The 72,089-nt window shown below is 40.6% G+C and overlaps 2 protein-coding genes across 7 annotated transcripts in view; both read right to left on the reverse strand.

Annotated features, from left to right (window-relative positions):
- Positions 1-3,425, reverse strand: part of GINS4 (GINS complex subunit 4) — a 12,854-nt gene extending 9,429 nt beyond the window's left edge. The window contains exons 1-2 of one of the 2 annotated variants that reach the window (XM_048226288.2): positions 3,244-3,425; positions 2,469-2,582 (exon numbers count right to left, since the gene is read on the reverse strand). In XM_048226288.2, coding sequence (XP_048082245.1) covers positions 2,469-2,564 — 96 coding nt within the window. In that variant the 5' untranslated portion in view covers positions 2,565-2,582; positions 3,244-3,425. The remainder of the gene's footprint in view (positions 1-2,468; positions 2,583-3,243) is intronic. The other variant, XM_057303419.1, reaches the window with a different exon arrangement.
- A 14,058-nt stretch (positions 3,426-17,483) lies between these two features.
- On the reverse strand, positions 17,484-36,331 carry GOLGA7 (golgin A7). Of its 5 annotated transcripts, none has more exons than XM_048226298.2 (6): positions 36,024-36,331; positions 35,622-35,753; positions 29,721-29,873; positions 22,373-22,474; positions 21,262-21,324; positions 17,484-18,892 (listed from the first exon to the last, which is right to left on the reverse strand). In XM_048226298.2, the coding sequence occupies exons 2-5, from the start codon at positions 35,730-35,732 to the stop codon at positions 21,277-21,279; spliced, it is 414 nt and encodes a 137-aa protein (XP_048082255.1). In that variant the 5' UTR covers positions 35,733-35,753; positions 36,024-36,331; the 3' UTR covers positions 17,484-18,892; positions 21,262-21,276. The 5 variants fall into 5 exon arrangements, with proteins under 5 accessions (XP_048082255.1, XP_026341507.1, XP_057159422.1 ...); XM_026485722.4 differs by having other exon boundaries at positions 35,973-36,093; XM_057303439.1 differs by having other exon boundaries at positions 21,262-21,329; positions 36,024-36,046.
- Between the last annotated feature and the right edge of the window lie 35,758 nt (positions 36,332-72,089).

The following is a 72,089-nucleotide window of genomic DNA, read 5'->3' on the forward strand; positions in this document are numbered from 1 at the left end:
ATATAACATGAATAGAAATATAAACACCTGTGTACACATAACTTCATCAGCAAGTATTATCATTATCTTAAAAGTCCCTGTGTCTTCCTCCCTCTTCAAAGGTAATCATTAGCCTGACCTTGGTATTTAATTTTCTATAGTCTCACTACATTTGTTTCTCCACATGATTCCCAATGATTTCAAAGAAAATGATAGCACTTGTTGGGTACACTGGGGTAAAATGGGGTAGATTTGAGGGGGATTTCTCATTGACAGTACGAAATTATTTTGGTAAAAATATTTAAAACATTAGGAAAAATTTATATCAGTAGAAAACTTTCAAACAAAATGTTTTCAAAATATTTAGTGAGAAACTTGCATTTAAATCCATGGTCTTTTTAAAAAAAATAACCAGGTTCTATGTTTGAAATAGCTACATCTGACTCCTGATCAAAATTTTTAATGACAATCTGTTCATCGTTATGGGCTTAACTGTGTTCCTCTCCACTCCCAACTCGTATGTTGAAGTCCTAATTCCTAGCACTTCGGCATGTGCCTGCATTTGGAAACAGGGTCTTTAAAGAGGTAAGTAATTAAGTTAAAATGAGATCATTAGGCGGGCTCTAATTCGAGGACTGGTGTCCTTCAAAGAGGAGGAAATCTGAACACAGACACACGTGGAAGACCACGTGAAGACACAGGGAGAAGATGGCCATCTACAATCCTGGAGAGAAGCCTCAGAAGAACCCTACGGTGCCAGTACTTTGATTTCAGACTTCTACCCTCCAGAGTTGAGAAAATACACGTCTGTTGTTTAATCCACCCAGTCTGTGATGCTTTGTAATACAGCCTTAGCAAACGAATACAATCATTAAAGTGAGAAACTTTGCACTGTAGGTAATAACTTTTAAATCATTTTTTTAACAGGCATTCATGAGTATCCTATATATGCTCCTGGAGCTGTGTTTATCAGTGGCCCTGTCAGGTGGCTCCTCAGGCCATGCTCTGCAGCCTATGAGTTTGTGTCCGGCTACAGCAGCTGGGGGGGCGGTGGACCAGCTCCTGGGCTGTGCTCAGGGCACTGCGGCAGAGTTTCAGGTGAGATGAAACTCCCGCTCACCCACTGCCAAGCTGTGGCTGTGAGGGGCTCCTACCAGCGTGTGCCATGAGCTCTGCCTGTTTTGCAAGTGTTTGAGCTTAGCATAAATGGTTTCCTCATACATTATGATCCTGAGAGTCATCCATGTTGTTGCAGGACTCTTTCACTCGTTGTATCGCTGTCTTTTTTTCCCATTGTCTATATAGATCGTAACTTTTTATTCATTTTATTGTTGATGGATATTTAGGTTACTTTAGGTTTTTAACTATTGCAAGCAATACTATGATCATTTTGTGCATGTCTCCTGGAAGTTTTCTCTAGGGTTTGTACCTGGGAACAGAAAGATTGGGACACAAGATATGTATGTTTTCAACTTGACAAGACAATGATAAATTATTTTTCAAAGTGCACCAATTCACCAGAGTAAACAAGTGTGTAAATGGCTCCACAATCCTTTATATTGTTTTATTTATATGTTGCTTTTTATTGTTCATCTTTTTCATTTCTGCCAATCTGATGGGTATGAAGTGGTATCTCCTTGGCATTTAAATTTTTAGGTTACTGATTATTAAAAAGACTGAACATCTTTTCCATACGATTAGTGGACATCTTGGTTTCCACTTCTGGGAGATGAGTGTTAAAGACTTCATTTTTTCTATTGGGTAGTTTGTAAAGTTTGTTTATATAGTGTGGATACTATTACTGCAAATATTTTCTCCCAGTTTTGCAGCATGTATTTTTACTGTCATCAACGTGTAAAAACAAAAGTTCTCAATTTTAGTGTAGCTGAAAGTATCCATTTTTTCCTTTATGCTTTGTGCTTTTGAATTTTTGTTTCACAAATCCTTTCCTAATAAAGCAGGGGCTCTTAAAATAGGAGGGCAGATTTCAGGGTGTCTGAATCTCCTGAAATTAGATGTAAAATTTCTGGATATGTGTGTATGTATATTATTCTGGGAAAACGTGCCAGTTTTCACCAGATTTTCAAAAAGGCCTGTGATATAAAAACAAATGAAGAATTACTCACACAGGAAGGATTATCATATAAGATATCATTTTAAAATTATCTTCCTTTTGTCACTCATGATAACATGCATGGTAGGACAGACAGAACGGAGAATACTAGAGTAACAAACAGGAGAGAGTTCCAGAAAGGGGCTGTTAAAGAGAGAAGACAAGAATAAGGCAGCAGGTGTAGGAGATTAAGAGCATATATTTTGTAGTTAAAGAGACTTGGTTCAGTAACACTTGCCTCATTGGGTTGTTGTAAGGATTATTACTACTCACAGCTAACACTGACTGCTTACCATGTGTCCAACAATATGCTAAGCATTTTACATATATTATCTCATTTAATCCTCACAATGACTCCGTGAAATAAAATGCTTACCTGCTCCAGCCTTTCAATGAGCTCTGCAGGAGTTAGGACCACCTCTTCACTACCCGCATCAGAGTCCTGTCCTGTGAGGTCCAGTTCCTCTGTCATCTTCTCTGAAACCGGTACCTAATGAAAATAAAAGAACCAATACCCTTCAGTTTATTTGCAAGAATAGGCAACTGTCCACCTCCCACTGGTGTTGTAGAGGCTCACTGGCAATCGCTAGTCAATTCACACGCTTTGATTCTTTTCAATTCTTTGCCTCTTCCTTCGAACCTTAGGTCAGGTATCAGTTTCTCAGAGGTCGCCCCTTAAAAGTGTTTCCCCATACACCTTGAACTGAGCATCTGTCACGCCACGTAATAACTGCTTGTCTTCCTGGTAGAGTCCTTTCCTTTGGGGCTGTGTTCACTTCAGTTCAAATAGGAATCACGCATCTGCTTTGTTCCCGGCACTTCCCGGCACTCATTAAGTAGTGGGACATCATTACCTGTGTACTCCCTGGGCTTAGCACAGTGCTTAACTCACAGCAGGCACTTAAACTTGTTGCAAGGACTAATCAACCAGAGCCACAAGGCCCAGCACCATCGGACCAGTGATCCCAAATGCTAAGAAGGTGGGTGGTGGGGACGAGAGGATGTCTTCGGAGCATCAGGGAAACTGAGCATACTCCTCCCGCCCCTCTCCGGTCTGGGTGCCGCAAGCACAGTAATCCCCTCCCCCAACACACACACACACACACACACACACACACACACACTACCAGAGGTCCCACTCGGATGCTCACCTGGGTACCTGGGAGACAGGCTCTCCGCCGTAACAAGCGGCTAGTACCGGAAAGCCGTGAGGAAGCAGCCGCGATTTCCCAAGGAGCACCTGGCGGCGAAACAATCTTCTTAAGGCCTTTCCGGGACGTAGCCGACCCCGGACTTCCCAGCTCCCGCGCTCTTCTCACAAACTTTCCGCTCCGGCCTTACGTCACCGCGCTCCGGCGGCGTTGACCAATCACGGCTCGGAGGCGGGGACTCGGATCACCGCTGCCAGTTCACCCAACAGTCTCACGGATGGAAGTTAGCCCCACCCACCACGGCCGGCCGGCTGTGTGTGTTCACGGATGACACTACCCAAGACCGTCGGGAGGGGGCGCATCGCCACCGTGGCTGCAGTGGCCCGGCGGAGTCGCCCTTTGGGGTGCGGTGTGGACCCGCGGTGCAATCGCCAGCGTGCCCGGGGCCTACAGGGTGGACAAGGAGAGAAATGGGCTCTGTTAAAATCAGGCCACTTCCGTCTTGTGGGTCGTGTTCCCCGCCCACCGCTCTTGTGGCGCTTCGGGTTCGCCAAGGCTTCAGCTGTGGCCACTACTTCCAGGTCTAAGAACCTTTAGGTTAGTGTTTGTTTTTTTTTTCTTTTCCTTTTTTTAAAATAATATATTTTTTAAAAAAGATTTTATTTATTTATTTGACAGAGAGAGGGAACACAAGCAGGGGGAATGGAAGAGAGGGAACACAAGCAGGGGGAATGGGAGAGGGAGAAGCAGGCTTCCGGCGGAGCAGGGAGCCCGATTGGGGGCTCGATCCCAGAACGCTGGGATCATGACCTGAGCCGAAGGCAGATGCTTAAAGACTGAGCCACCCAGGGGCCCCCAGGCTGGTGGTTCTTAAAGCGTCGTGCCAGACCACAAGCAACAGCGGTGCTCCAGAACTCGTGAGAAATGCAGATTCTCAGGCCCGACCCAGACCTGCTGAGTCAGAAGCTCTGGGGGTGTTTGGACAGGCTCTCCAAGGGATTCTGATGCAGGCGAGGTTGGAGAACACGGCTTTAGGCTATGCTTCCATTCCAGCTGCTGCACTCTCGAGGTTATTTTGACATTTCCTGTACTGCTATGCCTTCTACCTTTAGGACAAAAACATATATATATGTATGCAGATATTCATATTCTGTTTGTGTGATGTCAGTTTTTCTCAGAATTGCTGATGTTTTCTCTCTGCTCTGTTTTTTGTGCAAAGTACCGCTTGTGGCTCCTCTGAAGTGTCACTTCCCCATCAGTCTGAAGACTCTTCTTGTGGTGTTTCCTATGCTATACTGATTTATTTGATTACAATCATGTTTTGAAAATAGAACAACATCCTGAGTAGCAGATGGGCATATTTACAAAGGGCTATGGAAGCTGAGGGACCTTGAGGGATTCCAAAAGGAAGGGACAATTATGTTTGAGCTCGTCTTGCAGAATGAGTTTTGTTAGTGACAATGGATGGCCTTTTCAAGGGCTGTTTCAATGGTTTGGTAATCCCATGGTTTTCAGTTGGGGCGGACTGTGTTTTCCAAATACAGCTGCTCTGGTATAGATCTCATCCCACGTACTCTTCTTGCAATGTGAGGTTGACACTCCTCCATTGAGGGAGGGGGTGTGTCTATATTCTTGCCTCTGGGAAGACCTTCTGAAACTGCTATAGAAATGTAAAGATGGCTGGAAATCAAGATGCACACACTAGTGCTTCAGCAAGGCTTGACATCAAACTAAACAGATTTTTTTCTGTTCCTAATTCTTGAAGCCTCCTCTTCCCTTTCACTTGTTTTTCTATAGAATCCTTTGTTCCAGGAGCTCGGTGTCAATATTGACATCTCGCTGATCTCAGTGTATACTTAGTAACAAGACAGGGATGGCCAGCACCAGCACTAGTCATGAGACCAGCTTGAAGACACGACGAATGCAGCTGGCATCAAGTACCAGCTTCCTACCCAAACCATCCAGAGCCTGTATTTTCTTATGAAACCCCTCAGCCTTTTACTGTGGGTGCGCTTGCAGTCCTGGCGGCATTAGCCTGCTGCAGCCTCCTTTGCCTGGCAAAGTAATAACTATCTTCCTTCTTTATGTGCACACTGTCTTGTGTTACATACTTTGGCTCCAGAGCACAGAGGTCAGTGTTCAAGAGCACTTTGTAATCACCTTGACCAGGAGAATGTGGCAGAAGTGATGCTGTCTGACTTTCGGAGTTAAGCCTTAAAAGGTGGTGCAGCTTCCACCCGACTCTCTTTCTTGAGCTATATCCCTTGGGAGCAATGAGCTGATATGTAAGGAGTTTGGCTATCCTGCAGCTGCCATGCTGAAAGGTCCATATGGAAAGGTCACATGGAGGTAGAGAGTGAAGTCTCTGGACGAAGCCCCAGCAGTCCCATATTTTCTCTTCCAGATGTCTGAGCTGAGTGAGACTTCCGGTGATTCTAACCCTCAGACTATGAGCAATCCCAGCTAACACAGAGGGATTGGAGATGAGCTGTCCCTGCAGAGCCCTGCCTGGATTGCAGATTTCTGAGCAAAATATTGTTTTAAACCCCTAAGTTTTGGGGTGGTTTGTTGTGTAGCATTAGATGATCAGAACATTAGCTGTTGAGCACAATCCCATTCTTCCGTAATTTTCATTCCTACATAGCTTTTCAGTGGTTGCTATAGATTTGAGTCCAAGCACTGGTAACTTCTCCACCCAAGTACCAACTGATTAATTCACTGACTCAGAGACTTCCCTTCTCCAGTGCCAACAGCCTTTTCCAGTCTCCCGCTGCTCCTCAGCTGGGGAGCAGGGGTCCAACTTCTGCTTCCTTAATAGAGGTGTGGCCATAAACAAGCCCCTTCTCTGGGCTTCAGTGGTACCACCTGTTCAGTGAGAGCACTATGTATCTTCCTGAAGGCAGAGGGATAGATAAAAAAAAAATCGAGGGGCCCTCTTTCACTTCTAAGATCTTTGATTCCAACTAATATGCATCAGATGAAACCACATTATAGTACAATGAATTTTCAGCGAAAGATTTCTGCTGTGTAAAAACGGAGGATTTAAGGAGATGTCCAGAAAGAATATATAGAACTACTTGGGGAGAAACCTGTGATGAAATCCTTGGTCACATGGCACTGTCGAGTTCAGGAAGGTGGGAGAAAAGACATGTCTTAAGTTACAATACGGAGAATGAAGAGAAAAATCAGGTTGATGTGTATGTACCTACTGCCACGAAATTAAAAAAAAAAAACACGACTACACAGCCATGTAAGTGGAATGCCATTCATTAAAACAGTAACATAAAAGAGAATCACAGAGGTTATGACAGCAGGAGGGTGCAGTTTGATGGTGGTAAATGGAACTGAGAGGCAGAGTTTGTAGGCAAGTTCTGATGATTGAAAAGCAAGACAAACGTACTAACCTGGACTCAGACAAGCACAACGTGAAGCCACAAACAGGGCAAAAGAAGGGAAAAGCTGCTGCCCGACGTTACGGAAAGCATCAGCCTATACAACTGAAGTAGCTGAGAAGTTAATGCAATTTCCCGATACTGCTCAGTGAAGAAATTAATTGCAGTTATAGACATAGCAAATAGAAACAGCCAAAATATTTGTGGATAGCTATGGAAATACACGTTAATAAGAATGACTCTAATTGTTTTTCAGTCACCAAGGATGAGACAAAATCTGCATAATCTATACAGTACTGCGAGCCTTTTGCAGAAAGGTGCTTTTGAAATACAAAATAATATTATCATTATTGTTCTCATATCATCCCTGCCCTTGCTCATTTGGTCAGCAGCTGTTCCTCACTGTTTCCTTCCTCTAAATTCCATCACATTCGTGGGCTCATTGCCCTGAGAAGCAAAGCCTTACGTTTTGGGGAGTATATTAAGGGAAGTTGAACTCCCAGTTGTTCTGAATGAATGACAATTTGGACTAAGGATAGGAAATTTTTAGGCAACTTGCATTATTAAGGGAGAGAACAGAGAAGTACTTAAGATGTTTCCTTAGCTGCTCAAGGAAAGATATTGACGGTGAACTTACAAGTATTTTTCTGGGCAATGGTAAAACACCGTACGAGCTTGTATGGGCAGATGCTGGAAAACTCAGGAGGCCAGAGTCTGGTTGGATCTCCTTGACAAATGTTAAGATCTGGGCAATTCAGGATAATCTGAATTCCTTTTGTCTCCCTTCAGATTTCTTTCCTCATTCCGTACCTATCTTGATTTCAAGCACATTTAATTAACCCAGAAATGTCTTCAACAAACATATACACTTTTCAGATCTCTTCTAAGTTCTTCTTTTCTAAGTTTTGAGATCACGGTTTCGAGAGTTTTAACAGGGAAAGGCAAATATGATTTGTAATAAATAATTTGTAATACTGTTTAAGCATGCACAAACCGTCAGTGCTACATTCTCTGTCTTGTCTGTGCCCTCCCCTGTAGCAACACGGTGTGACTCTCTTCCCTTCACTGGTCCTCACATATTCCTAGTTTTTGGCACAGACACATAACTCCTACCTTCACCTCTGCACTTCGTTTTCTAATGGTTAATGGGAGGATGCTTTTTTCATGACTATAGAATCAGCCTCAGAATATCAAAGAAGAGTCAGTTTGCTACGTCTGGGTACTCATTTTCTGGAAGGAGAGTGGACAGAGTGGACCCAGGAAAGAGATCACGTGGCTCCAAATTTCAGCTTGGACACAGGCTTCCCAAGGCTGAGCAAAGACCCTTCGATGCCATCTCCCTCCTAGCCCCCCTGCCTCCTCTTTGTCACTAAGGCAGCAGAGGCATTGATGCCAGTCGGAGGCTGCTGCCTCCCAAGTGAAGCATAAGATAATGATCTTTTGCTTCAGTGTTCCTATTTTACACTCTTTTAAAAGGGTTTTATTTAAATTCCAGTTAGTTAAGATACACGGTTATATTAGTTTCAGGTGTACAATATAGTGATCCATCACTTCCATACATCACCCAGTGCTCATCACCAAGCACGCTCCTTAATCCCCATCACCTATTGCACCCCTCCCCCTGCTCATCTGCCCTCTGGGAACCGTCGGTTTGTTCTCTGTGGTTTAAAGTCAGGTTCTTGGTTTGTCTCTCTTTTTCTCTTTGTTCATTTGTTTTGTTTTTTATATTCCACATATGAGTGAAATCATATGGTATTTGTCCTTCCCTGACTGACTTATTTCACTTAGCATTATACTCTCTAGCTCCATCCGTGTTGTCGTAAGTGGTAAATATTTCATTTTTTTTAAATGGCTGAATAGTACACACACACACACACACACACACACACACACCATATCTTCTTGATCCATTCATCAATTGATGGACACTTGGGCTGCTTCCATATCTTGGCTATTGTAAATAATGCTGCCAATACACAGGGGTGCATGTATCCCTTTGGATTAGTGCTCTTGTATTCTTTCGGTAAATCCCCAGTAGTATGATTGCTGGACTGTAGGCTAGTTCTACTTTTAACTTGGAGGAACCTCCATGCTGTTTTCCAGAGTGGCTGCATCAGTTTGCATTCTCATCAACAGTGCACGAGGATTCCTTTTTCTCCACATCCTCATCAACACCTGTTTATTCTTGTGTTGTTGATCTTTGCCACTCTGACAGGTGTGGCGTGATATCTCCTGGTAGTTTTGATTGTACTTCCCTGACGGTAGGTGACGATGAGCATCTTTTTATGTGTCTATTGGCCTCTGTGTGTCTTTTTTGGAAAAATGTCTGTTCATGTCTTCTGCCCATTTAAAAATTGGATTATTTGGTTTTTTTGGGTGTTGAGTTGTCTCAGTTCTTTCTATATTTTGGATACTAGCACTTTATTGGATATGTTATTTGCAAATATCTTCTCCCACTCCGTAGGTTTCCTTTTAGTTTTGTTGATTGTTTTCTTTGCTGTGCAGAAGCTTTTTATTTTTATGTAGTCCCATATTAGCTTTTGTTTCCCTTGCCTTAGGAGACCTATCTTGAAAGAAGTTGCTCTGGCCGATGTCAAAGATGTTATTGCCTGTGTTCTCCTCTAGGATTTTGATGGTTTCCTGTCTCACATTTAGGTCTTTAATCCGTTTTAAATTTATTTTTCTGTGTGGTGACAGAAAGTGGGCCAGTTTCATTCCTTGGCCTGTTGCTGTCCAGTTTTCTCAACACCATTTGTTGAAGAGACTGTCTTTTTCTCATTGCATGTTCTTTCCTGCTTTGTCGAAGATCAATTGACCATATAGTTGTGGGTTTACTTCTGGGTTTTTTATTCTGCTATTGCACTCTTGACATTTTCCTTAGAGGAGAGTGAACAGAACACCTGTAGGCTAGCACGTCATTGCCCTTAGGCCCAGACACCTGCACCGGAGGTGCGGGACAAAGTAAAATCCCTTGAGAGAGGTAGGGAGGCTAGCAGGCACTGGTGTGATTTTAGTTACTCTCTTGGAGAATAGTGCTGCTGATTTTCTTGTAGTATAGGTCTTCCTCCCTTATGCCCTCTTTGCTGCAGTCCTGTTGGACTATTCAAGGACACGAGGGATTTTGTCTTCTTTCTTTGCACATGCTGTTCCCTCTTTCTAGGCTTCTCTTTATTTCACCTTACCTGATGAACTCCTCTGCATCCTTCAAGACTCAGCTGAAGTAACTCTTCCTCTGTGCCAAGCATTCCTAATCTATCCACTCCTTCTTTAGGTCACCCGTATACCTTATACTCTTCTGGCACAACATTTATCATGCTATGTGGCAGATTTCACATGTCTGTTTCTTCCATTAGGTTGTGAATTCCCCGAAGGTAGCCCTCAAATCCAGTACAGCGCCCATCATCCATGCTTGCATTTATTTCTTCATTCAACAAGTATTTCTTTTTAATATTTTTTTATTATATTATGTTAGTCACCATACAGTACATCCCTGGTTTTTGATGTAAAGTTCGATGATTCATTAGTTGCGTATAACACCCAGTGCACCATGCAATACGTGCCCTCCTTACTACCCATCACCAGCCTATCCCATTCCCCCAACCCCCTCCCCTCCGAAGCCCTCAGTTTGTTTCTCAGAGTCCATAGTCTCTCATGCTTCATTCCCCCCTCTGATTACCCCTCTTTCTTTATCCCTTTCTTCTCCTACTGATCTTCCTAGTTCTTATGTTCCATAGATGAGAGAAACCATATGAGAATTGTCTTTCTCTGCTTGACTTATTTCACTTAGCATTATCTCCTCCAGTGCCGTCCATGTTGCAGCAAATGTTGAGAAATCGTTCTTTTTGATAGCTGAATAATATTCCATTGTATATATGGACCACAACTTCTTAATCCAGTCATCTGTTGAAGGGCATCTCGGCTCCTTCCACGATTTAGCTATTGTGGACAGAGCGGCTATGAACGTTGGGGTGCATATGCCCTTCTCTTCACTATGTCTGTATCTTTGGGGTAAACACCCAGTAGTGCAATGGCTGGGTCATAGGGTTTCTTGAGCAGCTAATGATATTTGTTTGAGTAGCTACTGCCAGGCTCTGTGTCAGTGCTAAAGAAAAAGCAGTGAATAGAAAACACAGACTCTGTGATAGGCGATAGACAATTAACCAGTAATTATTTGTCAGGTGGTAGAAAATAAAGCTGGGTAACAGAATGTTGCAGGTGGGGACATTTTAGAAGGTTGCAGTAGGCATCTGCCTCAGTCCATTTGGGCCGCTGTAACAAGATACCATAGACGATTTGGCTTCTAAACAGCAGAAACCTATATTTCACAGTTATGGAGGCTGGGATGTCCAGATCATGGTGCCAACAGAGTCGGTGTCTGGTGAGCGCCCACTTCCTAGAAGGCTGTCTTTTCATCGTAAGCTCACATGATGGAAGGGGCAAAGGAACTTTCTGGGCTACTTTTATAAGGGCCCTGATCTCATTCATGAGGGCTCTGAATTAGGGGCTGGAGGCTAGGATTCTAATATATGAATTTTGAGGGGTCACAGTCATTCAGCATATAGCAGCTTCCCTGAGGAGGTAACATGTGACACGGTTTGCAGGAAGGATGGATAAATTCCAGCAGAGATGAGCGGGAAACAGTGAAGAGAGAAAAAACTGTATTATCATTTTGTCATTGCAGAATGCATAATGACCACTCCTTTTCCTTTTTAAAAAAAATGCAATTTATCTTCTGAAAAACTATGGCCATATAGCAGGTTACAGAGAACTATTTTCTTAATGATTTTCTGGATGAGTCAACAAAGAGAAATGTGATCTTTCCATCAAGAAGTTCATGTGACTTTATGTCAGGGGCATCTAAGTGCTGGCAGGTCTTCTTTGTGTTTATTAGGGTCCATGTAATTTAGGGAATGGTCTTTAGGTCTAAATGAAAACCAGGCCAAACTCAGTATTTCTAAATACTTACAGTTTAGGACGGCTCTTTTTTGTTTTTAAGTATGTAGCCACAGGTAAAGGTTTGATTACGGTCATAGGAAGATGCTTAGAGGGTAGCCTTGCTCGAGTCCACCCTGTATCAAAATTCCACTCATTGGTTTTCATTTTAATGCTTTACCTTTTTTTGTGTTAATGAGTCGTAGACATGGCTCCATGTTGAGAACAAAATGGGTCTTTCCGCTCTTCCACTTCAGAGTAAAGTTTATTGAAATGATTTTTCTGTGTAGGGACAACTCTTAAAATACAATTGAGACTCATCTGTATATGGGTATCAGTTTTCCTGAGTTGACAAGATACATGAAGATTTATTTTAAAACTTTTCTAAGTTCCAAACTTTCTGGTTCAAGTTACAGAGTTGGAATTATATTGTCATTACTACCATTCTCTTTTATTTTTACATGGAGCTTGTATAAATCATACATCTCTCGAGATGTCAGTGCTTGAAATAATAAGGAAAAAAGAGGCCTGCATTAATATAAAAATGCGAAATATAAAAATCTGTCACATCTTAAAAGCTTCTGGCGTTATGTCTAGGTTTTTTCATTTAAACACTTCTTACAGGTTTCTTGTTGGTGAGCTGAACATTCTAATTGAGTTCAATATTCATCCTCTATCAGAAGGCTGGAGAACAGATAGTTTTAACTGGGTTCCATGCCCCAGAACATTATCTAGGTATTTTACTATGAAATTAGCTAGAGCAGATAATGTAATAATGCCACCTTTTGAGTATCTCAGTGATGAAAGCCATGACATTGTCAGTTTCTGTTATGTCCAGTTTAGTTATGAAAATGTTTTCGGCTGAAAATACTGAAATCTGGTCATGAAAGAAATTGTGTTAACTGTTGATATTTCTGGAGACAAGAACCAGAAGCTTTGGGCCACTTGGTCCTGTTGTAGCTGATCTTGCCGTGGGCGATGTCATTGTACACATTGCCGACTTGTTAGGGTCAGGAAGCTTTGGATGTGACCCATGGAGCTCTGGGAAGGCTGGAGTGACTTTGGACTTGTCCCTGTTTATGAGGAAGTGAGATCATAAGTTTCCTACTCAGCTTCTCTTTCTTTCATCTTCGACATGTTTACATGAGAAATCCAGCTTGACCCTGAACTTTACCCTCGGCTATATGCTGCTTCTAGCCTGGAAGTTTAATTCATTTATTTTAAAGGGCTACTCACATATCTGAAAGCAGGAAAAAGCCCTTTGTCCATGTTTTTCACTTTTTTGGTATATTTAGAAGTAGCAGGAGTCAGAGGCTAGTGCTGCCTTTTTTTTTTTTTTTTTTTTTGAGGCTAGTGCTTCTTGACGGTGAGACCAATGAGACAAATAGGCCTGAATGCTTAGAGGAAATTGAAAATAGAGACCTGACTGAAATCCCAGGGGGTGTGGGTATTGTGTCCAAATTATCAAAGCCCATCATGACACTGAAGATGCTAACTGGTGTGTATAATATTTAGATATAGTGTGGACTATACAGTTGGTTGGTTTTGTAGAAATATTTTAAATTTGAAAACGTATAGAAAATAATAAGCTGTTTAATATTACAAATTCAATCTAAGCCCTGTACTCCTCTTTCGGATCCCATTTTCTTTCCTCTCTCTCTACAGGCAACTACCAGCTTCAGTCAGCTTAGTGTTCATTGTTCCCAGGCAGGTGGACATATTTTACCATAGACGTATGTATCCAAAAATAATATGGTAATATATACAAATTGTGTGTATGTGTATCAATTAGGATAACTCATGGAATGTAATCGTAAAGCAACTTTATTTTTGTCTCTAATATTACTTTTGTCCCTTTATATTGATTTGTTGGGTGGGTATAGTTCTTTCCCTACCCTGGATGAAAACTGAGGAAGGTCCATGATTACTCTTGTCACTCTTTGGCTGAAAAAAAAAAAAAAAAGTCTCATGATCTGTATAAGTCACAAAACACAGTGCCCATTCAGTAATTAAAATGTCCAGTTTGTTCTAATCAAAACCCCCTCTGGAGAATAGTGCCCCTTGGGGGCTTAGCGTTGGCCTCTGTTGGCCATTTGGGCACTCGGCAGTGGCAGTAGCCGAATCAGTCATAATGAGCAGAAGTCAATGCAGAGTCACGTGTAGCCTCCATCCTTGCTGCCGTGACCATTTTACATGGTCCCAATGAGCAAGCATCAGGGACGCTGGGAAGAGGCTGACTGACATCAGAGAACTTTCCATGTCCACAGTGAAACCCTCTCTGCAGTGGGTGCTATCTTGTGGGTATTTACATGGCATATAGATTTCTTCACACTCTGACACTGTTCCTAGAGGTTCTTCCAGAGTGTTCTACTCTTCACCAGCCTTCCACTTTTGTCCTTCCTGGTCCCTAAGTAGCTGGCCAGCTAGCCACTCTCATGAATCAGTGTACCATGCTCAGATTTCCTGCTCATTCATTTCTCCCGTTGGCTGAATCCTCCTGGAAGCCACAGGCCAAGGGAACCTGTTGATGCCATCTGCAGGGATCAGTTTTCTAGAACCAAAAGAAGCACATGGAGGAGAAAGGATCTGGAAGGGCAAAAGGAGACTATCCAGCCCACTGGACAAGCTTGAGTCTGCATCTAGGTCTCTATTCTATTCCATTATTCCATCAGCTTATCCTCGTACCAATGCCCCATGTTAAGTACTACAACTTAATATATTATCTTGCTAGTTCTAGGGCAGGTCTCTTCACTTTTTCTAGAATCAGCATGTCAAGTTCCATAAAAAAACCTTATTGGGACTTCGTCAGGCAAGGCAAATAATTTTTTAAGTTCTTAATAGGCCTGTCTGTAGAATGAATTGATTAGACTAAATTTTACCCTACATGGTTCCTCCAGTCCTGGAGGCATTTTTACTTTCTGCCCTTAACTATTACAGAGTTAATATGCAACCACAGTATTATCCTGACACTGCACATTACCTTCATAAACAGAAAAAGTGTGGTCACTTCAAAACCTACATAGTACCAGGGAATAGAAATCAATGCACACAAGCTCTTTCCCCCTCAGAGTTTTCTCGGAGTCTCTACCAGGGATCTGATTATTTTTAATATGTGGCTCTTGCCGGCAGGGGTTGGTAAAGTTTCTGTCAATATGGTTTCTGTTGGGCATTCTGGTTACTTAAAAAGGTGATTTTTCCCATCCTGATGTCGTCCCTCCATATCATTAGACGTTAAGTGATTATATTTTTCTGCAATATTAAAAATGCCCACAACATGCTGTTAGGCCTTTCCTTTCCTAATTGTTTAACTGAAGCATCACTCATTTTAAAAGTAGACGGTCACATCTAAAATAATGTTGCTTTTTCAAGCACATAATCCTTCAAACATCTAAGAAATTAGGAATTGGACTAAATAAAACATTTGTACGTTGTAGGAGATACACAAAGATATGCAAATGTGCCCACCAATCCTTTAATTGGGAGGAAAAGGTCACATTACATTTAAGTCCTTGTCTTTAAAAAAAAAGTTTTTTTAAAGATTTTATTTATTTGACAGAGAGACAGCCAGAGAGAGGGGGAACACAAGCAGGGGGAGTGGGAGAGGACGAAGCAGGCTCCCAGTGGAGGAGCCTGACGTGGGGCTTGATCCCAGAACGCCAGGATCACCCCTGAGCCCAAGGCAGACGCTTAATGACTGAGCCACCCAGGTGCCCCCATCTAAGTCCTTGTATCTCACAGAATCGGAGCTTCTACGGTTATGTTGTTTGGCATTTGTTTGTTCCCAGAAGACTAATTGCCAAAACATTTTGAATACAAATTATTATGTTCATTTCCTGGCAATAAATTGGTCTGTGACAATATGAGGTAAGAAAATATATACAAGGACAGAAACATTAAGATCAAGAACAACCGATCTGGCAGCCAATGGACTGATTTTTAGCTTCCCCCCCTTTGTTTTTATTTATTTTATTTAGAGAGAGCACCAGCTGAGTGGGAGGGGCAGAGAAAGGAGAGTCTCAAGCAGACTCCCCACTGAGTGCAGAGCCTGACATAAGGCTCAATTTCAGGACCCTGAGATCAAAACCTGAGCCGAAACCATGAGTCAGACAGATGCTTAACCGACTGTACCATCCAGGCACCCTCCCACTTTTTAAAAAAAATCTTTGCAGCTGAAAAGAAAAAAAAAATAAATTCTTCAAAGGTGATTTATGATTCTGAAGATTAAAGATTCCAGATAAAAAAAGTGAGAGCACAGAGTTAAATAAGTTCTTATAAGGTCAATAAAAACTTAACATTGCTCAGATGCTCTTTTTAAAAAACCAGAAAATTCTGGGGGTGTAAACTTGTTTTGACAATGACCCGTAACCAAAATCTTTGGTTGTGCTTGATTCATAAAATTATTTCTTTTTGTGAAGCAGAGGTTTAAAAAAGTTTTTAAAAGTAGGCAATTCCTACAGGGCTTGTAGGCAGAATTTCACAGAACCTCACACCTGCACCATTTGAGATGTATGGGAAGAACTTACGATATAAGACAGAAGAGCTATAACCTTTATTATAGTCATTAATTCTGTGTTTACTCATTTTGAAGCAAACTATCCTAGAACTTAGGTGGTACAGAACCTACATTTTGGCATTCGTAATTCACTGTACATTTTTGCTATCTTGTACTCATTTCCGAGTTTTGAGTACTGTGGAGTTACTGTTGTAAAACCACTCACTACAGCTTTGGTGGGAGAGTAAAACCCTTCACACCTTACACAGTTGCAGATTAAAGTGGGTCACTGTGTCATGCTTTTATTTATTGGTTTATCCTCCAACCAAGCACAGATGAAGATAGGGATCACTTATTGGCAATGTCAATGACCTACAGAATAAAAAAAGGATGAAGTATGAGTTAGAGGCTTACTTGTTATTTATAGATCTACGTACTTCAGATTTTTTTGAATATAATTCTTTCCCTTTCCCTGGGAATTCCTACCTAGAGGAAAGGTCACCAGAATCCTCAACAGTAGTGATCTCCATGCAAAAGTCTATTCTAATGGAGTTTAAGCCACAGATAGCCTTCCAGTCTTAGAACTTTACAAGGGGAGTATACAAGTCGCTATCTTATCAAGTCAAAGACCTTACTAACTCAACATGTAGTGAAGTGACTCTGCTAATGACCCGTCAGCCTGCATCTTATTCACTTAGCAAATATGAGTGTTAAATAGGTCTATCACCCTGCATGATGATGCTTGGGAGTTAGGGATAGATGCAAGGGTAACTAGAAACCACCTTGGCCCTCATGGAATTAGAAGGATTAGGGTGGGGAAGGAGACACATGGCAAGGGGAAGGGGACATCAGTGTATCAATCATATATAGCACTAATACTTTGACCTCCCTTATATGGACTTAAACAAAACGAAAAACAAAGCACGTTACTCTTGAGAAGCCATGACTTTGTGCTAGGAGCCAGGGTCTTATGACCTTCTTCATGAGTACCATTTACTGTTAGTGGAATTGTGTAGGAAAGAGAAGCTGGAAATTTTATAAAGAAAAATAATCTCACAAAAGTCAGAATATGGACTTATTTTATAAGCGGTTATTCTCTACTAATGCACTTAATCTTAAAAGAGTCATCAGATGATCCAAGATAGTAACAGTAGCTGATATTTTATTCCTAATGAAACATCCTATCTTCATTTCTTTAACTGGATACATTTTTGACTATCAGGGATGATTTCTTAGTTTTTATCTATTTAGCTAACATATCTGCCTCTTATGAGATGAAGCATGTAAAAAACTGTAAAGTGTGATAAGTGTAAGATGTTCATTGGAAAATATTAAGCTGCCCCGATTCTAGTAGTATTGTTTATCTGCGAAATTTAATGCCGTATCACATTACCAAACCACACCAAATACGACACAGAGACAACTTGTTTAAGAAAAGTTTTACTAATGTGTTCTTATTTCAGCAAAGTTATTGCAACAGGTTTAAAAGGCAGACAGACACACTATTACAGGCTCTAAAGTAACAAAGGAATTTTATACAATTAAAATATTACACAGACCAATGAGATTTACTGAATAACTAACAGATACATAAAAGAAACTAAATCTGAAAGATTAAATCCAGTATTAGCACCTACAGTATCTCTGAAAGTAAAACTTGTAACTGTTTCATTCTTTCCTATTTCTGAACTCTCTCCCGAAAACAGTGCTCTCAAACCCCAAAGATGAAAGAAGGGCATAAGAAGCCCTGATACTAAGAACATACAGCCAAAAGAACTAGAAACACTGACTCAGACTTGAGAGTTTTAGTTGGAAATCACTTAACTTATTGTACTTGAACCAATCATAAGATTTCTGTGCACTGAATACTGTATATGAAGAAAGTCTATGAGTCATAAGGTTTGCCAGTAGGGACAGTTAAAAATTAGCAATATACAGTATTATTCCTATCAAATTTTTTTCTCATAAGTTATATTTATAACAAAACTATAATTAAAATATTTATTATACTTGCTTATTACACATTCAGGGACACAGCAGGGACATTTATGTATTTGATGGTTTAGCATCCACTTTATTGTGCTTGCTTATTTTTGTAAGGAACACGCAACACACACTGCATCTTCCCAACATTCAAGGTAATGCAATAATAACAAAATTCTCCAAAGAAAAATAACTGGAAATTGCATTAAATACTGCTTTAATTAGGAATAATTGCTATCATAAAACAAATAACATCATACATTATTTTTCCAATGAGTTTCAGTCTGAGAAACCGAACAGCAGAAACAGATCTTTAAGATTTCAGTCATGGCAAAACTGGTAGTTCTTTGAAATCCGGGAGATGCATTAGCAAAACCACAGACACAGCCTACCTTTCACCAAAATCCTGGAGAAAAGCATTTGATGAATTTGGGGGCAATAAGACTGAACACTGGCTGAGATACGACTTGAAGTCGAGAGCCACCTGGGAAGCTGGCCCAAGGAATGAAGAGAACCACTGGTACTGGTGGCAGATGAGAAAGAAACTTTGTGTTGGGCTGACCAACGGCCTATTTTATTAATGGCTTTGAATAAAAAAAGTGAAATGCTTCATTGTGTTTTCTCAGAAACTAATCAAAAGATTACAGAGTCCTACACAATTTGGAGACACAAAGTGGATGCTGAGCGACTAGAGGTCACTCCAGGTGTGGAATTTTAGAAAGTTAGTCCTTGGAGTAAATGGCACCGTGGCTCTGGCAGCAGATACAAAGGAATGACGCTCTGGAGAGGAGGTAGGGGACACTCTGCGATTGGCCAGTGGATAGATGAGGGTCCCAGCTGGAGGTGGGATCTGCAGTAGATGCAAAAAGTAGAAGTTTTAGAAAGGGATGCTAAAATAACCTCTACATCTCTCCTACACCAGCTCACAGGAGCTCCTTATAAGTGGGCTAGTTCTGTTGAACAGAAGACTTGGATCTGTACTAACAGACTAAGCAAGGACACAGCTCAACAGTCTAGAAACGCAAGCCCTGGATATTTCATCCCTGAATGATCCTGTCCCAAGAGGCAGGTAGCAGAGCACAGGCTGACGTGGCGAATCCGGGGCCAGGTCACCTTGACGGCTACCGACTAGTCTTCAGCCTTAGACAAGGAACTTGGGTTCTCTGCGCCTGACTCTCCTTGTCTGAGAAAACTGGGAAAACAGTACGTACCTTGTAGGGCCGCTGTGACGATCAGTACTAAGCATTCACAACAGTGCAGGCACATAATGAGCACCCACAAAAGTTAGCTATTTTCATCAGCGCTCATTTATTGTGACCGGGTAATGATATGTTCCAATTTTTAAATAAAGAAGACAATCCAAAGAGAAAACACCATCGGTCTTTAATGGAGCTATTTTAAACATTTTTAATAAAGGCCATCTCCATGATTTGTGTATTTTTTGGTTAAATCATTAACTCTCATGTAATACTTCAACCTGCAGAAACCTTAGAGGCAGAACTGAATTAATTACTCTTACAGTTTCTCCCCCCTCCTCCTAGACCTCCACCCACACTAGATCCTGGGCCCGAGGAACACACAGCTTTAGACTGAACAGAAATATTTGCATTCATGAAACTATCCAGAAGCTCCGAATGTAAATCTTTCCCATTTCAAAATTTCACAGTTGCCTGACTATTGATAGATTAGTCTCTGGTGTGTAATTGCTCAAAGCCCCACACCACCTCAGAAAAACATTACATTTAGCAATAATAGCTGCAAAATGAGTCATGACAAATGGGCTGTGCCAAGTCAACGCAGCTGCAACTGATAAAACAAACTTATTCCAATGGCACATAACAAAAACCACACATTAAGGTTCCTGGTTGTGCCACTGAGAAGTGTCAGTTTGGAAATCGTACACGACAAAGTCTATGAGCAAGGAACACTAAGTGTTCCCAAACAAGGCCTTTTTAAAGAAAGAAAACACATGGCAGAGGATGTCATTATTTAGAGTTTTGGCTTTCAAAGTCAAAGAATTCAGGTGACACTTTCACTAGTGCTAAAAGATGGCAGCTTTGGAATGTTGGTTGGTTTATAGGTTTTGATAAATTGTACGGGGGCAGACAAAACGTATCTTTTAAGAAAGTCCTGAAAAAGAAAAGGGAGGATAAACACTTAAAATAATCTGATGAGCTCTTCCCTCTCCCCATGTTTCTGCTGCTGCAAGTACCTACAGGAAGTATGGTGTAAAAAACAGGTGTTTTATGGTCCGTCGAACTTGGGTTCATATCCCAAAGTGTGTTAAACTGTAATTCTTTGAGAACACCATTTCATCTGTTTGTACCTTGGTTTGCTCATCTCTAAAATGGGGGAAATACTCTGCACACTTTTTGTAAGAATGAGACATACCATTTATATAACACCTGGCACAGAGCAGGTGCCCTCGAAATGGCAGTTACTACTGCTGCTCTGGGGGGGAGGAGGAGGTCTGCTTTGGCAGAATCGGTTTCTGTGCTGCCTGTTAGTGACAGTCAACTAGAAAAGCACAGCGGCAGAACACTCTCTGTAGAAAGTGTAAATGACCGGAACTGGTAGAAATAATGAAGTGCAATTTTGTTACTTAGAAGGCTGTGCTAATGGACTATGGTTTCCACGTGATTCTGCGTCTACACTCCTATCAGTACTAACTAATTTGTTTCTCACGTCTTTAAGGTTATTATATGGATATTGAAGAACATAAATATTCTAAACAAAAGAATTAAATTTACGGTTTTAACCACCAGGATAAGTTTTCGTCTACAGGGCAATGAAGCCACTTAAATAAAGGAAATATTCACAATCTCCCCCTCCACTCTGAAATGTTTCTTTGGTTATTAAAGCCATTCATCATACAGGCAGGGCAATTGCTGAAATGATTTTTATACGCAAAATCCAAAATGATTTTTATATGCAAAATGTCTACGATTGCTTTGAAATATTAAAACAAGACCTCCTTCCCTGAAACAACACCTGCCAAAACAAAGCAACAACAAAACCAGTCTGAAAACAATACGGAAGGGAAAAATCGGGATTAAATTCTAGATCACTGAATAGAACCTGGGTTAAATATACATTTTAAATCTCAAGCCAATATAGAGAATATGCCATTATCTAATGATTTATTTAACACGGAGGCAAGAAAATTCACGCATGCTACAAATGATAAAAACTTGCATGTAAATCATATAATTTTTTTACCTTTAATTCTACGGTTTATCTTCCACTGCTCATGCCTCTGTCTTCATAAATGGTGATTTCAATCTAAACAGCATAGCTGTTAAGAAAACACACTGGAGAACAGAACATATAAAAGGGGACCGTGGCAAGATGATGTGTATGATCTGCACAGACTTTGCTTTCAATTTCCTTTGCTCATTTTTAAATTATTAAGAATTTCTCCTACTTAAGTTAAACATGATGCTTTCTTCACCTTGCCAAAAACTTTAAGAATGTAATTGCCTGTAGTACCCCACATGTAATTCCCCCCACCCCAAACATTCTTTATTTTTTGGAAAAAAAAATTCTGAAAAAAGATACTATATTGTAGAATAGGGGATTCTTAGCTGAGAACCGAAGAAAGTAATGAATTCAGGGGTTCGAAATGCCCTGTAATTATCTGCAAACTTTCTTGGGAGAGGGTTCATGACCTCTAAAGTTTAAGAACCAGTGCTGCAGAGTATAATAAAACTGCTGAAATTATTATCAGCCGGAAGGCCTGGGATTATCTGACCTAGGTTTTTAAAAAAATTTATTTTACTCATTACTCCAGTTATCAAGCTAAATTAGTTTTTTTGCAATTTTATTTACCAAATTCACTTAGTGAGTTTCAAAGCTCACTGCCTCTAAAAATATGCACAGTGTGTCAAAGGTAATGAAATTATACATCTGGCAGCTGTAACTGATTTCAACTAGTCAGATGAGCCCATGGAGCTGCAACTCATTTGGATGACACGTCTCACCGCACATTATGAGTTTGTGCATTTCAAAGAGGCTTTAGGTTCAGTTTCTGCAGCTGAGATGCATTACTCATGCCACCCCCATTATGACTACAAGATGCCCTCAGAACCACCAAGAAAGACGGTAACCAGAATATTAAACCATCTGAGGACCTGCACAATGCAAAGGAAGGAGACATGCTTTCAGAAAAATGTTGGAAACAGAAGGCTTATGATAGGCATGCAATTCACACAGAAGATTCCTAGGGCAATTACAAGAGAAGGGAGTTAAATTCTCTCTAGCTGCCAAATAGTACCATCGAAACTTTCTTTTTATAGATATTTAGACCTTATGATCTGGACAAAAAAGATACAACTCGAAGTCCTCTCTCAATGGGATCTGTCAGGAGGAGGCCTTGGGGAGCATATATCTTCTCATTCTGCTCTTGAATGTATTTGGACACTTTCTTCAGAACCTGACAGAAAGAAACACCATAGCTTTTAACTCGTCATCAGATTTCCCATTAAGTATCAGCTGGATCTCAAAAAACTCAGGCAGTGGAATTAGCTTTTATTTTTATTTTATTTTTATTTTTTTTAAAAGATTTTATTTATTTATTTGACAGAGACAGCCAGCGAAAGAGGGAACACAAGCAGGGGTAGTGGGAGAGGAAGAAGCAGGCTCCTGGCGGAGAAGCCCGATGTGGGGCTCGATCCCAGAACGCTGGGATCACGCCCTGAGCCGAAGGCAGACGCCCAACCACTGCGCCACCCAGGCACCCCTGGAATTAGCTTTTAAAACAAGAAATGGGGGGCGCCTGGGTGGCTCAGTCGTTAAGCGTCTGCCTTCGGCTCAGGGCGTGATCCTGGCGTTCTGGGATCAAGCCCCACATCAGGCTCCTCCGCTGGAAGCCTGCTTCTTCCTCTCCCACTCCCCCTGCTTGTGTTCTCTCTCTCGCTGGCTGTCTCTCTCTCTGTCAAATAAATAAATAAAATCTTAAAAAAAAAAAAACAAGAAATGGATATTCATATGAAGGGATGCAGCTGTGAGTATCTGGCACACACCGGTTGTATACATCATACAGCACAGCCTGATGGACTCCACAAATTACAGGATCTTCAATGCGGTATAAGTACCAGTGCATACAAAAGCATGAGCGCCAGCCCCTCCTTCTTACCTGCTGTCGTCTCAATCCTGGATATAGAGAAATAAGTAGATGATTATACACACAAAAGTTGGTTGTACTTTTCTCTTTCCCACTTATCAAATGTTGTTAATGTGACACCAAGGTAGTCCTTGGCTGTTCCCTTTATCACTTAAGAACCGCTGCTTCTCTCCTTGGAATGTTTTTGTAAGTAATGTTTTTGTTAAGTAATGATACAAAGTTGGCCCATTAACAAGAGATAGCCCAGTTAGTTTAAAAATGAGAAGTTTATTTCCTTTGTAAAGCATATGACAGCTGCTATGGAGTTTCTGATGACAGGTGTCTTATATCATTTCCACCACTGCATATAATGCTACTCTGTAGTTTGCTCTTGTGTCGTTGATGGGAACTTTGGTTTGTAAGTTTAGCATTAAGGTTGTAAAAGTCAAAGCAAATGCAGACAAAAGCCAGATAGGATACAAAGGAACTTCTGGAAATTGCCAAATCTCTAGCTTTAATAAGGGCAATTTTGAGATAGATAAGCTAGAAGAACATAAATCTTAATAGCTATACACAAAATCAAAGAGTTACATGTTTTATTTCAGATTCAAAGTCACCATAACCCTTTTTTGGCTCTAATGTTCAAAAAGGCTTTGATCCAGTTCTTTAATTACTATATATTTTCTTAAATTCATACTACCAGCATATGCTAAAGTCTTGGATAAATGCGATCACAACATAAGGGAAAAAAAGAACTGTATGAGAATAAAGTCAAAGATTAAGAAACAATTAAGTGTGGGTCTGTAACGTACCAGGGCAAACTAACAAAATTAGGATGCTAGAATTTAGGTGCTGTCGTATAAGATGATTTAGAATTTAAAACACCAGGTAGTTCATATAATGAATTTTCTTATTGAAGGGAAATAAAATTTAAGTAGGTTTATTCAAGTTACACCTTTGGGAATACTATAATTTCATGTTCTAAAAGAGCATGCTGTTATTAAAAGAGCAATCTCAGCATTCTTTAGGTAGTGAATTAAGAATACCACTTCTAGGGGCGCCTGGGTGGCGCAGTCGTTAAGCGTCTGCCTTTGGCTCAGGGCGTGATCCCAGTGTTCTGGGATCGAGCCCCGCATCAGGCTCCTCTGCTGGGAGCCTGCTTCTTCCTCTCCCACTCCCCCTGCTTGTGTTCCCTCTCTCACTCCCTCTCTGTCAAATAAATAAATAAAATATTTAGAAAGAATACCACTTCTAAAGAAAACATTTTTTTTCATCTAATTACCTGAAGTAATACAAGTATCATTCTCATATTCTCATATTTTCAACTCTCAAAGAACTCGAGTGATGCTTGGTCTTTATGGGCAAAAAAGAAATCTTAGGCACTGTATTTCTATCAGTTTGTCAATCATGCTAAAATAACAAATAGAAGTAAGTAGCCCATAAAGGTGCCCAACTCAGGACGCTCGATCTTCTCTCCAATTTCTTTCTTAGCTCACCTGCCAGAACTGGAAATTGGAGAGTCGGTCTACCCTCATTTCAGTCCATTTCCACTAGGGGGGACAGTCAGAAAAGTGCTTGCATGGCTGGTTTCAAAGAAAGGATTCCCTCAGAACAGCTTTCCTTCCTCTTTCCTTGGGTACAGGTTACCAGCAAAGAAACAGCATGTCTTTATTTGATTTAAGCATAACTTTGTTGTGCAAGGTTTTTATCTAAACTTTAATAACAGTCATGTGCACTTAGGTATCAGTTTAGAAAGGAAACAATGTTTTGTTTTTGCATAAGCTCCAAATCCTCTTATACCACTCTGGTAAAGAGGCAGGACTGTCTTAAACAAGATACTCTTAAACTCTTAGTCTCTTTAGCAACAAGAAAGCATTAACGTGAGTAGACTCATACTGCATCCCAGGCAGGACAAAGCAGCATTCTTACTCCCAAGAAACTGTATGTTGACATTTTAGTCATAGTTTATTATTTTTGGTAAAGCAATGTCAAAACAAACTATAATACTGAACAAAATTATCTCTGTTATACTCAAACCCTCAACAAAACCTCAATCTGTATAATATTTACAAAGCTAAACACAATCAAACTTCATTGAAGACTATTATCCTCCTTGAGAATATTAAACCGGAGAGACCTTAAGAAAAAATCCAGACGTTCAAGAAAAAACACCCTAAGCGAAGCTAAGCAAGAACAGCAGGGTCTCAGTATTTTCAGAAAATATCTAAGTTGCTTCTGATTTGCTCCTTCTACAGATCATAGCACATAAGCAGAAGGGATGCTATGAACAAGGCAGACAGCTACTGAGAGGAGAAGCTTCTACAAGCCCATTTGTTCCCTAATGATAATGGGCAGCAACAGAGAGAAATAACACTGAAGTCTTTATCTTCTTCTGAAATCAATAAATAGCACATTATGGAGGGAAAAAAGCATGATTGTTCTAGTGAGTTTTAGAAGGCTTATTTACAATTTCAAAAAATTTAACCCACATGACGAAGTGTAAGCATTATATTTGGCTTACTGTTTGTAGACTAAAAATTTTAGTGTTTAAAACAATACAGACTAAATGACTCAATCCTGTCCTTTCATAAAGTGGAAAATAAGAGCACAGAAATTCTTAAGGGACAAACTGGAGAGAGGGAGAGGGCAGCTGTTCTTATATCATTTTATCAAAACTACAAGTATACATTTAATATTTTCTTTTAAAAGTCTAACTACATGTCTTAATTATGACCATTCCAGTTACTCACTTGGCACGATCTATTTATTCACATCCAGTTTCTAAAATAAAATCACCTACTTAAAAAATGTGGCCCCGTCTTAAATTTTGGTTTCTTGACTAATTTTATTTGGTCTTTTTTTTTTTTTTAAAGATTTTATTTATTTATTATTTGAGAGAGAGAGCAGAGAGACACAGAGAGAGCGCGCATGAGTGGGGGTGGGGGAGAGGGAGAAGCAGGCTCCCAACTGAGCAGGGAGCCTGATGTGGGCTTGATCCTAGGACCCCAAGATCATGACCCAAGCCAAAGGCAGATGCTTAACCAACTGAGCCACCCAGGTGTCCCTATTTTTATTTGGTCTTTACGTGCTTTATAATACTCCATAAAAAGAAAGAAACCTTAGTTAGACTTACAAAGTAGTACCTTCTATATTGCCTATGAACCCAAGTTAAAACACGTATTAGGATCAATTTCCACTCTTTCTGATACAGAGAACTGCCTTTCAAGATTAATAATCAAAGGGATATTGATTGATTGATTGTAGGCTCCACGCCCAAGGTGGGCTTGAACTTAACCCTGATATCAAGAGTCGCATGCTCTAACGACTGAGCCAGCCAGGGGCCCCAATAGTCAAAGGGATTTTAATTAAAAGCTGCTAAATGTTTTAAGAAGCTAAATAAGTTAGCAGCTGTTAAAAAAGATTACTTACACCTGAAAAAAGCTGTTCACAAATATCTGATTAAAACGTGTGTGTATATACACGTAAACACGAGTGCATGTATATACATATATATACATGTACACGCATATACACTAACTTAATTTTTAAATTTATCTTAAGAGAACACTATTTATCAGGCATCTACCATATGTGAGGAAATACATTAATTCTAACACCCATTTTATAGTTGAGAGAACTCAGAGAGATTAATTTGTCCATGATCCCATAATTAATGTAACTGACTTGGCTGGCACCCAATTACCAATTTCTTTTTACAACTGACATTAGAACGAGGTAGCTATCTATTTTAGCAAATGCACATGGATAAATAAAAGTTAATTAAAATCTTACCAACAACTGTAAAAGCTATAGTGAAATGACAGCTCAATTATCTAATACTCCACTAAGCATGAACAAAATTGTCTAGAGGATATAATTCTACCTTACACTGGTAGTATCTTATACTTCTTTAAATGACCATCCTCAGATGGCCTAGTTTCTAGCCATATGAAGTCAGCCTTACCCCTCCTACACTCAGTTCCTCGTCAAATCTTGGTTCCACTATCATCATAGTCCTTGAATTTGCTCACTTCTTTCCACCTCTACTGCTCCATTCCCTGTCCAAGCTGTCGTCGTCTCTTGCCTGGATTTCTATGGAGTATCCCACCTGGTTTCCCTACTTCCACTTTTATATCTCTTTTCTCCCCTAGAGTAAAGGGACTGCTTTAAAACGAAAATCTGATATCAGTCTCCTGCTTAAAATCTTCGAGTAGCTTCCCCGCTGCACTGAGAATGAAATCTGAGCATCTTTCCATGGACTACACACTCCTACATGATACAGCTCCTCCTTCCCTCTCCAAATTCACCTCTGGCCCCTCTCTCCACTCCTCTCCTTCCACACTGGCCTTCTTACAGTTCCCAGGACCCATCGTGCTCTCTGGGCCTTTGCACACACTGACCTCTCTACCTGAATGGTCCCAGGATTTGCATCCTTCATGTAGCTGCTTATAGGTTACCACTTCAGAAGCCTTTTCTGACCACACAATCTAAATTAGGTCTCTCCTATTGTTTTCTATCACAGGAAAGCTTGTTTTCTTCAAGACACCACCATTTATAATTTAGTTGGTTTTGTTTCCTTTGCATCAGTTGTTACCACTAAATTATAGACACCACAAGGTCAGCAATCACATTTACCCTATTCTGTTATATCCCCTGCACACTGTTTAGCACATAGTAGGCTTTCAATAAATATTTATCAAATGAATGAATCCCTTGTCCCTTTACTCAGCAAATGTACTATTAAAGAGAAGCTGCTAAGACAAAACACAGACTGAAAGCTGATACTGATCCTTTAAAACTTCTGATTTTGAATGTTAAACAGGAATGAAAGTTAACTGCTTCTCTGTATGATATGGAAAAAAAATATAAACTACTAATTTAGTTATTTAAATACTCTCTTTTATTAGTAACACTAAGACAATTCATGTCAGGAGCTAATGAAGCATACGGCACCATTTTCAACCAATAACTCACAAAAATACTTCGGCTGCAACTGTTATCTCCTTTTCACTATACAGAGTCCTAGACAATCACAGGGACGCTTCTATTAGGTGAGGTATGATCTGTAATATAGATATCCGTATAGCATTTCAGTTGCTAAGTATGCTCAAAATTAAATGATATATTAGGGGTTTACTGTGATTAACTTAAACTCATTCAGCGAGTGCCTAATACACCCAGGGCACGGTGTTTGGCATGAAGAGGGACACAAAACCATTAAGGCACTGTCCCTGACCTCAAGAAAAATACATACTTGAAGTGCAAATAAGAATGCAAACTACTACATTCCAAAGTCAAGAGAGGTAAGTGCCAGGAAAAGAGACATAAATAAAATGTTGTGGGGATACAAAGGTGAGAAAGAATTCTGATTTAGAAGAGTAAGGAAAAGTGAGATGACAGTAGGACCTAATGGACTTGGTGAGATTTGAACATGGGAAGAATGGCACTGTAGGTGGACGAAAACCTTGGAGGGTGTGCTTGGTGCCCGGTGAGGGAATGAGTTTGGCTGAAAGATGAAGTGAAGGAGGGGTGGGAGACAAAGCTGGAAAGGTTAAGTTGGAGGTCACTTGGAGAAAGGGCTTGAACTTTACTCACTGGCAGTAAATGGGAAGCCATGGAAGGCCTCTAGCTTTGTAAGAGTACTAGAGGAAGTAATGCAGTGTTGTTGTTTTTTTAAAGATTCTCTTTTATTTATTTTAGAGAGAGACAGTGCACTTGAATGGGGAGAGGGGCAGAGCAGGAGAGAGAGAATCTCAAGCAGACTCTGTGCTAAGTGCAGAGCCTGGCACGGGGCTCGATCCCAGGACCCCGAGATCATGCCCTGAGCCGAAATCAAGAGTTGGAGGCTCAACTCACTGAGCCACCCAGGTACCCCAGTAATGCAGAGTTTTATGAAGGCAGCAGCAGATGGTTTGGAAAAATAAAAGAATGGAAGAGATGAAACTCAACAGACTATTTCAACAGCCTAAGAGACAGGTAATAAGGCATATATTAGAACAGTGGCAGAGGAAATCATGAAATGTTAATGAATGAGAAAATGGAAGATGTATCAGTCTTTGACAACTGATAAATTTTCCCCTCTTCTTCATCTTTCACACCTTCAGATGGTACTGAAAAAGGCAGGGTGCTATTAAACAAAACCGGGAGGTGTGCGGTTTGCCTTTTGGACATCTAAGTTGAAAAGCTGGCAACTCCAGGTCTAGCAGGCAGCTGGAAAAAGAAGACGAGAACTCAGGCGGCAGGATAAGATTGAAGAGAGAGACTTGGGGAAAAAAAGTAAGAGGATTCTCAGAAAGCTAGACAGAATGAGAATATAGATTTTCCACAGTCTTCTTAAGTGTAAGCCAATTTGAACATTGGTATATCAACTCCATGTTGACAGATCAATTTTGACCAGTTTCTGAAAGACTCAGGACTCTTTACTAAGTGCTCTAGACACAGGAGCAACAGCAAAACTTGAATTATTATTATTATACATGCCCCTTTAAGTTTTATGGCAACTGCCACCATGTAAGCATGTCAACAACTCACCTTTTTTATGATTTAAGAGATTTTGTGAAAACAAAGGTAGCCTTACCTTCTCATAATGAGTTTCCATGCATAAGAAGATGGTGTATGCTGTTAAACAAGCCAAACAGCCTTCAAGATAGGATTGGCCCCCAAGCTTCTCTGCTTCTGCATAAAGGTTATTTAGAGTTCGAACTGTTTCTTCAAACTGCTGTCTATCAATCTGTACAGAAAAAAGAATTCAAAAATAAGTTTTGGAAAAAAAGATTAACCACTCGCTAATGCTTGCTGTCACTAATTTATTCTGTTTTGTCAACATTCTTATCCACTAGCTGGCAAGCATTTTAGGTGATAAAATTAGGACCTATGTTACTGAAACTGCTCAGTCTTTGTTTAATCTTATCCTTCTTATGGACACGGGGTATCGTCAAGACTCAGTATGGTATCTCTTTATTCTCTATGCTGAGTATCAAGTACTCAGCAATTATACAATTGCTGGGGTACCTGGTGGCTGAGTTGGTTGAGTGTCCGACTCTTGGTTTCAGCTCAGGTCATGATCTCATGGGTCATAGGATCGAGGCCCATGTTGGGCTCTGTGCTCAGCAGGGAGTCTGCTGGAGATCCTCTCTTTCTCTGCCCCTGCCCCCCCAGCTCATGTGCTCTCTTTCTCTCTAAAATAAATAAATCTTTTACAGATGTAGTGAAGAGAAGGGCCATATGCACCCCAATGTTCATAGCAGCAATGTCCACAATAGCTAAATCGTGGAAGGAGCCGAGATGCCCTTCAACAGATGACTGGATTAAGAAGATGTGGTCCATGTATACAATGGAATATTACTCAGCCATCGAAAAGAACGATTACCCAACATTTGCAGCAACATGGACGGGACTGAAGGAGATAATGCTAAGGGAAATAAGTCAAGCAGAGAAAGACAATTATCATATGGTTTCACTCATTTATGGAACATAAGAAATAGCAGGAAGATCGGTAGGAGAAGGAAGGGAAGAATGAAGGGGGGGTAAACAGAAGGGGAAATGGACCACGAGACTATGGACTCTGGGAAACAAACTGAGGGCTTCAGAGGGGAGGGGGGTAGGGGATTGGGATAGGCCGGTGATGGGTAGTAAGGAGGGCACGTATTGCATGGTGCACTGGGTGTTATACACAAATAATGAATCATGGACCACTACATCAAAAACTAAGGATATACTGTATGGTGACTAACATAACATAATAAAAAAATATTATTAAAAAAATAAATAAAATAAAATAAATAAATCTTTTAAAAAATTATATAATCCTCCAATCTTTCCATTCACTTATATTCACATTTACTGAGCACCCACCATCAGACAGATGTTAGGACAGGCCTTAGAGAAAGATGAATAAGACACTGTCTCAGTCCTCCAGCAGTTGCGTCATGAAAGCGGAATAGGTATGTAAACATAAAAACATAACAAATTGACAAAGCACTACAGTGGAGGCATATTTAAAGTATGGTGGGGGCACAAAAGGAAGGAGACAGTCTCTTTATCTGGAAAGAGCAGGTAATCTTATTATTTTTTTAAAGTTTTTATCTAAATTCCAGCTAGCTAACATACAGTATGAGTTTCAGGTGTACAAAAGAGCAATTCACTTTCATACAACACCCAATGCTCATCACAACAAGTGCACTCCTTAATCCCCATCACCTATATCACCCATCCTCCCCACCCACCTCCTCTCTGGTAACCATCAGTTTGCTCTCTATAGTTAAGAGTCTGTTTCTTGGTTTGCCTCTTTTGCTCTTAAGAGCAAGTAATCTTAAATTGAGTACCTGAACACTGGAATCTACTGAAAGCTCACACTAAACAAGACAAAATCTCAAACTATCGCACACAACTCTTCACACCGAGTCATTCCTATTACCTTTCTATTCAGTGACACCATTATTTCACATTTACACTAATACCACCACTGTCATCCATTTTCACTCTAATCTCCTGCTTTCACTTTTTTTCTCCTAATTTTGTACATTTCAAATCTCAATGCTCTGCCCTAGGACTTTCATCCCATTAGTAGAGTATTTCATGCAACACTATCATTCTTAGCAAAAAAGGACAATTTATCTGTCCTTACTCTAGGCCTCCACTCACACATCTGCCTTATTCCTGAAAGGAGTAACTCCTTACATATAAATTCTATCTTTTATGAAGTCTTTTTTTTTTTTTTTTTCCTGAAAGAAAGAATCTTAAGCAGGCTCCATGCTCAGTGCGGAGCCTGACACGGGGCTCAATCTCACAACCCTGAGATCATGACCAGAACCAAAATCAAGAGTCAGAGGCTTAATCGACTGAGCCACCCAGGTGCCCCACTTTTGTGAAGTCTTTATACAGAAACAGACTTGGAAAAAAGTCAAAGAACTTCGATATACAGTTTGAGACAAAACAGTCCCAAGAACATAATTTTTTAAAAATGTAAAAGAATTTATGATTTTCACCTTTAAGCTATTAAAATCCTTTAGGTTAGAGGCAGTTGCAACTATTGTTTTGTCCTTTGTGTGGAAAAACTATTGAGGACTCAATGAGCCAACGGCATGGAAAACTTTAATGTGAACTTTAAAGTGGTGGCGGCTCTCCTGTTTTTCAAAAGGAGCTACTTTTAATTTCCCAGAATATTCAGAGTTTCTGACAAGGGCTGGGTGGGTGGAGATGGTGCTAGGAGCCAGGGTAGCATTCCTGCATTGAGCCACCACTTGAAGAACGGTCATCTGGGGAATCCATGTCAGGGTTCTCATTCCCTGAAAACGGACTTTGTTCACTCCATGAACAAATATTTATAACAAATTGTTATCTTTACTAATTATGCCCAAGTTAACGCCTTCAGTTTGTCACATCAGCAAATCCACAAAAGTCTAAAACATTTCAAACAGGCACATTTGATCTACCTAAAATGTTATGATCTGATAAGGAAAGTTCTTTGAATTATTTACATTTCTTTGGACACAGTGCGATTCAAAACCATGGGATCCAACCCAGAAACATTTTATTTCTTTCAGATCAGAATTATGGTCATGGCAGAAACATGAATTCTTAAAAAAGTTATTCCAAGATTATAATGCTTTACAGGATGGAGGTAAATCACAGATCATTAAAAAAAAAAACCAAGGTGAAGGATTTTTTTAAAAAAAGTTTAATAAAAAGGAAATTAAAGTCAAGAATTTCTTTGAAAGGTTATTAAAAAAGAAATGGGGGTAAAAAGCATGCTAGGCAGCAGTAAAGGCAAAGGGCATAACATACAAGGGCTCAACAGAACAAATGTGGGCACCTTCCTCTCACTCACTTCACTATGAAGACCTCCTGTCAGTGTTCTCCCTTGGGTACTTGAAGCTATAAAATTGGGAGATTTGTGAAGTGGGAGCCAAATATAAACTTGTAGTAATAAGAGACATTGAAAATCAGAAGGAAACAGGAATCAAACTCATTTTCTCAGAATTTTTGTTTCCTGAACTATGTCGTAGAAAGCATGGAGCTGAAGCTTAAAGTGATCGTAAGTCAAAGGTAACAAGTCAAAGGTAATTTCTACCAAGCAGATGTAGACACATATTTTTAAAGGTATGTAAGGGAACAAATCCTTCAATTATAGTTCACTCATTTCTCTCCTACCCAGACCAAGGGTGCCTAACATGTCTGTATTTTGGCTAAAGTGAGAATAAAGCATTAAGGACTGTCCTGGCAACAAAGTACTTAAGCATCAAAGTATTACATTCTAACAGGCAACAGAAAAAGTAAACTTGTCAACAGGCAGAACTTGTCCTCACTCTGAGATTAAAGAGTACAAATATATGTATGTTTAATGCTTTAAAGTAACACAAAACATTTGTATATTAGTTTTTTCCTCTATTAAATTGCCAAGTGTGATGTTCTCATAGAAGGAAAATCACCCCCAGTGGCAGAGCAATCAGTACAATTTCTAGGTAAGTAGTAGAGAAACAAAGACAGAAACCTTTCAATTTTCCATCAAACAAAGCAAGGAAAATTTAAACCTGTAATTTAAATTTGATTTCAGTGCATTAAAAGAAAAAAAAAAATCAAAGCTCTCCCAAGCAGTTTAAAGTATAAACTAGTGTTTTAACCCAAACATTTAAAAAGAAAAAGGAAAAAAAAAACCCTCAAAGACCTCAAAGACACAATTGGACAGCACCAAATAACACTCCATATAGTTACAAGCAGTTCTAGGCTATAATCTGAAGTCAAAGAAGTAAAAGGACTCCAGAATTTAGAAACATCAATTTCCTGTAAGAATCAGTGGAGTACTGTGACTACATTGTGTTTCTGTATTCAGACTATAAAATAAGGGCTCTACCACACACGGAGTGGAAGGCCAATGTCTGATTCTGCATACATATATTTGGCTCAGTTATGAGCTGGAAGTTTGACTTTAAAACCTTTAAACAAAGGAATCTCATAACATCCAAATAAGTGTGGTAAAAAGAATAGTTTACACTCTGATTTGAAAGTACATAAATAGTATAAGTCAGAGTTTCCATAAGAGGCTTACAAATAAAACATTTGCTTCATTTCATACAAGCCCTAACATGTAAAACATGTTAACTGTGATGTTACATTATTTTAAAAATAACATTCAGTAGCTCTAGCCAAAAGGCAACTTGCTCAATTTCTACCTTTTCAAACCACGGTGGAAATGTCCACCCAGTGTCAAGCTGAGTTAACTCCACATCGAGAGAATGAACTGCAGCATTTATATGGCATTTCACAGACAAGCTAATCTACAAACCATCTTTATAAAGCATACCTGATCTTTTATTTGCACTTTAAGAAACATACTTAGGTCACTAACCTGACCACAGTTATAAATTAAGTTAAAAAGACACTACAATTGATATACATTGATTTTCCAAACTTGGCAATCAGGTAGAACCACCTACCTGTTACAAGCTGAGGACTGCTACACATTTCTCTAGTATAGACTCATCTACACCCACTTATCCCATGACCAGTATTTCTTACTCCCACACCCACAGCACACCTAATCACCTCTAGTCCCTCACCCTCCCTATCAAGGAGAAAAGAGCACAAAACTTGGTCCCATCTAACCAGAAACTGATCTCTAAAAAGAAAACAGAATGTAAGGTAACATGGCTCAAGACCAAAAGATCTTTCTTTGGGTGGGTAAGCACATGCAGGTACAAGAAAGCATACACACACGCTCGCTTCATTGCATTTTAAAAATAAGATACAATGATTTTTCCCCTCTCAGTCTGAAGAAAGAGGAAACACAGCCCATTCTTCCATTTCTGTATGCAGGGTTGCCTAAGGAACCCATATCCTGACGCCAATTTTGATATGCAAGCCAACAAAACACAGGTGGCTCCCAGTGACTGTAACTGGGAATGACAAGTGTAAGGCCTTGTTCTGAGATCTTTCCCTGTCCAGGCCAATCTAATGCTCTGCGTTTCTCAGGTTCCAAGAAGGCCTGTCTGTACTGCCTGGCATGGCAACTTAATAAACCCTTCCTGCCAAGCAGTGCGACCAGCACAATGGCCACAAACGCCAGTCACGAGAATGATGATAATTACTCTTGCCTGGCGAGGTAGGAGGATATAGCTTACAACATGCTGAGTTAGGTGGCTTGGAACCTCAGGAATTAGTTCCTCATCACTGCTGTCAATAACCCGGGGTGGGGGTGGGGGGACAGCAGGGAAGAAGACGGATGGCTGGGTACAGATTCCCGGCACTGGGCACCACAGAGTTCTATAAGGTCATCACACCGGGGGCTTGGCCTTACCCGTCCTCCTCCAAGCATCGTGTCTTGCTTAGTGGCCCTCTTCTGACCAAGGCTCCTTCTTTGCCTGCCCCTCCCCAGAGCCGCGAGACACTGAGCGGGCCCGGTGTCGGCCCATACTCCCCCCATCCCTGAAGAGCCCCTCTCCCTCGCCCCAGAGCAGGTGCGGGATGCCAGTCTGCGTACCCGGTTCTCCAGCTCCGCGGGGAACTTGGTCTGGAACTGGCACCGTGTGCCACTGCTGTAGTCTCGCTGAATGAATACCTTCCCGGACACCGGCGCCTGCTGCGGCCTCATGGCGAGGACAGGACCGGCGCGCTGCGGGTTCGGGGGGGGACACCAACCACGGGTCAGATCCCCGGCCTGGACCCAAGACTCCAGCCCGCCAGCCCCCCAGCCCCACCCACGGGCCAAAACGGCCCAAGGCTTCCCCCACCCCACTTTCCTTCACCCATACTGTCACGGCAGGCCTTTAGCTACAGCCCCGGCCCAGGCCCCGCGCCCCCCACAGCCCGGTTCGGCCCGGGAAACACGAACCCGCCTCCTCTGCCCTCCAGCTGCAGTCGCACCGCCCACGACGTCACTTACGTCCTGCCGCAAAAGGCCTCTTTCCCCGCCCCTCAACTCGGCTCCTAACTCAAGGCCAGGGTCCACCCTTTTCCCGGCCGTAAAGCGACTCTGGTGAGGCTGCGCGCTGTTGAGCGGAGGCGCGCCCAGCGGGCGGGGCCCGGGCCGATTCCGCCTCCCGCCCCTCCCGAAGGAGTCAGCACGGAAGGAAAAGGCTGGGCTGGGAGGGGGCGGCGTGCGGGAAAACTGTGGAGGCTGGGCTCTGCGGGTGGTTGCGGAGGTCTAAGACTCGGGATTTCCCTGTTGTGTCATATCCGTGTTGTGTCATTTCCCTAGTGATGGTCGAGGTAGTTTTTGATCACTGATGTAAGGCGTTATTTTCACTCTGGATTGGATGTCCTAGCTTACACGTGGGACACCACCCGACTCTACAAAACAAACTGTTCACAGGGATCCTTTTGGCAATGGGGCGGGAGAAAGGACAAAGAACCTCCTTGGGCTTTATTATCAAGCATCCCTCCTCCAATTCTCTGAGGTGTTACCGTTCCTCCTACCCCAAAGATTTTCATCCAGCACCCCAGTCTACATCCCTCAGGTGGCCTGAGAGGACAGGCAGTTCTTTCCTTGACCACTGGCGCTCTCACTCAACTCAGTATACTTTTGCAAGGCAAAGAAACCCATTACCGTTGTCTGCTGGTGCCTGGCTGATACAACTTGTTTGCACCACTGTGTCATCCTGCCTTTTATATATTTTTAAAAATTTCTCTTACTGTATTTTAAAAACAGTTTTATGGAAGTATAAATAGCATACAATAAACGGAACATATTTGAATTGAACAATGTAGTAAGTTCTAACATATGTATACAACCATGAAATCATCATCTCTATCAAGACTGTGAACATTTATCGCCCTCAAAATGTTTCTTATGCTCCTTTGTGATCCCTCTGTCCTTACCTCACCCATCTTCTTTTCCCCAGGCACTGATCTGCTTTCTGTTACTATATATTAGTTTGCATTTCCTTGAATGTTATATAAAATGAATCACACAGTATGTCTTTTTTTTTTTTGGTTTGTCTTCTTTCACATAGACATTATTTTGAGATTCATCTGTTGTGTTATCAAGAATTCATTCATTTTTGTTGCTGCATAGTATTCCATCATATGGGTATCCTATAGTTTGTTTATTCATTCATCTGTTAATGGACTTGTAAGTTGCTTCCGGTTTGGAGCTCTTACAGATAAAGCTGCTATTGGACATTCATCTACAAGTCTTTGTATGGACATACAGTTTCATTTCCCTTGGGTAAATATCGAGTGTTTAACTTTTTAGAAAACTGCCAAACTGTTTTCCAAAGTGGTTGTACCATTTTACGTTCCCACCAGCCACGTATGAGAGTTGCTCCACATTTTCCCAGCACTTCTATAGAGGTATCTTCTTTTGGTTGTAAATTTCACTTTTCTATGACTAATGATTTTGAACATCTTTTTGTGTACTTATTTGCCACCCCTATATCTTCTTTGATGAAGTATCTGTTCACGTCTTTTGCAATTTGTTTTCCTGTTATTGAGTTTTGAGAGTCTTTTATGTATTGTAGAGAAAAGTCCTATATCAGATATATGATTTACAATCTCCCCCCCCCCATTCTGTGGCTTGTCATTTCACTCTCTTAACATATCCTTGGGTTTGGGGGCATTAGGGTGCGGACATTTCTTGGGAAGGGCATTATTCTGCCTACCACAGGTATGGATTTAAATTCATTTTTTCTCCACATATGATTATCCAGTTATTCCAGCACCATTTGTTGAAAAGACTCTCCTTTCTCCACTTCATTGCCTTTGTAGCTGTGTCAAAAATCATTTGTTTATATGTGTGTGTGTGTGTGTATGTGTGTGTGTGTGTGTGGCTATTTCTGGATTTTCTATTCCGTTCCATCGTCTGACCCTGTTCTACATTAAATGTCTACTAGTGTTTTTCTCTAAAGTTGATGCGTCCTTACTGATTCGGTAAGATCTCCTAGGAGTTGTGTTCCTACATATTCAATATTTGCAGTTGGGAACATCCTTAAACAGATAGAACAGTCTCTTGAACTATCAGTCTAGGGGAGTAGACAAAACAGTTTTCATACATTGTGTGAAAGGGTAGTATTTTTGAAATATTTTTCTGTGTACTTTGTCTTTAACTATGGTTTTCCCTGTAGTCCCTGACCACTAAGGCTAGGTGGTAAAACAGCTCATTCATTCATTCATTCATTCATTCATTCATTTTTGCCCCGGGAAACGGGAGGGAAAGTACAATCCAACTGTTGATACTTGAGAAGAAGAACCTCGGTGAAATAGGAATTGAAAGACAGTAAGTCATCTTAGTGTCATGTCTACTCCCCTCCCCACACATTCATATGTCTATATTCTTTCAGAAAGAACCTGGGAGTGAGGGATAGTGGACACAACCAGAATGCTAGGACAGGATACTTTGCTCAATGCTTCTCAAGATTTAGGCCAGAAGTCCCTCTTTCAGCATAGAACTGGGAACCAGAGCAACACAAGTGCCATACAGGTGACAGATGAGAGAGCCAAGGCTGGTGGGCCAGAGATGGTGCCTCCAAATATCATGTTCTGTAGTCTGGGGAAATTAGAGCACTCTGTGGAAGTGCCAAGAGATCCAGTGGCATGAAAGAAGCCTGGGATGGGAATGAGGAGGCTGCGGAATGAAAGGACCTATGGCTGTCCATGCAGACTTCTACATTGCTGGCAGCAGGATGTTCAAAAGGACCTGGTGGGTCTTGCCATGCCTCACTGAATAGTAGCACAAGGTGCCCAGAGACTAGGCAGTACAAGCTAGACCCAAGAGGATGCCAGAATAGGAACCAAATTCTCCTTCCCACAAATCAGAATCTATACAAACTCCTCTAGGACTTGGATTTCCTCCAGGAGAAAGAGGAACTCAGAATTGACTGAGCTCAAAACCTAACCCATATTTAAAAGATGCTTGGAAGTGAAGTTTTCTTGAATGGACAAATTTAAGATCCCCCCCTTCTTGTTACAAAATGGGAGGAAAGAGAATAAAAAGAAAATAAAGTTCTATTTCTTTAGCCCACCTGTCCCAGCCTATAAATTTCACCTCTTACAACCCACACCTGGAAAGCTGTCTACTAAAGATGTGAAATCTGATATTCCATATAAATAGGCTTTAACTGAGTGAGGTGGGCTCTCTCCCAACTTATGTTTCTTTTGGGCCTAGTGATTGGGGTTGAGATTCTATTCTACCAAATTACTGAGGGAGGTAGAAGTGTGACTATGAAACTGATTTCCTCCAAGCAAAATTGGTTAAGACTGATTAGTGATACACTTTTACCCAGTGGCTCCCACACTGCTTCATACACCCGATAGATGGCCAATCACGTTGGTGAAACACTTTCTTAGGTATGCTTAGATGAAGGACTGTGGTATAGATAAAACATTCCAATTTCTATCAGTCTTCATTTTCCTCCTCCTCCTCCTCCTTCTTCCTTTCATCTGTCTCTTTTTCAGTTGATTTACTGTTAGTTGTATTGAATGGTCTAGAATGGTTCCAACCTATTCTGGGCAGTTGAACACATTTTGGAATTCTGTACTACTAACTCATATTTAGTTAGCATATTCAGTTTTAGTTATCAGAGAAACCAATAACCATGGTGTGAAACTGCCTTTGGAAAAAATATCCAAATAATTCCCTTGTCTCATAGCAGAAACTTCACTGATAGATTTCCAAGGACTCTAGAAAAGATTTCACAAACTTTTCACATACTGACATTTTAATGCCTAATCTGTTTTCCCTTCTCTGGTTTAAACCATTTCCCTTGGCCCATATTTAGCTGGGAGCTTCAATTGTCTGTTTGTTTCTGAAGATTAGTCTTTCTATATTCCAGTCATAGCCTTGCTCCCCTTGAAAGACTAGAACATCTTCCTAACATCTACTGGATCTAACTCTCGTCTTAAGTCCACTGATTTTACATAATTTAGGCACAAAACTCTCTTTTTCTCTTGCACAGTCCTTTATTTTTAGTCAGGCTACTGTGTTTACTGACTTGCTGGGAACCTCTCCTATTCCCACTACTGTATCTTCACTTTTCCGTTTTGTCTCCTGAAGTGAACTTTGACATTTTCTTAGCCTAAACTAAATCTTCTTCTTTCCATACTCACTTCACATTCGTTGTATTGTTCATTCATTCACTGACTCATTCACTTACCAGATTCCCCCCAACCTTTTCTTGAGCTTTAGTGAGATGTAATTGTATATATTGTATATTTATTTGCATATACATAAAGTGTACAATGTTATGATTTGACACATGTATACTTTGTGAAATGATTACTACAATTGGGTTAATTAATACATCTATCTCCTCACATAGTAACCATGTGTGTGTGTGAGTGTGTGGTGAAAATCCTTAAGGTCTATTCTCTTAAGCAAATTTTAAGTACACAACACATAATTATTAACTATAGTCACCATGCTGTACATTAGATTCCCAGAGCTTATTTAACCCTTTGTTGTACCCTTCGATCAGCTTCTCCCCATCTCCTTGACCTCTAACCTCTGGTAATCACCATTATACTTTCTGTTTCTGTGAGTTAGACTTTTTATATATATATATTTTTTATATTCCATATATCAGTGAGATCATACAGTATTTGTATCTCTATTTGACTGATGTCACTTACCATAATGTCCCTTAAATTCATTTAGGTTGTTGCAAATGGCAAAATCTTCTCATTTTATGTAACATATATAAATATATTATATATATGCATATATATATAAAATATATATATATGCATATATATATGCATATATATATATGTATATATAAAACATTTTCTTTATCCATTTACCTGACTATGGACATATGGGTTGTTTCCATATCATGGCTATTGTGACTAATGCTGCAATTAACATAGGAGTGCAGTTATCTCTTTGAGATACTGATTTCACTTCCTTTGGATATATACACAGACGAAGGATTGCTGGATCATACAGTAGTCCTATTTTTAATTTCTTGAGGAAACTCCATCCTGTTTTTCATAGTGGTTGTACCAATTTACATTCTCACCAACAATGTGCAAGGGTTTCCTTTTGTCCACATCCTTACCAGCACTTGTTATCTGTTGTCTTTTGATAAAAGCCATTCGAACAGGTGTGAGGTGTTATCTATTGTGGTTTTGATTTACATATCTGGGTCAATTGATGATGTTGAGCATCTTTTCACGTACCTGTTGGCCATTATGTGTCTTCTTTGGGAAAATGTCTATTCAGGTCCTTTGCCCATTTTATGATTGGATTATTTATTTTTCACTATTGAACTGTATGAGTTCTTTATATATTTTGAATATTAAACCCTTACCAGATATGTGGCTTGCAAATATTTTCTCTTATTCTGTAGATTGCTTTTTTAATCTATTAATTGTTTTCTTTTGCCATGCAGAAGCCCTTTAGTTTGATGTAGTCCCACTTGTTTATTTTTGATTTTCTTGCTGTGCTTTTGTTGTCATATTCAAGGAATCATTGCCAAGACCCATGTCAAGGAGCTTTCCCCCAGTGTTTTCTTCTAAGAGTTTTATGGTTTTGGGTCTTTCTTTCTTTGGGGGCATTCCATGCAGCTGGGGAAGCTGGGCACTTGTTCACGGGCTCTCACTTTCCCTGTGGGACAAAATCGCAGGCTGAGAATGTCTCTCTTGGCACTTAACTGTGCCATTTTGCGGGAGAAGTGAAGCAGGTGAAATGAAGATGTTGCTTTTATCTTCTTCAGTATGTCCAATCTTGGATTTTTTTTCTTTAAAGGTGTGCTGGAACTTCTCCACTGGACTCCCAGATTTACCCAAAGACACTCTTGTCCATGGGTGATTGTGAAAATTGGTGTTTTTTGGGGAGAAGGCAGTAGAAAACTCCTGTTTTTCTATTTTGCTGATGTCACTCCTTTCCTGTAGGTATTTTAGAATGACTTAAAATTCAGCCTGCAAAGCAGTTTCAGGTGCTATTGTGGTTATTGCCTAGGCCCTGTAATCTTTAAATTTAAAATCTTACAGTAGATTTCTGCAGTTCCTGTGGGCTGGCTAAGGTTAGAAGCATCATCCTACTTGGCAACATGGAGCCACCCAAGACTTCTACAAGAGTGAAGAGTTGGTAATGCTTCAAATGACAAGTGATCATGTCTTGTTGAAATTTGCTCTGGTCAGAAAAATGGACATGTAGAGGGAGTAAGGTTTCTTTGATTGTTTTTTCTCTTCTAAGATAGTTAACAGCTGGAAATTATGATGTCCTCTCTGAAACTGGGGCGCAGGTTGTAATCAGTAGTATCTTGCAATCACTGTGTCATGTCCTCATTGTCACTGCCTGTGCATGTGGCCCTTGGTTGCTATTTCTGGTATAGGAATAGGCAACTCCGCCTTCAGTGGTCCAGCTGATCTCATTCTCCAGATATATACTGACACCTATGACATGCCAGGTACTGTGTCAAACCTTGGGATACAATTATGGATAAGACATACCCTTGAGCTGCTCACAGCGTAGCCATGAAGAACACCAGAAACAAATTCTTTTAAAAGTATGGGGTAAGTAGTATAATAGCAGACAAATCCTCTCTAACTAAACTGTATACCCCACCAAGAGCTTCCCTTCCTTTAAATTCCCCTGAGCACTTCTGAATACCATGTGTGTTACGTAATTATGCACTCACTGTTATGACCCCTTGGGATTGCTTTCTTTATAAATATATATATATATGTATGTGCATATATATATGTATATATATGTAGATGTGAATATATAATAGAAATATGTATATATATAATATATATGTATATATGTATATATATAATGTGTGTGTATATATATATATAATAGAAATAATAGAATTCTAAAGTGAGAAAGATGTTAGATGTTACCTCTCCCATTCTTTGCAGAAATTCTTTCTACAACCTCTGCTTGAGTACTAATTTTAGAGACTGGTAGACTACAGCTGTATGATCTGGGTACATTTACTTCATTAGAAAGATAACTTTTTACTGGCTGGAAATCCACTTTTCTGTAACTTCTGAAATAATATATTAGAATGAAACTTCCTAGGGGCGCCTGGGTGGCTCAGTCATTGGGTGTCTGCCTTCGGCTCAGGGCGTGATCCCGGCGTTCTGGGATCGAGCCCCACATCAGGCTCCTCCGCTATGAGCCTGCTCCTTCCTCTCCTACTCCCCCTGCTTGTGTTCCCTCTCTCACTGACTGTCTCTAGCTCTGTCAAATAAATAAATAAATAAATAAATAAATAAATAAATCTTAAAAAAAAAAAAAGGGAACGAAACTTCCTAGAATTCCACACAGCAGATGCTGAGAACAGTAGTTTAAGCTGGGTGTTTGACACCTAAATGGACCTATTTAGGAGATTGAAAAACCTGTCCTATCTGCAATAGCCCATCACCCATCTCTCTCTCTTAGCCCTGAGAACCTTCTTTATTGAAGCACTACTAGAGTGCTCTAGCATTTCCTATCAAATGAAATTAGAGGGGGTTCAAGAAGAATATTCTGAGAGCTCCCAGTGTGTTCCCGGGAGTTTGAGACCATATTCTTGAAATGTTTAATGGCTGGAGGCTGCACCTGTAGCTGCCCACTTCTGGTGACCTACTGAAGAGGCTGCATTGGAAAGGAGCTGCACTTTCTCTCATAGTGCAGGAAAGGCACATGTTTTCCAGGGATCCAATGGTTATGTAGAAGGGACCTCGTCTGGGTCTTCTTAAAAGAGATACAACAAAAGAGGAACTTCTGGAGAGGCAAAGGGATCCCAACAGATGGTGGGCAGCCAGGGGAAAGGTGCAAGCCACTCATGGGAGGAGAGACATTGACTCAGTCAAAGGAGCCCAGCCTGACGCCTGGGTTGAAGCCCCCAAGTGCTTGTGAAAGAAACGTAATTGTCTTTCTTCCCCCAACAAGGCAGTACTACCAGATTACAGCTGTATCTACCACTTTGCCCTTTGTCTCTAATCTCCTCTCCCCTTGGGTTTGCCCTAAAATGAGCAAACACAGTGACTGGCAATCTGGGGAAGGAGATGGAGTAAAGAAGAGAGACTAAGCCAACCATGCATCCTTCCCCGAACTTCCCCTCTGTTAGCTTCCATGCTGGGAAGAGAGAAGCCTTAAGTTTAGATGAGAGTTGATGTTACACTGGAGGGATATTTTAGTTACTGAAACAAAAATGTTCAGTTGATTGAAAGGGCCCAGAAAACTAAGGGGTCTGCTGGAGATTTCACTGAGGGATGGGAAAGAAGTCCAGGCAGCAGACTGGGAGGGGCAGTGAGAGAAAGAACACAAGTATTTCTTCTTCCACCCAATAAATCTGTTACACTTCCAATCACTGATCTCTGTCTTCTCCCCAAAGAGAATCAATCTCCTTCCTCTTCAACATTTTTGCAAATCTTAGGGATTTTAAGAGCTCACAGACTCATGCCGCTCTCCATCCCAGTAAGATTAAATATGCTTACCATCTCATGTGACAGTTTTGGTGTGACATTGTTATCTTCCAGTTACAGGAGGAGCAACAGTCTTGCTGCCTGGGGCTTGGGCACCAGACCCTCATCAATGCAGGGCATCACGTGGTTGATTCTTACTCAGTTTTGTTTCTTTAAACGCTCTGTAATTTTTCATATGAGCTGCTTTTTTCCCCCCAAAGACTTTATTTATTTTAGAGAGCCGTGAGGGGCGGGCAGGAACAGAGGGAGAGAGAGAATCTCAAGCAGACTCTGTGCTGAGCACAGCCCAACATGGGGCCTGATCTCACAACCCTGAGACCATGACCTGAGCTGAAATCAAGAGTCAGACACTTAAACAACTGAGCCACCCAGGTGCTCTTCATATGAGCTGCTTTTAAGTCAAACCTCCCCTATTATTTATTTGTGTATTTTTAAAAACTCAGATGCAGGACTTTATATGTATATTTTTTTCTGTGAAGTTTTATTTTAAAGATCAATAGATTTTGAATCATGCCAAAACTGGAGTATTCTGAATCTTAATTCAGAAGTCAAGAAGTCATCCTTCCTAGCTTGATGTCATTCGCCAATCTTATAAGCAATCCTTCCATGACTTCATGGAAATAATTGAGAAGCAGGATGTAGTTGTGGTCATGAGAATGGACTCTGGAGCCAGATTCTTTGAGTTGAATTCCTGGCTCTTTTAGCTCTATAATCTTGGCATATTACTAAACCCCTGTGGACCTCAGTTTCTTCCTATGTAAAATAGGAAACTAATAATAATACACTATTATTACACTATTAACACACTATTATTATATGTACCTACCTATATCCTTTAGCTAAAAAACTACCTTGAACCTTAGTGGCTTACTACAGCATTTATTTAGTTTATAATTCTCAGGTTGGCAGTTTGAGGTGGGCTCTGCTAGTCATTTTTTCTGGTGTGAGGGTAGGCTCCTTCGTTTGTGGTCAGCTGCAGGTTAAGTAGGCAGCTCCGTTTTTTAGGGTGGGCTAGCTGTTAGCTGAAATGCCTCAGCTCATTCTCCAGCAGGCCAGCTTGGGCCTGTTTGCATGGCATGGAGAGGACAATCATGCAGGGCCTCTTGAGGCTGAGGCTCGCATCTGGCACAGTTACTTCTACTACTCTATTGGCCAAAGCAAGTCACAGAGCCAGGCCAGATTTAGGGGTGGGGAAAGATGTTCCATCACTTCTTCATGGGAGGGGCTGCAAAGTCACATTGCAGGGGCATGGGTACAAGGAGAAGTGAAGATTTGGGGTCATTTTTTGGGGGGGTAGTTGTTGCAAATAAATTCCTTCTTTCTTCCTTTCTTCCTTCTTTCCTTCTTTCTTTTAAATACAGCATTCTATTAGTTTCAGGTGTACAATATAGTGATTCAACAATTCTATACATTTCTCAGCACTCATCATGATAAGTGTTTTGTTTTTTTTTAGAGAGAGAGCATGTAAGCACATGTGCATGCAAGTTGGGGGGCATATGTGAGGAGGTGCAGAGTAAGAGGGAGAGAGAGAATCTTAAGCAGACTCCATGCCCAACTCTGAGCCTCATGTGGGGCTTGATCTCACCACCCCAAGATCAAGATCTGAGCTGAAATCAAGAGTTGGACGTTTAATGAACTGAGCCACCCAGGTGCCCCCATGATAAGTGTATTCTTAATCCCCTTCACCTATTTCACCCATTCCCCCATGAATTGGGGCCATTTTTGTAATTAGTCTTCCCACTGCCTCTTATGAGGTTGAGAAATAAATGCATTAATATATAGAAGTTGCTTAAATTGTGTCTGGCACATAGTAAGTCACAGAGCTTATATTAGCTACAGAGAAATATTAGCTATTATTGATGATATTCACTAATTGACAAACAGGGTCTGGGATAGGCCCCTTCCTCACCTCTACAAAATGAATGAATGAATGAATGGGTGAATATCACTAGAGAACTCCTGAGGTTGACATCAATATACTGATTAGCATTCCAGGATGGCAAAAGATAAGCCAGCTGTAAATCTATGGACAGTCAACATGTAAATCTATGTTTAAGGGCATGGGCTTTGGAGTCAGACCTGTGCTGGAATGTGAGTTCTGTGCTTTCCTAGCTTTGCGTCCTTGGACAAGATGTATAATAACCTCTCTACATCTCAGTTTCCTTACTGTAAGTGAATATAATATTGAATCACTCTATTAGTTTCCTAGGGTCACCACTACCACAAATTGGGTGGCTTAAAAAAACACAAATTTATTCTCTTACAGTCTGGTGGCTAAGAGTCTAAAATATTAGTGGGAACTTGCTCTATTTGAATATCTGTTTGATAGATATTCCCTTCTATCCTAGGGAAGGATGCTCCCTTGCCTCTTCTAGCTTCTGGTGATTGCTGACAATCCTGTTAACTGAAACTGGGTGTACCTCTTGGTGGATGTTGAGCCAGAAGATACAACCAAGCCAAAGAATAGGAAAAGGGAGATTTCTACTTGCAACAAGAAAAGGAGAACACTGAGGTATTTCCTGAAACAGTATCTCCTTGAACAATAAAACCTGGGAAGTTTTAAGCTAAGGGTGCCTACATACTCATGAAGGGACTTGTGCAATGGGACATTCAGGATGGAATTGTGGTAAAAGTCATCTCTTTTAAAAAAGATTTTATTTATTTGAGAGAGAGAAAGCATAAGAGAGAGAGAGAGAGAGAGAGCACAAGTTGGGGGGGGCGCAGAGGGAGAGGGAGATACAGGCTCCCTGCTGAGCAAGGAGCCCAAGAAAGGACTCCATCCTAGGACCTAGGACCTGAGACAAAGGCAGAAGCTTAACCAACTGAGCCATTCAGGTGCCCCCATTTTTATTTTTATTATTTTTTTAAATTTTCTTATTTGAGAGAGAGAGAGCACGGGGAGGGGTGCAGAGAGAAAGAATCTCAAGCAGACTCCTGCTGAGCATGGAACCCAATGCCAGACTTGGTCTTATGACCCTGAGATCATGACCTGAGCCAAAACCAAGAGTTGGCCACTCAAATAACTGAGCCACCCAGGCGCCCCAGAAATCATCTTAAGGTGACAGAGTCCAGGTCTTATTTGGTCCGTTCTGAGGGCGGGCAGGGGTTAATATCATCAATTCTTTGGTTCCAGTTGGTCTGGTATCTGAGGGCTCAAGGGAGTCTAGATGCTACAGAGATAAGAATGTACTCAGGTCAATCTTTGCTTTTGAATCAGCCCTGGGAGTTCCACCACTGATAAATTGTCCCTGATATGCGTAGGCTATCTCCTGGCTTGATAGTGGCAGTCTGGTCTACATTCTTTTGTTCCCTTAAAATAATTAGCTGATGAGGTCTATTCTTCGGCAGTTTCAAGATATCTTGGGAAGTTCTTTACCCAAAGCTTGGGTAAAGAATGCTGGTAACACATAGATTACAACATGATTGAAGGCCTAAAATAACTTTTCTTGTATAAAGAAAGCTATGCCTCAGGGCATCCGGGTGGCTCAGTCAGTTGAGTGAGCAACTCTTGGTTAAGCGTCTGACTCTTGGTTTCAGCTCAGATCGTGATCTCAGGGTCATGAGATGGAGCCCTGTTTCAGGTTCACACTGGATGTAGAGACTGTTTAAGATTCTCTCTCCCTCTGCCCTCCCCCCCATGCAAGTGTGCTCACTCTCTCTTTCTCAAAAAAAAAAAAAAAGAAAAAAGAAAAAAAAAAGAAAAATGAAAGCTATGTCTTGTCTTTCTTTTTCTGGGGACCCCCTAACTCCTTCTGCTTAGAATCCACGGCATTCCTTGGCTTGTGGCAGCATAACTCCAATCTCTTTATACAGATTTCTCCCCTGTGTCTCCTCTGTGTCTTCAAATTTCTCTCCTGCTAGGACACCGACCACTGGATTTAGGGCCCACCTTAATCCAGTGTGACCTTGTCTAAACTTGATTTGCTAAGGCCCTATTTCCACATAAGGTCACATTCTGAGGTTCCTGATAGACATGAATATTTACGGACACTATTCAACCCAGTCTTCCTAATTTCAGGGTTTCAATGTGATATTGTATGTAAAGCACTTAGGATGTGTTCACCACATAAAAAATAATAAATAGTAGTCATTGTTTTCATTATTATTATTCTTTTATCATTAGAGATAATCAAATATCTTGCTAAAACCAACATAAAAATACCAATAGCAATGATTTATTGAATTATTAGTGTCAGGAACTAGGCTGAGTAGTCTATATGCGTTATCTCATGTAATCCTTACTAAATCTATGAATCTAGTAACCCTGGCCAAATAATGATAATATGAATCAGGCACTATCTGTGATCCATGAACCTAGTCTAGCTCCAAATGATAACCTTATTATTTTATATGTTTTAAAAATCTTTTAATATTTTAAGATGCTGAAGTCAAGCTGTCACCAGTTAGACCCCAAGACCTGAGCTTTACTGCCCACCTGCTTTCACTCTCCTACATTTGTCCCACATTTTTCCTTAAGCTCTTCTTCTCAGCTTCTCTCTCTCACTTTTTTTAAAGATTTATTTATTTTAGAGAGAGAGAGAGAGTAGGGGACAGAAGGAGAGGGAAAAAGATCTCAAGCAGACTCTGCACTGAGCGCAGAGCCCTATGTGGGGCTCGATCCCATGACCCTGAGATCATGACCTGAGATGAAACCAAGAGTTGGATGCTTAACTGACTGTGCCACCCAGGAGCCCCTTCCCAGCTTGTCTCTTAACTGAGGGAAACGGAAAGCAAAACTGCCCCTTGAGATAGCAACTGCCCTGACAAGACTTCCAGTTGGCCAAGACTACCCTGACCAGTTTGGGCTTAACCCCCAACTCACACCTATGCAGATGGACCATGGAGTGACCTCTAAAATGACCGATCACTACCTTTACCTCATTATAATACTAAAATCTCCACCTAAGGAGGAGCCTCAGCCTCATTTACATAGTGTACAATATGTGTATAGGCATGTTTCTGGAAGGTGCCTGAGCAACCTGATGCCCGCCTCTATCTACCACGACAGGGCTTTCCTATCTGAATATTCATCCTAATCCTAAACTAGAGGAACCCATTCTCCCTTACTCAGAGAGTCACAGCTTTGGAAGTTATTCCCTGTGATCTCCTTATTTGCTGCAAATCACGTTTTCCTTGCATGGCAACTCAACCATGAGTAAGTTAAGCTTCTGACTTACCAAGGAGCCAACTCCTGCTGGTTTGGTTACAAAGCTACTGGACTGTAGTCTTAAAAATGCATTCTTTCCTCCTTATTAAAGTTTGGGTCCTTTGTGTCTGGGTTCTTTGAGCCCTATATATTTATTATATTACTCTGTTCATGATAAATTTTCAAGAAATGATTTGAAAATGAATTCATTCAACAAATATTTATTGAGAGCTTACTCATAAGAGCTGAGGATGAAATATCTTGTTTCTAGGGTGTGCTCACACAACGGACAGAGCTCCAAGGAACGTTGTCTCTTCATTTTCATGCATTTGTTGGTAATTTCTAGTCAGCTTCTGTTTCAGAAACTTGTATTTCTCCACTGCATTTTGAGATAATACTGTTAGCATACCTGAGTTGACAACATCTGCTTCTTCCTATTTAAATCCCACCATCCAGAGCAACACGTGTCCCAATTTCAGGAAACAGGCTGAACAGATGCCTAACTGTTGTACTGAACACTTTCCTCATGAAAGAGCTCTCCTGCCTGCATTTTTGTTTCTTTCACTGTGAAGGAGAAGGGTGAATTGAGCAATGTCATTCATGAGTCGTTTGCCTTTACTGTTCGGGCTAATATTGCAGCCCTTTTGTGTTTGCAGTGGCTGGCCGTAGCAGAGCGTTTGGAGGTTTGACTCTCTTCACCAGCACAATGCAGAGTTGCAGAGCTGGAAGCCAGTCCGGCTTTGTGGGTCGGTAGCCTGCACGGTCTCACAGAGCTCCCCACCTACGGGGACCCCACACTTGGCTTAATGTCCTGCTTAATTTTTGAACCTGGGGTCTGCAAATTTATTTTGCGCTTGACGTCACAGATTATGGGTGGAAAGATTAAGAGGGCATCTGGTAGGAACACACCATCACTATCTGGAAGAGATGATTCAGCTTCCATATCTCTGTGGAACCTGATTCGATGTGAATTTTGACAAAGTAAAAAGGAAAAACAAATCTCCCTTAGAATTGTGTCTTCCTAGAGTTGTAAGGGTCCATCAAACGTGTGGTTCAGGCATCCATCTTAGACCCGGGCACTGTTTAAACTGTCTTTGTGGCTTCTAGGGATAAAGATGGCACAACTCCCTAGGAGGTCCTTTCAAGTTCACTGCAGGTTATGCCTGGTTGTCTTATAAGGGACAGACATCCATCAAGCATGGAGGAACTTTTAATCCCAAAGATATCTTTATAGTAACATGCATGCCAGGACATTGGCAAAATGGGAATTGAGACCGACTGTAAATTTAAGAAATTATTTTTCCCCTGAGAGCTAGTCTGTTGAAGAAGGGATATATATTTAGATCTTGGCTTTTGGGGAAGTGAAATTACTCTCCTCTTGACATTTGGCCATGAAGATGTATTTATAGAGGGAAGGAGTTGGACAACTCATGGCTGGAAAAGAGTCAAGAAGAAGGAATAAGTGAAGAACCCCCTGAGAAAGAACAGAGAAGATGGAGGGCCTTGAAGAGGGTGTTTTGAGAAGGCTACATCAGTGGCCACAGACTCAGAATTCCGTTTGGTATGTTTGAGAATCCTCTCTGCTTTCTAAACCATTCATCCGTACATTATCGAGCCCTTCTCTGTAGGATGCACTGGGTGCTCAGCCCACCCTTTGAGCCCCTCACATCTTTTCCTGCTGGGTGATATTGAACAATGTGATCTTCATATTGTTTGCGGTATGTTTTTAGTTCTTTAATATAAGACTTGCATCATGTCCTTATTAAACTCCGTTTTAGCCTTGACAATCAGTCTCATTTGTGTCTTGCCTAATTTAGTGAGTCCCCTGTATTTAATCAGCAGGGTTTCTAACTCCATCATTTAAGTCACTGATAGGCAGAGTTACTGAGTAATAGAGGCTTAAAAAAATCACCGTGTAACTGAAGAAAAGGCCCAAGGCCCTCCTAACCAAAATACTCTATTAGATTTACTTCTTTGATCTTAAACCTTCTAACCAGGAGCACACAATTGATGAATGCAAATTTCTTCCCCGGGGAACGTTTACATTCATGAATGTGTTAAGTTGGACTGGTTTTTCTTTTCTTTCTTTTTTTTTTTAAGATTTTTTATTTTTAAGTAATGTCTTCAGCCAACGTTGGGCCCAAATGCACAACCCTGAGATCAAGAGCTGAATGCTCTTCTGACTGAGCTAGCCAGGCGCCCCTGTTTTCTCTTTTCCCTAGAAGCCTGGAGGGTCTTGGAGGGTGCAACAGGTTGTGAGTGAGTTTTCTTTCTGCGGAGTAGTGTGAAGGGGAATAGTTGGGGCACAGAGACTAGCCCAAAGGAGCTCCCAGAGGGTTTCCTGAGTGGCCCAAGACTGCTAGATGTAGGATGCGTGGGAAAAGGCATGAAGATCTGGAATGTTAGCACCCAGTCACAATTTTGCTAAAAGCTAGCCCAGGACAAGGCATTTGCCCTGTAATGTGTCGGGTTGGCAGAGAAGTTACCTTTCTCCATTGTGCCTTAGTAGCTGTCGGATTAGTCAGTGACCAGGCTGGTCCAGGGAGAATAGGGCCAAGGTCAGGTGAGCCTCGACTAAGCAGAGGAAGAGGGAGAGGTTTGAAGTAGGTCAGCTTCTGTGTGATGGTTCCTAACAGGTAGGTAGGGGAAGGACCTGGGAAGGGAAAATGGGGGGGTGGGAGCCCTCCAGATAAATTTTTCCTACTTTTACTGCACTGTTGTGCTATAAGTGATAGGATCCTCTCAAAGGTGAATAGACGTCAGAATAAACTGCTTCAAGATTTAGTGCAATTGAGAAAGGGTGACCAAGTTTGTTGGTGTTAAAAACCAGGTGTTCTCTGGTATGTTGTATATCTAGCCAGGTAAGACATACATTTCTCCTGTCCTGGAGAAAAATGGGCTCTTCATCCCATGCTTCAGAGGATGAGGAGAGTCCTTCCCTATGGTTCATCTCGAAGCAATACCTATTACTTAAGATTTGTTCACTCTCCTTCCCTCCCTCCCTCCCTCTCTTCCTTCTTTCCTTCCTTCCTTCCTTTTTCTCTTTCTTTCTTTTCCTTCTTTCCTTCCTTCCTTCTAATCCATCCAGCATGTTTTAAAGGGCAAAAACTCTATATCCTTAATTTTCTTATGTGAAATCAGATACTGGCCTTAATTTACTGGCCTCACAGATTGTAATGAGGATGAAATGAGACAATTAAGGTAAAGTTCCTAACTCTGGCAAATCACTGGATGTTAGTTTGGTTCTCCTTCTAGCACTACTTTTCATTCATTCTTTCACAAGTATTCGTTGGGTGACTATATGTGTCAGGCACTGTTTTGAATTCCTTTAAATAATTATTGCCTTAAAAAAATCTAAAATACTCGATTAGTTGTAGATTAGCTGGTATTATGTGTCAATATTAATCATACAACCAATTAATAACACAATTATTAATCGTGTTAATTAATAGCACAATTGATAATTATACAATTAATAGTAATTATTATTAATAAATAATGAGTAAATAATTATACTATAGTTCTGTAAGAAGGTGATGTTTGCAGGAGCTAGGTGAAAGATATATTAAGATTTTTTTTTACAACTTTTTATGTAATTATTTTAAAATGGAAAGGTAAAATATTCTAAGAAATACTAAGATCCCTGGTAAGTAGCAATGAACATGTACTTATCTCTTTGTCATTAGGTGATGCTAGATGAGGATATTGTAAATTATCCAGGATCTCACTGACTGGGTAGAGATCCAGAGAAAGAGAGATTGAGGCATAAGGCAACTTGACCTATGGAAGCCCCAAACTGAGCTAATCATCGTCTTTTATCTGTTCTCCTTTCTGTAATTCTCTAAATTATTTACTGGCATCCCCTCTCAAATTAGTCAACATCAATTAGTCATTGCCTCTTTGCCTGCCTACCTCTAAAATATCAGTACCGTCTTTCCATTCCCACTGTTTCCGCCTTTGTTTGGGGCTCCTGACCTCTCACCTGGACCCACCTCGGCTTCCTTCATCAGCCATACATGCTTCCATTCCATCTTTCACACTTCTACCAGAATGATCTCTCTAAAATGCAAATTTGATTGTGTCATACTCTTATTTAAAGGGCCTATGTATCCACAGGATAAGTTTCAAAGCCCCTAGATAAGTGTTGTGGGTTGAACTGGACCCCCCCTTGCCCCCAGAATGTTAGAGTCCTAATCCCCAGTACCTTAGAATGTGACATTATTTGGAGATGGAGTTTTATAGAGGTAATCAAGTTAAAATGAAGTTATTAGGTTAGGCTCCAATCCAATATGACTGGTGTCTTTATAAAAGGGGAAATTAGACACAGAGACAGACAGGCACACATAAACAAGGTTAGAGTTAGGCTGCCACAAGCCAAGGAATTACCAGAAGCTAGGAGAGAGGCCTAGAGCATCCTTCCCTAGCACCTTCAGAGGGAGCACGGTCCTGCCAACACCTTGATGACTAGCCTCCAGAACTGTAAGACAATACACTTCCGTTGTTCAAATCACACCCACTTTGTGGTACTTGGTTACAGCATCCTGAGCAAACTCATGAGTTTCTGTCTCATCTTCCCATACTTACTTCATTTCTTCATGCAACAATATTTGTTGAGAGGTGATAATATTCCAGGTACTGTGCCAGATGTTGGGATATAGTTGGAAATAAGGCAGGTGGCTCCTGCCTCATGGAACTTATGCTCAAGTGAGGCCTATGACAAGTGCCCAGGCCATCAGAATGAAGTGTGAGAAGTCTCTGGTACAGTACAGAGTGCACAAAAGCAGGGCGTTAAATCAGTACTTGGAGGGCTAGAGAAAGCTTTCTGGAAGAAGCAACATCTAAATGTGGTGTAATAACTCCACCTCCTTTACCAAATGTTTGATGTAAACTATATCTATAGATTTTTTTTTAAATAAGCTCTATACCCAGCGTGGGGCTTGAGCTTATGACTCCAAGATCAAGGTAGCTCTACCAACTGAGTCAGCCAGATGCCCCGTTTGAGATAAATTTAAAAAGAAAGGAAGAAGAGAGGAAACCAAGGCAAATGGTGTTAATCATCCCAGCGATCCCTCTAGGACTTCCATATACTCTCTGAAATGAGTTTTTCCATATGGTGTGGGCAATTTGTTTTAGTACTTTTATCCACGCCTTGGGTATACACACTAGAACATATATACTGTGACAGAACAGTGCCATATACTACCCTCCCCTTCTCCTTTACTGGCCACCTTTCCATTATGCTCCCTTCAAGGGATATGATTTGATTTGTGATTTATTTTCCTCTTCAAAGTTGATCATGTTCATTTTGACCATTTAAAAAATATGATCAAGAGAATGAAAAGACAAGCCACAGAATGAGAGAAAATATTTGCAAAAGACACATTTGATAAAGGACTGTTATCCAAAATATACAAAGAACTCTTAAAACTTAATAAGAGAACGAACAACCCAATTCAAAAATGGGCTAAATACCTGAACAGACATTTCACCAAAGAAGATATACAGATGGTAAGCAAGCGTATGAAAAGACATTCAACATCATAGGTCATTAGGGAATTGCAAATCAAAACAACAAGATACCATTGTATACCTAGTAAAATGGCCATAATCTAAAAAACTGACAGCACCAAATGCTGGTGAGGTTTGAAGGAACAGGAGCTCTCATTCATTGCTGGTGGGAATGCAAGATGGTACGGCCACTTTGGAAGAGAATTTGGAAGTTTCTCACGAAACCAACCATATTCTTACTGTTTGATCCAGCAGTCATACTCCTTGGTATTTATTTACCCAAATGAATTGAGACTTTATGTCCTTACCAAAACCTACACATGGGTATTTATAGCAGCTTTATTCATCATCGCCAAAACTTGGAAGCAAGAAAGATGTCCTTCAGTAAGTGAATCACTATATAAACTATGGTATATCCAGATGATGGAATTTTAGTCCAAGCTAAAAAGGAATGAACTGTCAAGCTATCAGGCAAAAGCATGGAGAAACCCAAAATGCATATTTTTAAGTGAAAGAAACCAATCTGAAATGACTAGATTCTGTATGATTCCAACTACATGACATTCTGGAAAAGACAAAACTATGGAGACAGTAAAAAGATGAAGTGGTTGCCGGGAGTTGGGGGGCAGGGAGGGCTGAATAGGCAGAGTATAGAAGATTTTTAGGGTAGTGAAACTATTCTGCATGATGCTACCATGGTGGATACATGTCATTACACATTTGTCAAAAACCCATAGAATGTACATCACTGGGAGTGAACCCTATGAAGTGTGGGCGATAAGGATGTGTCAGTTGGGTTCACCAGTTATAGCAAATGCACCATTCCGGTGCAGGATGTTGATAGTGGGAGACGTCGTGTGTGTCTGAGAACAGGGGGCATATGGGAACTGTGTATTTTCTGTGAACCTAAAACTGCTCTAACATATAAAGTTTATTGATTTTAAAAAACTAAACCAAAACCAATGGGTAAATGTGAGTTGTGGCCAGGAATTGTCATCTGCTCCAGATTCTGTTCCTTCTTCCTCTCCCTCCACATCCCCAGGGATGGTATTCCCAAACATTTCTCCTATTTTGTCTTTCTTTTTTTTTTCTGTTTTCTTTTTTGTTTGTTTTTTTTCTCTCTCCCTCCCTCCTTCCCCTTTTTTTTCTGTTTTTCTTTTTCTTTTTTTCTATTTTCTTATTTTTCTTACTTCTTTTTACTCTGTCAGAGTCTATGGAATGTCAATTTCCTATCAGGATATTTCTGCTAATGTCCAATTTCCATTGAAAATACCTTCTTACTCTTCTGATGCCCAATAAACTTTAACTCCCTCCCCAAATCTCTCAAAGCATTAGGCTTTCCAGTCTCACCATTCACTGGTTTAATTCTATTTAATTGGGTCTGTCCTTTATACATTGCCATATGGCTTCAATATGTATGTTGTCAGTATCTCCTAAAATGTTATCTCCTAGGCCCAGAGCATTTATAAAGATGTTGCAAAGGGAATTTAATTAAAAACAGATGGATCCTCTTTGAACGGCTTCCTTATCAATTAACAATATCAACTGTCTCACTAATGCAATCCTAGAAGAGAGAGAACCATCTAGTCTAACTCCCTCCTTTTATAGATGAAGAAACTAGAGACCAGAGATGTTTATGTGACTTTCCGAAGGTCACAGAGCTAGATAGTGACAACACTGTGCTTTGAGTCAGGAGATCTGAGTTCCAGTCCCCGTTTCTATCAGCAGAGGCTGCTCTCCACTTGTGATGTGTGTTTGCAGGGACCCCCCGCCCCCATTAATTGCTTCCTCGTAGGGTGCTCCAGCCAAGGCTGGGGCAGCAACCCTTGCATGCAAAAAAGTTCATGTGTTTCCTGCTGGCTCTCTCCTTCCTCCTCCTTCACCTCTTCTTTCTTCTTTTGTCAGACAAATAAGACTTAAATGCATTTTTCTGGGTTTTAAAAAAAGATTTTATTTATTTGAGAGAGAGAGAGAATGAGAGAGCTAGGGGAGGGAAAGAAGGAGAGGGAGAGAGAGAGAATCTCAAGCAGACTCCCTGCTGAATAGGCATCCCCATGTGGGGCTCCATCTCACGACCCTGAAATCATGACCTGAGCCGAAATCATGAGTCAGATGATTAACTGACTGAGCCACCCAGGAGCCCCTTAAATGCATTTTTCAAGATCTTACATCTTTTCCTTTTATTTATTTATTTATTGATTGATTGATTGATTTATTCATATTTATTATTTTAACGACTGCGCCACCCAGGCACCCCACATCTTTTCCTTTTAAAAATTAAGAATCTAAAGGTCATTGCAAACACTTAAGAGGTCTCTGAGTCTTAGCCTGTTAATTTTACAGATGAGAAAACGGAGGTCCAGAGAGTTGAGTTAACTTGCTTCAGATCATGCAGAAGATGGGAAATCAGAAATTAGGACCCGGTTTCACAAACTTCTAATGGAGTGGCCGTCTACAGTGTCCTAGAGAAGCCTGATTTTCCAGAACTTTTTTTTTTTTTTTTTTTGGCAAGCGATGGGTGAAAGGAGGGTTGGAAGCAACAGGGAGGAGGCACTTAGGAAAGATTTGAAAATACCCCATTAATTAATTTCGTGTGAAGAGGAGCCAGTGCTTCTAAAAACATGTCCCTGGGTCAGAGATAGCACTGTTGAGCTGGACTGCTCAGAAGATGAAAAGCAGAAGTTTGTATTGGCACAGTACTCTTCAGTACATGAAAAAGGAAAAATGTCCTTTTTTTGGTGCAAAGACTGCATGGATTGTCAATTTCATTGTGTTTTTCTAGGAATTTGAGACAGTGAGAACGGATCAGCTTTTATTCACACGTTATTTCTCAGTTTATTTTGCTCATAAACATATTATCATTTCCAGACCAATTAACCTTTGACCTCCAGAATCCTGCCTTCAGAAGACACGAGCAAGATGAAAGGTTATTTTGTTCAATGGAACATTAGGATGGGTTGTTATTCCACCAACTCAGCTGCTCCGAGATATGTTTCATTCCCTTTCTTACATCCGTTTTTAGAGATTTCCTTTTTTAAAACCCAAACTCATCAGATTTTCATAAAGAGAGGCAATATTAATTACTTGTGAATGACAGCATTTTTTTGGTAATAAATTTGAACACAGCTTTTAAGCCCTTGGGCTTACAAGTAACATTTCTTAGAAACTTTTCTGCATTAATAATCCAAAAGATATTTTGAACCTTAAAAAGTGTAATTAATGCTGAACTTGAAAGCTTAGTTTTTGTTTCCTGATTACCTTGATTTCCTTCTAAATCAAGTAGCAATTTCAGCACTTGGGGATCAGGAGAGTGTTACAGGATGAATTGTGTGCTGCTCCCCCTGCCCCAACCAAATTTGTACGTGGAAGTCCTAACTTCCAGTACCTTAGATGTGACTGTGTTTAGAGACTGGGTCTTCGAAGAGGTAATTAAGTTAAAATGAGGTCATTGGGTGGGCTGATGTTCTTATAAGAGAAGGAATGTTGAACACAGACACATGGGAGACCATGTGAAGATTCAAGCAGCAGACCTCATCTGCAAGCCCTAATCCAGTACAGCTGGTGTCCTTATAAGAGGAGACCAGGACACAGTTGCACACAGGGAAGGACCATGTGAAGATGCAGGGAGAGGGTGGCCATATACAAGCCCAGGACAGAGGCCTCAGAAGAAACCAGCCCTGCTGACAGGTTGACTGCAGACTTCCAGGCTCTGGGTCGACAAGACAGCCAATGTCTTGGTTTAAGCTGTCCAGAATGTGGCACTTGTCTGCCGAGCAGACTTCTCCGAAGAGGGTGCTCAGAAACACGAGACCTTTTGTTCTCCCCCAGAAGGAGTAGGGCATGCGGCTCTCACTTTCCTTCTAGGGCTGATAAGGGCCCCAGGGTGATAATGTGTGTGAATATGGTTAGAAAACTGTAAATCCCTGTCTAGCTGTGTGACCCTGGCCAAGTCTCCTCTTGGAGGAGCCCCTGGGAATCAGTCTCCTGTTCCGGAGAGCCTGTCCATACTCTGACCGCACTGCACCACCTCCTCCAGCTGGGCCCCCAAGGGAGCTTGGTTAAAATACAAATTCTCAGGCCCACCCGCAGACCTACTGAATCAAAATCTCTGCAAGTGGTGATAGGAACCTTAATTTTTATTTTCTTAAAAAAGATTTTTTTATTTATTTTGAGGGGGAGCATGGGTAGGGGGGAGGGGCAGAGGGAGAAGCAGGCTCCCGCTGAGCAGGGAGCCCAATGCAGAGCTCCATCCCAGGACCCTGGGATCATGACCTGAGCCGAAGGCAGACGCTTCACTGACTGAGTCACCCAGGCACCCCAGGAATCTTTATTTTTAACAAACTCTCCATCAGATTCTGATGGGAAGCCTAGTTTGGGAATCACTGGATTAGATCTTCTCAAGGTTTCTCTGCTCCATCTAGCATTCTGTGTTTCTGGGCAAAAGGTTTTGATTCCTGACCTGCAACAGAGAAGCTAGAACCTGGAAGAAAACGGGCAATGGAATCTTGTCTCTATCCCACCCCGATTATGGTCCTATTTTACTGCCTGCACATTTCCGTGTCAGCCTGCGTTGTGAGGGGGATCTCCTCGGAAGGAGAGCTTGGGCCCCGGGGGCTGGCTGTTGAACTGTTGGCCTGCAGAATGGGGTTGGTTTGGGGTTCAGGGAAAGGGATCAGCTCTAGGCATGGTGTGGAAAGAAGGCCCTGTGAAGCCCAGGGCCACGGTGGTACATGGATGGATGGGTTGAATTCTGTTCCCAGCTTTGTAATGTACTAGTTACGCGCCCTTGGCCAGGATAGTCTGGGCCTCAGTTTACTCACTTGCAAAATTAATTTCTTTCCTGCTCTGCCTGTCTCGTGGGGACTATTGGAATGATTAACTGAGATGATGGTTATAGAAGGGTCTTGAAAGTAGAAATCCTTTCCACCAGTCTCCAATTCTGTGGTTGGGATAGAGTAATAATGGGCCATGCTGGATGTGGTGGAAGCTAACGGTGTGGCTGGACCACAGCACAGGTGTTTGCAAAGCAAGCAAGATGAACTGGCTAGTTTCTGATACACACTTTCTGATACTTTCTGATATAGATCTAATTAAACTATGCATCTTTGGTTAATGCCTAACCAAGGCTTGTAATAAAATAAAATGACTCTGAATCCACCATAGGGAAAATGGGTTTCTATACCAGATCCTGGCCCAAAATATGGCAGAGTTAGAATATCCATCCAGGTCTTCCTTTCCCATGTCACGTCACCCCTCCTTGAGTGTAAGTGGTGTGCCGCTGGTCAGGGTCTACTCCACAGTCATACCCTAGGACGTGCAAGTTCCAAAGAGAAACCAGCAAGAGCTGCCACTTTTATTAAATCCCTTCACACTCACACCCTGATTTGTGGAAGAATTGTCCTGGTTTCTCTACGAAACTCAGGCACGTTGATATTTACACATCTGATTTTCATAATGATTTTCAACCTTACAGTGTTTACGATGTTAACTAGTGAGTCCTCAGAGAGTCCCTCTGTGGGGTTGGCAGTTCTCATTTCAGTTTTATGAAAAGGGCAGCTGGGAAACAATGGGACTTTCTCTCAGCTCCTGTGAGTAGGGAGGCCCAAGTCTAAAAAACTGGTTAGTCTAGCCCAGACTATACAAACTCACCTGGCTCATCATCAGTCCTTTAGCTACCTCTCAAGTGGCTTTGGGTCAGTTGGAGAGATCAGTTGAAGTAGTTGGTTTATCTATTTTATTTTAGTCTTTCTCTAAGTGTATGTGTATTTGTACACACACACACACACACACACACGCATAAATAAAATTTTTCTTTTTTTGAAAGATTTTATTTATTTGGAGGAGGGAGGAGCAGAAGGAGAGGGACAAGCAGTCCCTGCACTGAACGCTGAGCCCGATGTGGGACTTGAACCCACCAACCCAAGTTCACGACCTGAGCCGAAATCAAGATGGTTGCTTAAACTACTGAACACACCCAGGCGCCTCATAAATAAAATTTTTATACAAACATACATTTTCCCTCACTTGTCCTACCTATGTCTTTTGTTGATTATTTTTCAACCAAGATTTAATTGAGATTTATACATTGCTTTTGTTTTTTAGTCCTGACTAAATCTAAAAAATTCCCGACTAATTGACTTTTTCAGGATTTCAGTCCAGGTGTTTTATAGGATATCCCAAATTCCGGATTGTCTATCTTTTCATGGTGTTTTAAACCTATTCCTCTATCCCCTGCATTTCCTGTAAAATGAAAATTAGGACACAGGCTCGATTAGATTCAGGTTAAACATTTTTGCAGAAATAAATCATAGGTGATACTATATCTCTCATATCACGCCAAATCAGGAAGCACACGGTAACAGGTTGTCCCCAATCATGATGTGCATGATCACTTGGTTAAAGGTGATAACTGACATCTTGCAATTATGGGGTCCATTTCCACTCTTGTAATCTGAGAAGTGATACTTTGACACCCTGGGAATCGCCCGCTTCCAATGTCTCACTGAATGGAATTATCACCTTTCGATGCTCCTCACCTTGACTCACTAAGGACTTAAGAGGTTACAAAGTGGGGATTCCTTCCTTCCTTCCTTCCTTCCTTCCTTCCTTCCTTCCTTCCTTCCTTCCTTCCTTCCTTCCCTTTCTTTCTTTCTTTCTTTCTTCCTTCCTTCCTTCCTTCCTTCCTTCCTTCCTTCCTTCCTTCCTTCCTTCCTTCTTCCTTCCTTCCTTCCTTCCTTCCTTCCTTCCTTCCTTCCTTCCTTCCTTCCTTTCTTTCTTTCTTTCTTTCTTTCTTTCTTTCTTTCTTTCTTTCTTTCTTTCTTTCTTTCTTTCTTTCTTTCTTTCTCAGAGGGAGAGAGAGAATCTTAAGCAGGCTCCACACCTAGCCTGGAGCCCAATAATCTCACGACCCTGAGATCATGACATGAGCTGAAATCAAGAGGTGGATGCGAACCAACTGAGTCACCCATGTGCCCCTACAGTCACTTTTGATGCTTACATTTCCCCAAATTTAGACAGTGGGAGTGCCTTCTAGTTGGCTCCTGTGTGTGTCCGATCTGACCTTAGTGGTCTTAGAGTGCTGTTCTTGCTTTTCGGCATGATATCCCAGTCTCCTCTACTCTTTTTTCACCTTGGGCCTGAAATTAGCCGTTTCTCAGAGAGCTCTGATTTCTCAATGGGAAAAAGTATTAAAGGTAGGTATGTTTATAAACTTACTGTCATAGTTTTTACATCCTTTCAGTGAATGGAACTAGGAAAGAATGTTTTTAAAAAATGAGTTTATGTTGGTATTTACAAATCTAATCTAACAGTGTAGGTTTTTCTTCACTCATTTTATATAGGTATCTCTGCTCTCTTTCTGAAAATCTTGGTTTACAGAATAACTTGTTTTAGCTTATTCTCGTTATCTTGTTATATACATAAAATAATTTTATGATTATAATCACAATATTGCTACTAACAATAATTTTACCTAATAAAGTTTAATATTTCCTTGCAGGGCTTTTTGTCCTTAGAATATAGTCATATAGAGTGAATAGAGCCATTGAAGATGTACAGAGTATAGTATTCAAAAATCACTCAAAATAATATTGTCACATTGTTCATTTGAGAACCAGTTAAGCTAATTTGTTTCTGTTTGTGTTCCATTTAAGGTTTTAGATTTTTTCACATTTTTGATTTAATTTTAGTTTTTGAATATATGAAACATTTGTAAAGTTTAAAGGTCAAAATAATATCAAAATTATGTTTGGAAAATCCTTGATCCTGTCTCTACCCCCATTCCGCACCCTACCCCCCCTCCCCGAGGCTGACTTTTTCATTTGTTTCAGTTTATATTTCCTGTATTTCTTTTTTTTATTTTTGAATTTTAAAATTATTTTTATTTTTTATTTTTTAATTTTTTGTTTAAATTCAATTTAGTTAACATATAGTTTCAGGGGTAGAATTGAGTGATTCATCAGTTGCATATAACACCCAGTGCTCATTACTGAAGTGTCCTTCTTAATGCCCATCACCTAGTTACCCCTTCCCCTCACCCACCTCCCCTCAGAGTGCAACTCCCCTCAGAAACCCTCAGTTTGTTCCGTATAGTTAAGAATCTCTTATGGTTTGTCTCCTACTCTATTTTCATCTTATTTTATTTTTCCTTCCCTTTCCCTATGTTCATCTGTTTTGTTTCTTAAATTCCACATGTGAGTGAAATCATATGGTATTTGTTTTTCTCTGACTTATTTCGCTTAGCATAATACCCTCTAGTTTCATCCACATTGTTGCAAATAGATTTCATTCTTTTTGATGGCTGAGTAATATTCCACTGTATAAATACACCATATCTTCTTTATCCATTCATCTGTCTATGGACATCTGGGCTCTTTCCATATTTTGGCTATTGTGGACATTGCTGCTATAAACATTGAAGTGCATGCACCCCTTGGAGTCACCATGTTTGGATCCTTTGGATAAATACCTGGTAGTCTAATTGCTGGTCATAGGGTAGCTCTATTTTTAACTTTTTGAGGCACCTCCATACTGTCGTCCAGAGTGGCTGCACCAGCTTGCATTCCCACCAAGAGTGTAGGAGGGTTCCCCTTTCTCTGCGTCCTCACCAACATTTCCTGACTTGTTAGCCATTCTGACTGGTGTGAGGTGGTATCTCATTGTGGTTTTGATTTGTATTTCCCTGATGCCGAGTGATGTTGAGCATTTTTTCACTTGTTAGCCATTTGTATGTCTTCTTTGGAGAAATGTTTGTTCCTGTCCTGTATTTCTTTTTGAAACAACAATAACAACAAAAATGTATATATTTTCCTCTTTCTTTCACACAAAAAAGTGAATACTTTCTTTCATGTTTTTCTTTCGTAAAAAATACTTTATGTACTAAATATACCATTTACATTATTATTGACCTTTTCTTTAATAAAGATCTTAGCAATCATTCCACATACATTCATTGGAAATCTTCATTTCTTTAAGGTTATGTAAAACCACACCGGGTAGATGTATCACAGTTTATTTAACCAGTCTTCTTTTGATGGACATTTGGATTGTTTCCGATCTCTTGCTGTTACAAATAGTCTCGTAATGAGTAAATGTATGCAGATGCCATATATGTATTTATTGAGCTGTGTCTTCAGGGTAGATTCCTAGGAGGCCTGACTTTTCTTTAAGTGCTTAGTGTTTCAAAATCAAAGCAAAAATTCATATGGGATATAAGGATGGGGGTTTTGGATAATTATCAGGGAATACAGTAACTGAACAAAGAATTTTTAATCTTAAAACCTCCATAAGAACACACACTATCCTGCGCAATCATTTGTAGACCTTATAGTTTGTACTTAAAATTATCTTAGGCGTTGAACTACACATAGGAATTATGGTCCAGTGGTATTTCAAATCATGTCCTCTTTTTTGTTTCATGTCCTCTCCCAATGCTTGGGTCTTTGCTATTCTGTGTTCATAAATTCTGACCACATCATAAAAACTGGATTTTATTATTTTTTTAAAAGTTTTACTCATAGTGCTAATACTTTAGGCAAGCATAGTTCCACTGAACAAAGATGAATTTTCACTAACTTGGGGAACTCCTTTATTATCCAGGGTCATTGCTCAGGCATTCAATCATGTACTCAAGCTAACTGACCTCTTGGTAATTAAAACCCTTCTGTTTAGATATGAGTTGATAGTCTATAATCTCTTTACTCAAAAATATCAATATATTTATTATATATATTCATTATATATATATAAAATATATATATATATATATATATATATATATATATATATATATATATATATATAAAATACTTATTATCTTAACTGTGACCAAGGTTAGAAACCTTTGAACTATCACACAACTCTTGCATTCTGAAATAAACTTAACTCTATGCCATATTCCTGATCCAATTTCTAAATTATATAATTCTTCTATAGTTTTTTTTATATCTGCCACTTCCCTTCTCTCTGTGAACCTTTGGTTTCAGGAAGAATGTGATTGATTCATCCATGGGGAACAAGTGAGTTGCTGTGTCCTCTGTGCTTCCATAGTGTTTTGTACTTATGATTCATTTCTCTTTTATAGCACTTAGACATGTGGACACGAAATGATGGCAATACAATGTGAGATTTCCCCATTAGGCTGTGAGCTCTTTGGGGGTGCTCTGGGACTAAAGTCTGCATGGTTATGCTGTCACAGTATGGGGGCACAAAGGAATGACTGATAATACCCTACACTTATTCCTCCTGTGGCATTCATACTTGTCCACTGAGGTGATCGGTAACGTTTCAGGACCCCTCCAACGAGAAGAGGACACTCGGCCAGAATCCAATCTGGATACTGTGAGGAAATTGATGTGGGGAAAAAAAGCAAACTGTCATCTTGATAAATATGTGCCAAAGAAAGCATTCTAATCCAAATCATTAAGGGAATACTATAGAGCCACAGGAATGCAAAATGTAAGCTAGCCATCTCCATCCTATTTTTTATTCCTTTATATTCCTTTTATTCCTTGTCTAGCTTACAGATGACCACAAATGAATCTTTGCCTGAGTCTTCCCAAATGTCCCCAATTATTCTAGCTTTCCAGGGTTATCTTTTCCTTTACTATTTAAATAAAGTGATGTGGTCAATAAGAAATTCATAGGCTCCTGCCAGAACTAAGGTGCTAAATTAAGCAAATGTCTTTTGAGAAGTTTTCTGGACTGTGTTTCCTTTTGTAGTGATTCAGAGATGGTGTGTTCATTACAGGTTCTTGGTGTCCTCCATCTGGTTTAGAGACACAGAGCTGGCCGAGTGAGGCCCATCCCTCCCCCATATGTGGGATAGATTTAGATTCTGAGTGAGCTCTCATTTGGGTTACCCAGAGCCCACCCTTGAGGGAGGTTCTAGGTAGTCCTGGGACATACAGATAAATACTGAGGTTCCCTGCAACCCAGGGTGTAAACTTCACCAAGAGAGGAATAGTAGAGAGAATAAGAAAGTGACTAGACTGACTTAGGTGGGAGACTTAGTATTGCCATTTGGGATGAGATTTTGGAATCTGGTATCTGCAGATCTGGGAGAGGCAGCAAAAAGAAGAAAAGAGAGGTATGGAGTAGGACATGACTAGGAGGTCTGTTTCTTCGGCCTCTTCCTTTCCTCAAATGCTAAGAAGTTCAGAGATGCAAACTGGCCAATTATGAGGGAAATGAATATGTTTAAAAAGGTAATAGCAATACAAGGTAGAGAGAACTTCAGGAGACAGCTAATTTCCACTGGCTAGAGAGGTCTAGAAATGCCATCCAAGCAGAATGGGACTTCAATTAGGTCTTGTGGATAGTACAAACTTAGAGAAGCAGAGGGCTGGCCTGAGCTGTAGTTGGAAGATGGGAGGCATGCAGCCTGCTCATGGAGTGTGGAGAAGGTCTGGCTGAGCTGGGGGAGGGCTTGGGTAGGCAACATGTGGAGGATGAGTTTTGAGAGGTGAGTTGAGGCTGGCTGGCAGAATGCTTGACTGTCCAGCTAAGAACTTTACATTTTACCCTAAAGGCAGGGCAGATTCAGGTTTTGTGGTTTTTGAAGCTCATGAAATTTGGAGGTCTCACTCTAATAAAAAGACTACACAGGAAACTCAGGCTTCATTAACTTCAGAATAAATGAGGAGCCCTTGAATGTTTTTGAGCAGTGGGTATTCTCTGGGCTGCCATGCTTGGCAAGAACTGTTTGGTTCAGAGCTGGATGCAGATATAACTTTTTGGAGTGCCAGGAAGAGTATCAGATGAGTTGGCAAGCTTAAGGTGGGCTATATTGGTTTCCTAGGGCTGCTGGAACAAACCACCACTAACTGAGTGGCTTAAAACAATAGAACTTTATTTCCTCACAGTTCAGGAGGCCTGGCTTCAAGGTGTCTAGTGCTTGTTCCTTCTGGAGGCCCTGAAGAAGAAACCAACCCCTGCCTCTCCCCTAACTTCTGATGGTTACTGACAATTCTTGCTGGTCCTTGGCTTGTAGCCATATTACTCCAATCTCTGCCTCCAACTTCGCCTTGCCTTCCTCTCTGTGTCCTCTCCTCTTTTCATAAGAACATTTGTCACTGGATTTGGGGCTCACCCGAAATCCAGGATAATTTCATTTTGAGATCTGCAAAATAACGTAACATTCACTTGTAACAGCAGGTCAGGACTTGGACGTTATCTTTTGTGGGGACGCTATTCAACCCCACTATAGGCACTAACAAAAAGTACTGCACAACTTAGCACTTAGCACATGTCTTTACCACGGACCTAAGATCTCTTGCTGCCACACACTCATACCAGTCTGAATCTTGACTGCTAGACCTTGGACAACTCACTTAACTTCCCCTGCCTTAATTTGTTCAGCAGAAAAGAGGTGATCAGCCCGGAGTCTCACCTTTTGCTTTACATTAGAATTTTAAAATCTTGCTGTTCAGGCCACATCCCACATTAAACAGAATCTCCTGGGGTGGGGTTTAGGCATTAGTTAAAAAGCAAATGAACTCTTTAGGCGATTCCAAAACACAGTGAGTTTGAGATCAGTGCTTCTCAGCTGTAAATGTGCATGGGAGAATTACACTGGGAAGGATTTTGTGAAAATGTGGATTCAGCAGGTCTGGGGTGGGGCCTGAGACTCCGCATTTCTAATGAGCTCCCAGGTGATGCTAGTACTGATGGTCCAGCATTTCTAATGAGCTCCCAGGTGATTTTAATGCTGCTGGTCCAAGGACCAAACTATGTATTAAGGACCTGCATGACCTCCCGCTACCCTCCCAAGTGCTTCCATTATACAATTAGCTCTCCTGCTGTGGAGTGAGGTGGAAGACAACATCTGTAACAGGAAATAGCCTTTGCTGAGAGATAGTTCAATTTGGAGGTGGTTTATATATTGGGAAAACCCATATGCTACAGATAAATGGACTCTGAATCTAATGACATTATTTAGAAACAGTTTGACGAAATGAAGGTAAGCAGCTAACCCTGTGTGTGATACATCCTGGGTCCAGAGTGCTCCTGTTTAGTATAACGTATGTTAATATGGCCTCCCTAAGACCTCTGAAAAGGGACAGTGCCCGTTCAGCAAACCAAATGTCAGAAAAGCAGTGGGAAGGTTGTAAACAGTCTCCAACTTTAGATTTTAATCTGTCAAGTTGGTACTGTAAAAACAAACCTCTCCTTAGCCTGGCGTTAGGGCCTGGGCTGTATCAAATTTAAGTAACGTTGTGTAAGTGTTTACACACGTCACACAGGGTAGGTGGGGAAGGGGGGAGAGGTGAGCTCATGGTCCAAGGCTTTCTACTCTGCACTGAGTCCACCTGACCAGACCTGAGAGATGCTAACCTGTGATGAGTCTGGGCCTGGATTCTCAGCAGGGATTCTCACCTACGGCATCATATTAGAATCACCTGGGGAAATCCGGGTGCCACCCATGCCCACAGCTCACCAGGCCAATTAATACCAGTTTTCCTGGGGGTGAGGGTTGGGCAAATGTATGTTTTAAATCTCTTCAGATGATTTCATTGTGTACCAGAGATACTTCCTAGGTTCTCTCGGGTTATAGGAGACTGCACAATTTATTGGGCACATATTTATAGTTCTCACTATATGTAAGGCATTGTGCTCAGTACAGGGGATGTGACGGAGAGCAAGATAGCTTCTATTCTAGCCTGGAAGGCAGATGGAAAGCAGCAAATATGGGACTGATAAATTTCAGTTGTAATCAACAGCTATCAAGGTGTGAAGTACAGGATGCTGTAAGAACATATTATGGGAACCAACCCAGTCTGAGAAGGCATCCTTGGAGGGGTGACATTTGAACAGAGTTTTGGAAGACAAGTAGGAATTATTCAGTGAAAGAAAATGGGGTGGGGGAGAGTGTTCTGCCTCAAGAGAGCAGCATGTGCTAAAGCCTGGAAAAAGGAGGAGCACCAGGGATTGAATGAACTGAAGAGGGGTGGGCTGCAATGCAGGAGGGAGGAGAGAGCCAGCCACTTGAACGCGGAGGGCCAGGGTCCTCGGAGGCCAGTGAGGACTGGGTGTTTACTGGTTTGTAAATGCATAAATATCTTCTAAAGGTTTTATGTTCCCTCTTTCCCATGAAAACTCCTCTAGGGCAGAAAGCTTGTGTCTTCTAAGTTTGTTCTTTCATCTTTTTGCTTTCTTCACCATCTTCCACCACCTTTAATTGGTACTATCACCAAAGTTTAAAAAAGGGACCTCACCTGCATATCATTCATTTATTTTTTACAAGTTGTAAGGTTAAATCATTGTTCACAGAAGAGAGAACTTAGTTTAAGAGAAGTTCTGCTACTGGTACAAGGTCCGGGTGAACAGGGACGCCCTGCTCCTCCCTCCATCCCTCCCTCCCTCTCTTTCTCCCCCCTTTCCTTCTTACTTCCTTTTTCTCACTTTCTTTTTTTACAAAATGAAATTGGAATACATATACAGTTTTATAACCCACCTTATTCATGTAACACAATTCTCAGGAATTTATTCACATTCTTAAATATTCAAGAACGGGATTTTAAAAAATGACTGCTTAATATGCTGTTGTTTGGAGATGTAATAGTCCAGTTAGTCAATCTTGTGTTACTGGATATTTGTTTTCCCTGAGTTTTCTAAACGTTCATTGTTCTCTGCAACGAATATCCTTCTGCATAAATCTCTGAAGACATTTTTGATCATTTAAGAAAAAAACTTATAGATGACATTACTGGGTCAAAGGCCATATACAATTTAAAAGTTTCTTATACATAGTGCTGAATTGCCTTTCAGACTGATTGAACAGATTTAAATTCTCATCAGCAGAGTATGACATTTTCCTGGGGGAAAACATTTCAATTAAGCAAGGCCAGTTGGTCTGCAGCACTTTGGTTGCTGAGAATATTTCAAAATCAAATCAAAACAAAAAATGAAACAAAGTATTTCACTATGAAGCTCTTCATTGGATCCATCTGTCCCCCCCTTGTTAATTCATTTCTTCCCCACATCTACCTTGGGTCTTGAGGGTCTAAGGTAGCTTTGCTCATGATTTTCTGGGTCTACTTTTTCCCCCTGCCCTGCCCCTCCTCAATCAAACCTTCTTATCCATCTAGATCAAGCTTGGATCTCAAAATGTTTCTAAGACATATAAACACAGGTTCACCATTATTCCTCAATTATTAGATTTAAGTTATCGTAAATATTTTTCCAACATCAAGAATTCCAGTTTTATTGTCACAGAGATTAGGATTTTTAGTGTTGAAAGGGACCTCAGAGGTCATTGGGCCCATCACTTCATCTGTAGCAACCGACTGGTGATGGTCAAATGGCTGATGTCCATCACCTGCTGAGATGGCTGGGACCATTTTTGGTTCTTCATGTGGCAACACTTGAGAGCAAGTCTGCTTTTCATTGCAATTTAGAAAATTATGAAATATTCCAAACATACAAAAATGCAGAAAGTAATGTGACACCCACATTCCTACCACATATATTCACTCAATATTAATATTGTTATATTTGTTCTAGAGATCTCCTTAAAAAAAGAAGTACTCAATGATGAGCACCGAGTTATGTATAGAAATGTTGAATCATCTCACTGTACATCTGAAACTAATATAACACTGTATGTTAATTATGCTTCAATAAAAGAAGAACTATTTCTAAACATAGCTAATATAGCTACTCTTCTTTAAGATTGTCCTGACTATTCTAGACTCTTTCATCTCTGTATAAACTATGAATAAAATTGTCCTATGATTTTTAAGGCTAATACCTATTTTTGGACATTTTCCTCAATATTTCACTATTGTGAATCATGCTTTGAAAAATAGTTTGTACATAATGCTTATGCACATTCTTTCTTAGTATAAATTCCTAGGAATTGTCTTTTTTTTTTTTTTAAGATTTTATTTATTTATTTAACACAGGTAGAGACAGCCAGCGAGAGAGGGAACACAGCAGGGGAGTGGGAGAGGAAGAAGCAGGCTCATAGCGGAGGAGCCTGATGTGGGGCTCGATCCCGTAACACTGGGATCACGCCCTGAGCGGAAGGCAGACGCTTAACCGCTGTGCCACCCAGGCGCCCCAGGAATTGTCTTCTTGAGCCAATGATTAAGCATACTTAAAGGCTTTTCATGCAAATTGTCAAAGTGCCCACCTGAAATATATGAGTGTCCCTTTCCTTGCATTCTTGCCAACACTGAGTATAACCTTTAAATTCTTTTCTACAACAGGACAGATATAAAACACTGTCCTATTAGAGTTCTCATTTGCATTTTATACTTACTATAGAAGATGAAAATTTAATCCTATGTTTATTGACCCTTGAAAGTGTTTTGTGAATTGCCAGCTTACATCCTTTGCTCGTTTTCTCATTTCTTTTTTTTTTCTTTAAGATTTTATTTATTTATTTGACAGAGAGAGAGAGACAGCCAGTGAGAGAGGGAACACAAGTGGGAGAGGAAGAAGCAGGCTCCCAGGGGAGCAGGGAGCCCGATGTGGGGCTCGATCCCGGGGTCCTGGGATCACGCCCTGAGCGAAGGCAGACGCTTAACGACTGAGCCACCCGGGTGCCCCACTGTTTTCTCATTTCTAAGTTCTCTTTATCATTATACACATTGCAAATACTTTTTGCATCTATTTTTCAATTTCCTCTTCTTGTTATTTTTTTTTAAAGAATTGCAACCATTTTATTTAGTTATATCTATTGGTCTTCTCCTTTGTGCTTTTTGTATTAAGCTTAGAAAAACTTCCTTGATGTTAAGACCATATACATCTATTTTATAATATTAATGTATTATTTTATAATGAACTATGCAAATCCATTTTTTCCAGTCACTTTTACATGTAACTTTTTAATATACTTGGAGTTTTGGATAAATTATAAGGCAGAGCTCTATCTTTATTTTTTGTTTCATGCTATTAACATGCTATCATGCTATCAACATGACTTATCACTGGCAG

Source organism: Ursus arctos, unplaced genomic scaffold, assembly GCF_023065955.2.
Source record: "Ursus arctos isolate Adak ecotype North America unplaced genomic scaffold, UrsArc2.0 scaffold_27, whole genome shotgun sequence".
NCBI classification, from domain to species: Eukaryota; Metazoa; Chordata; class Mammalia; order Carnivora; family Ursidae; genus Ursus; species Ursus arctos.

Coding starts and splice junctions, on each gene's coding strand:
- GOLGA7 (XM_048226298.2), bottom strand. CDS start 35,732: ATGAGGCCGCAGCAGGCGCCGGTGTCCGGGAAGGTATTCATTCAGCGA. Junction 29,874..35,621: donor CCGCGGAGCTGGAGAACCGG/GTACGCAGACTG, acceptor TTTTCTGTACAG/ATTGATAGACAGCAGTTTGA. Junction 22,475..29,720: donor TGGAAACTCATTATGAGAAG/GTAAGGCTACCT, acceptor TCTTTCTGTCAG/GTTCTGAAGAAAGTGTCCAA.